General features: G+C 39.4%; 1 pseudogene; it reads left to right on the top strand.

Moving 5' to 3' along the window:
- The first annotated feature begins 36,604 nt into the window (after nt 1-36,604).
- Nucleotides 36,605-59,101, top strand: LOC137954904 (putative mannan endo-1,4-beta-mannosidase 9; annotated as a pseudogene).
- The last annotated feature ends 12,988 nt before the right edge of the window (nt 59,102-72,089 follow it).

The following is a 72,089-nucleotide window of genomic DNA, read 5'->3' as shown; positions in this document are numbered from 1 at the left end:
TAAAAGGTTCGAGCCTTTTAGCGCAATGGTTTCAACAAGGTATCAGAGCAGGTTGGTCCCGTGTTCGAGTCTCGCTCCCACCGAATTTGTCCCAGGTATTTCTGGTGAATTTGTCCCGGGTTTTTCCGGTGAATTTGTCCCGGGTTTTTCTGGTGAGTTTGTCCACGGGTTTTCTCCATGCGGGGGAGTATTGGAATATTTGTTTGTATCGACCGGGCCAGTCCTTGTACAAGATCCATGTGGATACTTTCCTAAAAGGTTCGAGCCTTTTAGCGCAATGGTTTCAACACACAATAACAGAGGCACTAACATTAGTCCGATGTTCCATTTCAGCCTTAGTTACTATATGTTGCTTCTCACAAAGAAGTTCACTGAAACAAGCATCTAGAGATGGTACAGGATGACGATTCATCATATTAGAATGTGCAATTTCAAAATCATAACGGAGCTTCATCAAGAATTGATCTCTCTTGCTCTTTTCATGCATTGCTTAAACAATAGAGAGAGCTACAATGGGAACATTAGCATAAACAATGTCGGCATAGTCAGCCCAAAGATTTTGAAAACCAAAAAAATATTCCTCAATGGAGAGACTTCCCTATGTGAAATTGGCCATTTCATACTCCAATTGAAAACGATGAGCCGTGTTGTCTTGATGGTAAACTTTGTTAAGGTAATTCCACATGTCAATGGCATTTTTATAAGGCCTCAGATTGAGAACAAAGTGAGGCTCAACAGAGCCAAGGATCCAAGACATGACCCTAGCATCCTTGACTTTCCACTTGGACAAAGCCTCGACTTCTCGATGTGGGTCACTTCCATCTAAATGTCCCCATAACACTTTTCCCATAACAAATAAACAAAATTGAAATTCCCAGGTAGTATAATTTTTACCCGTGAAATGAATAGGGAATGAATCTAACCTTTCAGATGACATGATAAAATCCAAATGTTAAAATCCAAATGGCAACTACAAAATCCAATAGAAATGCAACGAAGCCCCTACCTCTCTGCCAACGGTATGGAAAATTATGCCAATATCCAGCACCTTGAACCGAAAACAGCACCTTGAACCGAGAGCCAACGAAGCCCCAACCACTCTGCCAATGGAAATCCAAAAAAGCTCCAACCTCTCTGCCAACAGAACCCCAACGGAATGAAAAACCACCCATGGAAACCTCTCTTGACAAAAATCCAAATACCGAAATCCGTCGAACCCCAACCTCTCTGCCAGAGGAAATCCAACGAAGCCCGAACCTGTTATGGTCCTGGGGTTAAGTACTTGGCTTTTTGCTACCTACCATGGCCTGGTGCTTAACATTTGGTATCAGAGCAGGTGCTACATCACTAGTTCGACTCCCGGCGTGGGCGATCGTGTCGCCCCAGACGACGTAGGCGACCATGTAATAGTGGACCTTGTCGCTATGTGTTAAGCTGCCATGGTGGGCCCACGACTTGATAACTAGGCCGTCGTGGACGTCGACTCATGAAGGTGGGTGTATTGTTATGGTCCTAGGGTTAAGTACTTGGCTTTCCACTACCTACTAGGCCGGTCTTTTGGGTAGTATTGGCTAGGTACTTAGCACAACCTCTCTGGCAACGGAACCCCAACAAAATGAAAAGCCATGGAAATCTCTCTAGACTGAAATCCAAATGCCAAAAATACAACGAAGCCCCAACGAACTCAGAAAGAGCCAAGAACGTGCACTAAAAGCACCGAAAATGTCGAAGACTATGAACCCTGTACTGATACCATGTCAAAATATTGGAAAAACCATCTTACACATTGGGAAAGCTCGGGGAGAGACAGAGGCTCAATTGTTCACGCGATGCCTTTTTTTCGTCCCGAACAGCTTGGGAAATAAATCCCCGTAAATGATAAACAATCAAAAATTACAAAAATACCCTTTCCCACTTAAACAGCTATGAATATATATGATAACATTAGTATGCTTCAGATGATAAGGCATAGACAGGATATTACTTAAATCTTCTCCTTCTTTTTTCTCCTCCAATGCATATAAATGACAGGAATTATACCTGACTGGTGTTGGCATCATTAGATACTGCAGTCGCAGAATGGTTTACTATATTAGAAGATTCGTCAAGACTCATAGACACAATCTCTACATTTCTAAATTCATTTGGAAGTTCCACTGATATTTCAAACTTCTCAAGTAGCTTGTCCTTTAAACCATCAACCTGCCACACATCGAAAACTTTAGTGCCATTTTCAACAGTAGCATACCTGAAAGAAAGAAAAAGAATAAACAAAAATAGAAAGGGCACAGAAGTTCAAGCATCTTATCTCGCACCACCAATAAACACAAGAACTACAATGGAAACAAATTGGATGGGTGTGGGAAGGGGGGAAGCAAATCAATTGATAGTAAAGCAATATGTGCAAATACATGGAAGAGCAAAAGTAAAACCAGTTTGAGAGTAATTTGATCTTCAAAAAAAACCCAGATATACCCCATGAAACAAAAGAGGTGCTGAACAATCCAAATTTGCACAAATTAACAAGATTGAAATGTTTTTACCAAACACTAACAATGCAAAAGCTACCAAAACTCAGTCAACAATCTATGAAGCCTATAACATAATAATTGGAATATTCCCAGTTACTAGTATATGTATGATGTAAACTATAAGCAGGAGTTTGTGCAATACCAGATCATTTTAATACCATCTCTTATTAAAAGACACTCTTGTTACAAATTCTGATATATGAACAAAGTAAACTAAAGAGGCAAAAACAAGCTGCCAACAGTCATGTTGATTAACTAATTTTTACATTTTATGTAGCAAATTTTCTATTTTTGAAACCTAAAGTAATTGGGTAAAAGACAAACAGGAAAATCCAACTGTTTAAGAAGTGCCACAACCTCTGCACTTGCTGCTATAGGCTTAGAATCAGAGTAAACTTTTTTCCTAAAAAAGAAAAGAAATGTTAAAAAAGGAAAATAGATAGATATAGCAAACTTATGAATATGTCTGCATTTAAAAAAAAAAAACTGGGACATAGGTAATTTAATTGTAATCTAATTCTATTTGTTTCCTTTATTACAAATAGAGGCTTATTGTACTCAATTATTAATAAAGTCAATAAAATATTTTCTTCTCTTGAAATTCAACAGATGAAATAAAAAATAGGAAAAGATGACGACTCAGAAAGAACTGAACCGAGATTTTTAAAATGACACAACAAATAAGCTAATTAATGGAAATAGTCATTAATTACTTGCCAAAATTGTGGTAAACATGCATGTTAAACATTGAGACCCAAAATTTCCAAGAGTGGAAGTTACTGAGGAAAGAGGATGTAGTCAATTTCACTTAGATCTATGTTTAACATTTTCGCTATTGAGATACATCCATACTCATACACAATGTACATAAGTTACAGCACAACAACATGTGAAATCTTTCTCAGGGACATGGCAGAAGCATTATCTCTTTACCATGATAATGATTCATCAAAGGAAAGTAAGTTAGCATTAGAAAAAATTAGCAATAAGAAATTGATGATAACCTTGGCTGAGCTACTTTAGTAATTTTGTGAAAGACAAAAACTAGTAAATGATGTTGTTGCCATAACATCTTCAGACTGGCGCTTACAGTCCTGGAAAGATCAATCACAATATGCCTAGTAGAAGAAACATGAGTAACCCCCAGAACAGAAATATAGCTGTCTTTAAACATAGTAGAGATACTAAAGCTGTACTCAATGCCAGCGACCATAAGACCAGAAAGAAGTTTCAAAGTAAAAAATCTCACTGCATCTACATATGTTTCAGATGTGATACACTTTTGAAGCCGAGAAGGAAGATCATATATGAACTGCATTTTTTCATGAAGCAGAAACCTTCGGTAGAATTACACAAGGTAATAAGTGCAAAAACCACTTGCAGGAAAAGAGTTGTGCTTTAAACTCGTTCAGTAGGTATCAAAGTACATCAAGACAGAGTTTCAGAATGTCACTGTCAGTAGTGAAGTAGTAGTGAGGCTTATATTCCTAAATGATATTTTAGTAGAGCAAAAATAAAAAAGTATAAGGTACAGCGTCACACCCTACAGAATCATAACACGTTATTGCTGAATAACTTTATTGTAATAGGTAGCAATAGCAACAATATTAGTGTTTCTCTCCAGAAAGCATCTCCTATACAGACAAATGACCTGGGTTACCCTTGTTCAGCCCCTGCTCTGACTAGTTGGCTTCAGCTTAATTTCTGTAGAAACTTCAGAGATCCAAAGACAGAAGGGCAGGTGATCTCTCCAGATTTTAAACGAAAAACTCTTCTAGTTTACTCTGATCCTTCTGGTCCCTGATTACATGAAGGTATAGACGCACGTCCTTCTTCATGTGTTTCACATCAACATTTATCAAAGTGCCAACCATCCTGCTGATACTTCGGCTAGGAGTGCAGACTCCCGTTAACAACTGTATTGGAGAACTTTCTTCCAATGGATTAATTCCATTATTGTTTTTAGGTAATGAATTTTTATTCAGAAGTACCACTTTCAATGGATCAAAATACCACTTGGTCAGCTAGAAAGATGTTTGTTTTCCCAAGTGGGCCGCTCCCTCCTTAAATGGTTCTGGAACCTCAATACTTGCACAAAGTCTATTTGGCAGCCCATGATGGCGGCTAATCTGCAGATGATTGAGGTGAGGTTGATCTCTACAGCCAGACAAGAATTCTTTTTGCCCATTTGGAGATCTATGTCCCACCTCTTCTCGATGTTTGAATCCACTATCCATTTTTGTCTTGGCGACCGTTGCAATTTGAATTTTAGTGACTGATTGTTGGCGTGGGAGCAACCCTTTAACCATCTCCTTTCAAACCATCTTGCTGCTCATGACTATTCGGGACTTGAATGTGGTAGAGGCTTGGAAAAATGGGTCATGGGACCTCCATCTCAGAAGGGGCCTCTCGGATGTCAAAGCCCTTATTCCATGTGTCTTGGTTGTTAGCCTTGACACTCTCAAAATTTACTCTCATGTTCGGGATAAGTTGATCTGGCTTCCTGACACCAGCGGGCACTTCTCTGTGGCATCCGCATATAGGCTTATCCAGGGCTGCACTTGGGCTTCTGATCCTCACTCAGTTACGGTGGCTTGGCTTCTCACGGCCCCCCATAAAATCAAATTCTTCCTCTAGAATGTTCCTCAATAAAATCCCTACTGCTGACAACCTCTAGAGACAGGGCAACTCCGTTGCTTGTCCACTTTGACCTTTATGTAATTTGGAAGAAGAAATCGTGAATCACCTTCTTCTCCACTGTACATTCACCTGGAAGATTTGGACCTCCATCTTCAGCATGGTGGGCCTCTACCTTTGTCTCCTCCAATACCTGGACGTAATGTGTAACCTTACCTTTGGGGTCCGCCTCCCCAAATTGTGTAAACTTCTCTCGGCTTGGCAGCACACCAGGAAAGAATTTGATTGCCTAAAGAATGTCCCCTTGCGCACTAATTGGTACACGGTCACCACATGTCCACTCCTAAACCCCCCCCCCCCCCCCCCCCCCCCCCCCCTAAGTGGTCACACATAGGCATCCCCTTGGGGATATCAAACTAATTTCTGTGGCAGCATTCTTGGCAGCCCGGGTCCAACGGGTTTTCACGGCGTATTTTGGGACTCTGATGGTATTCCTCTCAACTCTTACTCCGGGCTTCTAGGTATTACTGACTCTACCATGGCTGAGCTCTCCGCCCTCTCCAAGGTCTTCGCATTTATCATGACCACTACATCAGCCCCCTCATCATCGAGGGGAGATTCCAAGGTGGTGATAGATTGATGCTCTTCCCTTCCTCCTCTCCCTGGCATCATTGAGACACCTTCTTGGACATCTTAGACCTCTCATCCCTGATTACTTATATATGGATTCATGTACCCTACTTAGCCAATTCTAGTGTTTACTCTTGTGTTAAACTTGGAACCTCCTTTCAATCTCTCATTGTAAGGGAAGGACTCCTCTGATGTTATTTTTTATTTTTTTATTTTGCTATAAAATCATCACTTTTTCAAAAAAAAATTATTCAAAAGAAAATTTTTCACTAGAATAAATGTCAAAGCTCAATGCATACCTGCACTTTATGCAGAAGGTTCCACGTATGGTGTAATTTCTCTATATGCTCGCTCTTTTCAAAAAGAGAGGTATTTACTCCATCACTTCTAGATTGAACAGATACAATCTGCAAATTAAGTTGCTGAAATGTGAAAACTTTTAGAACTTTTGAAGTACTAAAAAGACCAGCTGCTAAAAGAAATATTAATTTACCACTAAAATTTTAATCAGAAGAAATCTGAAACTTCAAGTTAGAACACTGTTTAGAATAAAGATAACACCAATCAAAAAACTAAAAATAACCACCCTGCGAACACCTTCTCAAGGAGATGCTCCATATTTGCCTCCATGTTGTTTTTCATCCTGTGGACATAAAACATCACATTAAAAGAACTTTTCAATGTCATCCAGCTGCATCTCACGAAAAACCCTGTGCAAAAGTTTACATAAACTGGGCGAGGAGACATAGCTCAATCAAGAGAAGTACTATTTGTTACCTCAAATAAATGCAGCAATCTAAAGTTCAAGTTGTCCAGATTTTGTATTCTATTTTCTTGGCCACTTATGAGTAGTCCTAACCTAATGATTAATATTTAGTTTGCTGACAAAAGGCTAGATAGATAAATACTAGATTCATTAGTCATAATTATGTGTCACGTTTGGCATACAGAGAAACCTTTGGCATTTTATTTTTTTCACTCGTTTGCATGAGAGCACAATATACTATTCATGCCTAGACTAAGACCTTCATGCTGAAGTATTTCCTTATAATCATAGCTTCTAAGGTCAAATAACTAGAGCTCGAACACAGTATCCTTGTTTGAAAAGAAAATCTTATTTGCTACTTTAATCAAAGTGTAGCCCTAGTCGCTTTGTGCAGAACATATGGCGCTAAATCTGTAAACTGATAAGGATAGGGATTTCTGACTCCTGCAATATGAAACAGGGATGCAAACGGATACAACATGTAGAAGGATCCAAAATATTACCATATGAAAATCAAAATAGAACTTGGATTACTGATACAGGTGCATCCGATAACATGACGAGAAATTGATGATAACCTACGGAAAATGTTGCCCATCCAGGTATTATTGGTAAAACATCAGTATTCTCTGTGTATTCTAAGAATAGAACTTGGATTACTGATACAGGTGCATCCGATAACATGACGAGAGATTCCAGTCAATTAAAATATGTCCTACCTTCTCCTCGATCCATTATTTCCACCGCCAATGGTAGTACCTCTCATATTATTGGAGATGGATCAGTTATTTTTTTGAATAATCTTACATTAGATATTGTCCTCGTTATTCCATCTCTTGAATACAATCTTTTGTCTCGGGGGTTAGTCCACAATGAACTTGAAATGAAGTGAATATTTCAATTCATCTTAAATGAATTGATTCAACTACAACTCATCCTTGGGTGTTAGTGTAGACGAGATCAAGTGCACTGGAAAACAAATTCTAGTCTTAGTGCCCCCAAATGTTTGGGGCTCTACAAAGGTTCCCTCTATTTATAGAGCTCGTTACTTTGTGACATTTATTGATGAATGCACCAGAAAGACTTGGGTATCCTTGCTTAGACAAAAGAGTTATGTGTGTCTAGTTTTTTAGAAATTTCACCAAATGGTACACATTCAGTACTAGAAGCAGATTCGTGTTTTGCAATCTAACAATGGTACTGAGTTTGTCGATGCTTCTCACAGTAATTTTCTGAACATTCATGGAATTTGTCATCAGACCTCAAGCACCTATACTCCCCAACAAAATGGATTGGCAGAGAGGAAGAATAGACAAATTTTGGAAGTAGTGCATGCCTCCCTCTTTGGCATGAATATGCCTCGGTTTTATTGGGGCGAACTTGTCAAATCTGTTGCCTACCTTATCAATCAAACACCTTCTCGAGTTATAAACTTTCAAACTCCTAAACAAAATGGACTCCCTAATTTCCATTCCCCATCTTCCGAATCTTGAACGCCAGGTTTTTGGATGTACCATATATGTACATATCCCAAAAGTCTTGCGAAATAAACTTAATCCATATGCCAAACGATGTGTTTTTGTTGGCTATTCTGATTTTTAAAAAGGATATCAGTTCTATGATCCACACACCTGAAAGTTCCATTTGACTCTAGATGCCTCTTTCCATGAATTAACGCCTTATTACTCAGGGGGAGTCTCTCAGAATTCTCTTCAGGGGGAGAGCTCAAGTGAAGAGAATAGCGGAGGTGCTGAGTTTATTGAGTTAGAAGCGGTGAATGAGGTTTTTAATTAACAAGAGACTAACAGAGGTGCTAAGTTTGTTAGAAGCAGTGAATGAATTTTTTAAGCAACCAGGTCATCATGGTGTAGAACAAATCTGTGATCACCACCATGAAGCCGAGAGTGAATGATTAATTTCTTCTGAAGAACCCTCAGAGTTGCCTCCGTCTGCACCATCAACTGAAGAATCAACCCAGAATGTTCCTCCTCAAGTAAATATGAATCATGTGTTTGATGAGTCTAATGAAACATGTGTTCCTATAGAAAATATAACTCCTAGATATCCACAAAGATTGAATAGGGGAGTTCCAAAGAAATAGTATGAAACTGATCTTGAAGCCAAGACCAAATACTCAATCAACAACTATGTGTCCTTCCATAGTTTGACTAAATCGTATGCATTTGGTGTTGATTAACTATTCAGGGTTTCTATTCCTAGTAATGTGTAGGATGCATTAGCTGATCCAAAATGGAAGAAGGCGATGAACGAAGAGATGGAGACTCTACAAAAGAATGCCACTTGGGAACTTGTTCCACAACCTAAAGGAGTGAAGACAATTGGATGTTGATGGGTGTTCAAGGTGGAACTCAAACCAGACGGAAGTATTGGAAGATATAAAGCTCGGCTAGTTGCAAAGGGATATACGCAAAGGTATGGGATAGACTATCAGAATACTTTTGCATCAGTAGCTAAGATCAATACAATTCAGATTCTTATATCTATAGCTACAAATAGAGACTGGCATCCGCAACAATTTGATGTTAAAAATACCTTTCTCAATGGAGACTTAGAACATGGAGCTACCACCAGGAGTTAAAAGTAGTTCTTTGTGTTAAGGCGAAGTCTGTAAATTGAAGAAGTTATTGTACGGGCTGAAACAGTCACCTAGAGCATGGTTTGGGAGATTCTCGGCTACAATGAAAGAGTTTGTTTATAAGCAAAGTAACTCATATCATACTTTGTTTATAAAACACAAAGAAGGAAAAGTAACAAGTTTAATTGTGTATGTTGATGATATGGTCTTGATAGGAAATGACCCATGTGAAATGCAAACTTTATAGGAGTCTTTAGACACTAAATTTGAAATGAAGGATCTCGAACAACTCAAATATTTTTTGGGAATTGAGGTTGCGAGATCGAAATATGGAGTCTTCCTTTCACAGCAAAAATATGTGTTGGATCTACTAACTGAAACCGGAATGCTTAATTATAAACGAGTAGAGACACCCATGGAAATGAATCATAAGCTCGGATTTCTCCCAAATCAAACCCCAGCAGACAAAGGGCATTATCAGCAATTAGTTGGAAGATTAATCTACCTATCACACACAAGGCCAGATGTCGCATATGCAGTGAGTGTTGTGAGTCAGTTCATGCATACACCAAGTGAAGAACATATGGAAGCGGTCTATCGGATCTTGAGATACTTAAAGAGTCCTCCAGGAAAAGGTTTGTTATTCTAAAAAAAAATATATCTCTAACATTGAAGGATATACAAATTCTGATTGGGTAGGTGATCAGACAACCAAAAGATCTACGTCTAGTTACTTTACTTTTGTGGAAGGAAATCTTGTCACTTGGACAAGCAAAAAATAGAAGGTAGTATAAAGATCAAGTATAAGCTGGATTTTGAGGCAAGGCTCATGGTGTATGCAAGTTGTTATGGATAAGGAATATACTGAGGGAATACGCTAAACCTATGAATCTCCACAGTGATAATAAGGTAGCCATCGCAATTGCACAAAATCTTGTTCAACATGAACGCACTAAACATGTTAAAGTTGATCGTTATTTCATCAAGGAGAACCTCGATGCAAAGATTATACAATTTCCTTTTATTCAATCCTAGAGTCAGCTGGAGGATATGCTCACAAAGGTCATATCAGGGAAGACATTTTATGGTAAAATTGACAAGTTGAGCATGATCGACATCTATGCACCAATTCGAAGGGGAGTGTGTGCAAACCTGTAATGTAAAATTATGAGTTGTATAATTAGTGTAATTGTAAGAAACAATTGTTTCCCTGATTTATTTACTTGATTTTAGGTTGTAAGTGTATGTTAAATAGCCTTCGTTTGAGAGGAGAATATATCGGAAAATCATTCTTTGGTGTTACTCTGTTTGACACTTTCTTAAGAAACGGGGCCATCAAATGACTACAACATGCAGAAGGATCCAAAACCTTGATTACCATCTGAAAATAAAAATACTAAAAAATCTTTCTTTAGAAAGGGTCCTATAAGCTTTGAAAATTTTGATATTTGGGTGAAAAAGAAGATAAAAAAGAGAAGAGTTCGGAGAGGAGCAGCAGGTGCTGCCTTGGAGTACAAGCCTCAAGAAGAAAGAAGAAAACCAGGGTACGAAGTCATGCTAACAATCTAAAGAGATCACAGCTTAAGCTTTCGATCCTGATGACTAACTGCCAACATGATAATATATAAGAACTTACTGCTTTGCAAATATAAGCCTACATGCAGAAACGTTATACATATTATAATAACAACATTTTCCTCGCTAACATAAGTATCCTTCAGTAAAAGCACAAAAACAGATCGTCATAATGATCTACATATGATGTGAAAAGCTTTCAGATAGTATTGAACATTTGCTTTAAATTTTTTGTCAATGTCATAGATTTCCAATGCCTGCTTCTGCCCGATACCACTCCCTAACGCGTATGTTTTAAAGGCTTGTCTAATATGTGAAAGGGTCAAGATTTGTAGTTCACAGTCCCTGGTAAGATTTCTTTAACATTCCTATCATGAAACCTTTGGCTCGCCGTCAGATTATCTGGTCCCTTAAAATCTGATATTACAAAGCACTGTAGCAGACTCTACCAGCTTATACAGCAGCGCGTGCCATCATGATCTAAGGAATTTGATGAATCTAAAGATCAAGAAATGGAAGAATGGGCTCTTTGTCTTGCCCTTACACTCTTATGGGGGCTTACGTACTTCACTCGCTAGGGGATGGGATTCATTTACTTGCATTCCTGCTAGCACTACAAAATACTCCGGTCTTAACGTGACCCAGAATACTTTTCTGGTTACTTCAAATCAGATGCCTGTTGTTGAGAAATATTATGGCTAAATTTGGCAAACTCTGAATGGAACAGTGAATTTCATGAAGACCAGGGTATTCCATTTTGGGAACTGGAAAGAATGCCTCAAACAGAAAAAAAAATGGTCTCAATAAGTTAGCTTGTGGTACATGAACAAGTCCAAGAATTCCAAGTTGTTCCCAAGATAAGAAAAAATATTACACCTGTCAAAGTAAAATTCTCACGTGGAATTTCACTTGTAAGATCAATTGTGACATTGGTGAAACTTCTTGTTCAGTTTAGAATCTTTAACCATTAGAAGGTTTAGAATGCGAGTGATCTAACGAATAGTTGAAATGAACTAGGGAATAAAGTGAATATCACTCTAATCTTTTTGTCGCTTCTAGTAGTCCATTTTCAGGGTACTCTAATGCTAAAGAGATTTCATGACAAATGTTTTTTTTTTCAGGTTATGTTGCCATTGGTATTAGATACATTTCATATGCACAAATGAGTATGAGTTTTTAAGTACCTCAAGTCCTTTTTTTTGGCTGATTTAAACCTGCTTATATAAAAATTTACTGTAACTCATGTTGGACACGGTTGCAGCATATTGCTTATTTATTTTTTACTTCTTATACATGAGTAAACATTCTCATATAATTCTGACCCTAGAAACTTGTCCCTTCTTATCCCTAGGTACAAATTGGTGGCTGCTACAGGCTTATTGATGTTCCAATGAGTAACAGTGTACTGAACAAAATTTTCATTCTGACCCAGTTCAACTCTCAATCTCTTAATCGTGATCTTGCTTGAACTTCCAATTTTGGGAATGGTGTTAACTTTCGTAATGGATTTGTTGAGGTAGGTGAACCAGATAACATTTCATGGTAATTAGGATGAAGAAAACTTGCCTAAATAGTGTTATCGTATATTTGTATTTATGAAAGGGCATTATTTTAATTTTATGTATCTTATAACTTAAACTTTTATATCTATGTATCGGGAAGAAATCAGAGGGTATCGAAATAAAAATCGATCTCTTGATTTACCTTGGTTCGAAGAAATTGATTGACATGGTATCAAAGCTGCCGGAGATCATCGGCACCAGTGGTATTCTTCGACGTTTTCGATGCTCTCAGAGGTGAGTTATCTTCTCCCGATTTCTCAGTTCGTCGGATCTAGGTTCTCAGTTCTCGATTTGGTTTCGGTGGACTCACACGAAGTCATTTGTGTCGCGAGTTGATCGCCGAAGAGGGGTTCTATGGTGTTCGATGGGAACATCCAGAGAGGACTTCTGCACAGGCGACGTGCGTAGAGCGAAGGAGAGGAAAGAGGGAGTTTCTCTTCTTGCTCTTATTCGAACTTCCATTTAGTCGTGTTTTTGTTACTGGAACAACGAGAACATCCAAAAAGGGCTTCTACACAGGCGATGTGCGTAGAGCGAAGGAGAGGAAAGAGGGAGTTTCTCTTCTTGCTCTTATACGGACTTCCGTTTAGTCGCATTTTTGTTACTAGAACCACGAGAACATCCAGCAGTGACAGGGGGTTCCGCGTGGTGTTCATTTGCTATTGCTCATGATTTTTTGGCTCTGTGTCTATAGATACAGAACACTAGCCAAGTGCGTGTACATAAAGAGGGCAAAGAAAGGAAATACAATAGGGTGTTTCTTTTCTGCAATTTGTGGATTTCTATCTAGAGAGGTGTCATCTAGATTTTATCATGTCATCTGATAGGTTAGACTCATTCCTTATCCGTTTCACTGGTAAAAATTACACTGCCTGGGAATTGCAATTTCATTTATTCGTTATGGGAAAAGAGTTATGGGGTCATATAGATGGGAGTGATCCCACACCTCGAGAGGCCGAGGCTTTATCCAAGTGAACAGTCAAGGATGTTAGGGTCATGACCTGGATCCTTGGCTCCATTGAGCCTCACTTTGTTCTCAATCTAAGGCCTTATAGAAATGCGGCTGACATGTGAAGTTACCTCGTCAAGGTTTATCATCAAGACAACATGGCTCGGCATTTTCAATTGGAGTATGAGATGGCTAATTTCACACAAGGAAGTCTCTCCATTGAGGAATATTTTTCTGGTTTCAAAACCTTTGGGCCAACTATGCAGACATTGTTTATTTTAATGTTCCCATTGCAGCTTTCTTTGTTATTCAAGTAGTGCATGAAACCAGCTAGAGAGATCAATTCTTGATGAAGCTCCATTCCGATTTTGAAATTGCACGGTCTAATCTGATGAATTGTGATCCTATACCATCTCTAGATACTTGTTTCAGTGAACTTCTTCGTGAGGATCAGTGTATAGTAACTTAGGCTAGCATGGAACAAGGGGCTAATGTTATTGCCCCTGTTATTGTGGCTGATGCGGTATAGGGGAGGAATAAGGGAAAAGACATGTGTGTTGTTCAGTGCTTTAGTCGTAAAGCTTTTGGTCATATTACTCAAGAATTGCCCAAGGAAGTTCTGTAACTACTGCAAGAAATAGGGTCATATCATCTCTGCCTGCCCCATTCGACTTGAAAGGAAGCAGGATACTGCTTATCATGCCTCTGTTGGTGTCTCTAGTTCTACTGCATTGCCTGTTACCTCACCGATTATTCCTATTCCTGCTGCACCTACAACCTCAGCAAACCCGAACATACTCACTCCTGAGATTGTACAACAGATGATCATTTATGCTTTCTCTACTTTCGGGCTCTCAAGTAATCATAGAGTTTCTTCTAAGGCATGTTATTTTGACTCTGGAGCTTCTATATGACCAATAAAGTTGTTTCTCTTTCCAATGTCAGAAATTATGATGGAAATCAAAAAATTAACATCGTTGATTGCAGTTCTTTGGATGTTTTTGTGTCTCCTAACCTCTCCACAAATTTTATTTCTGTTGGTCAATTGGTCGATAATAATTTTAATGTCCATTTCTCTCCATCTGGTTGTGTTGTATAGGATCAAGTGTCAGGGACAATGATCACGAAAGGGCCTAAAGTGGAACGACTCTTTCCTCTTTATGTTTTTCCTTCCACCATTAGTCCGAGTTTTCCTTTCCTTTCCTTTGCATGTCATGTTGTTGGTTCTGGACCTAAAATGTGGCATAAACATCTAGGCCACCCAAACTCTGATGTACTTCGAAAATATTTAATTCTGGTATATTGGGACAAAAAGCATGTTCTTCTCTTGATATTTCTTTTGAATGTCCATTATACAAACTTGGCAAAAGTAAAGTTATACTTTTTCCTCATCATGCACCTCATGCCTTACAATGTTTCAATATTATTCATATTGATGTTTGGGGGATTACACCTATTGTTTCTCATGCACATTACAAGTACTTTGTCACCTTTATTGATGATTGTAGTCGGTTTACTTGGGTTTACTTTCTACGGTCTAAGGCCAAAGTTTTTTTTAGTATTTAAGCATTTTCTTGCGCTTCTAGAGACTCAATTCTCTGCCAGCATCAAAGTCATGCCCTCTGATTCTGGTAGAGAATAAATGTCTAATGAGTTTCATGACTTTCTTCACAAAGGGATTAGCTCTTAGTGCACTTGTCTTTCGACACCACAACAAAATGGTGTTGCTGAGTGAAAAAATTGTCACCTTCTTGATGTGGTCAGAACCCTTTTACTTGAATTATCTGTTCCTTCTCATTTTTGGTGTGAAGTATTTTCTACTTCGGTTTATTTGATGAATCGCTTACCTTCTCTTACTTACATCATGTTTCTCCCTTTTTTAATTTGTTTGGCCATTCTCCTTCATATTATGATCTTCGGACATTTGGTTGTGTTTGTTTTGTGCATCTCCCTGTTCATGAACGACATAAACTTACAACCCAATCAATTAAATATGCTTTTCTTGGTTATGCTATACCTCAAAAGGGTTATGTTTGCTATGATCCACATGCTCATCGTAGATGTGTTACTCGGAATGTGGTTTTCTTTGAAAATCAATATTTCTTTCTATCTCATGTTGAACTGCCATCTGCATCTTTATCTCTTCTGCCTAGCTTTGATGATTCTCCGACAATTGTGGAAAGATTCAAAATTAGTTTTGTGTATGGAAGACGTAGTAGACATGAGTTTGGTTCCACTTCCTTTGTGCCCCCTCACGATCTTGTCCTGGCACCTGATCTTACTCCTACTCCAGGTTCCATTGCTCTTCGTCGGTCTACTCGCCCTTCTCGGCCTCCTCATTGGTATGATTTGTCCTCCATTGTCTCTCATGTGGCTACTTTATCCTCTATCTCCATTCCCACTTGTTACAAACAGGCCATGACACATGAGTGTTGGTAGAATGCAATGCAAACAGAACTTCGAGCACTTGTGGAGAATCACACTTGGAATATTGTTCCTTGCCCTCCTACAATTAAGCCTCTTGGGAGTAAATGGGTTTTCTCTGTAAAATTTCGCTCTGATGGCTATTTGGATCGTTACAAAACTCGGCTAGTAGCTCTAGGCAACAAATAGGAATATGGGATTGATTATGTGGATACATTTGCTCTGTTGCCAAAATAACCACAGTCTGTACTATCTTAGCTATTGTTGCTTCCCAGTCATGGCATTTCGCTCTGATGGCTATTTGGATCGTTACAAAACTCGGCTAGTAGCTCTAGGCAACAAATAGGCATATGGGATTGATTATGTCGATACATTTGCTCATGTTGCCAAAATAACCACAGTCCCTACTATCTTAGCTATTATTGCTTCCCAGTCATGGAAACTGCATCAGATGGATGTGAAGAACGCCTTTCTTCACGGTGATCTTCACGAAGAGATCTACATGAAGCTTCCTTGTGCTATGACTACTTCTTCTCCTCCTGATGTCTGTAAGCTACGACGTTCTCTATATGGCTTGGTTTGAGAAGTTTCGCAATACGCTTATTACCTTCCGGTTTACACAAAGTCCGTATGATTCTTCTCTCTTCTTCCACAAGTCGGCATCGGGTATAGTCCTTATCTTGGTTTATGTGGATGATATTATCATTCCTGGAACTGATTGTGGTTTGATTACTAAGGTTCAACATCTGTTGCATGCGACTTTCTATATGAAAGATCATAGCCAGCTCACATACTTCTTAGGACTGGAAGTCCATCGTCGGGCCAATGGTATTTTCTTAAACCAGCATAAGTATATTCAAGATATTATTACCTTGGCTGGTTTGGAGGACACTTCTTCTTTTGATACTCCTATGGAGGTCAATGTAAAATGCAGGAAAGATGAAGGGGACCTTCTAGATGACCCTACTCTCTATCGGCGCCTGGTTGGAAGTCTCTGTTATGGTCCCTAGCCATGGATATAGTAACTCGACGAGTTGAATAAGGATCCAACACTGTTTGAGGGTTTCTTAACACGTTTTTGTGAAAAGGACTCTCTTCTACTTCTCCTTTTACGTTAGGATTAAAAATGAGTTTCCTTTTCTCAATTATAGATGCAACCAACAAGTTAAAGGAATGTTTAACCACTCAGATATGAAACCCCTATTTTATAACTCACGTCAACAGGTACAAATCCCTAAAACCATGTATCTAGTTTCTTATACGTAAAAGAGACCAGAGAAGACCTTTCCAAACATGGAAAAGGTAATCAGAAATACCTCTTGAAGATCTCCTCCAACCAGCAAGTCAAAAGCCTCCTCCTTTGATGATAAGGCTCACGCAAACCTCCTCCTCTTGTTGCTGGTTCGTGGCAGAGGTAGATTGCTCTTGCAGATTTGAAGATAAGGGTGATTCATCTTCCTCTTCCTCCCACAATGTCCTCAAGGACTCTTCAATGGATTTGAGGAGTAGAGTTATGATATATTTGTATTTATGAAATGGCATTATTATAATTTTATGTATCATAGAACTTAAACTTCTATATCTATGTATCGGGAAGAAATTAGAGGGTAGCGAAAAAAAAATCAATCTCTTGATTTACCTCGGTTCGGAGAAATCGATTGACAAATAGAATAAGTTGCATTGTGGCACATTTTCTTGTAGGGAAAAAGTGCATCCTCTGGAGGTGTTAGCAGCTACACAAATATCAAGAGAATCAGGCAAGAGAAGGTTTCAAGGCACTGCAGATATTGTCAGACAGTTTATATGGCTCTTTGAGGTGTGCCAATTGCATACTTTTCCTCGAGTATTTGAGAGATGAGATTGCTGAGGTGGCTGAGTGTTAAAACTGGGAAACAAATAAAACTAACATATAAATGAACAGTTAAAGAGAAGCACTAGCAGTGCACCTGTTAGATGGATTCTGCTAATTTTGGTTGAGGAACTGCAAAATAAAGAAGCGCATATTAATTTGTATGTTAGTGGTGGATGATTTTTTTAAAGCCAATTAAAGAATGCAAATAGCAAATGAAACTGAACATTTTTCATTCAAAAAAATTAAAAGACCTAGCGAATGATTAGAGTGAAGTGGATAAGGATTCATGTAGGCAATCACAGCATGATCTATAAGGAATAGACGCTTAAGAAATCAGTGTTCCTTGCCCGTGCTGAATGTAATCATTATAGTAGATAATTTTTACCATCAAGTGCACAGAAACAAGAAATGCTCTCATGATTTCATTAGTAAGTTATGCACATTATTTTTATTCAATATTCAGCTCACTAATAACTTGGAACTTGGGAAAGGATGCCAAGAACAGACAATTCGAGAACATTTTGATAGTATCTGGTGATCATATTTATCGAATGGATTACATGGATTTTGTGCAGGTTTGGTTGAAGCTTCTTATTATACATATAACTGGCATTTTGTGATTTTGGCATGACTCTCACATTAAGAATGTGATACCTTAAACAGAAGCACGGTAAGTCTGGTGCGGATGTATCTGTTTCTTGTGTTCCCTATGGATGAGAGGTAACTATTAATTAGCCTATTGTAATTAGAGGCATGGAGTATGTATCTGTTTCTTGTGTTCCCTATGGATGAGAAGGTAACTATTAATTAGCCTATTGTAATTAGAGGCATGGAGTATGCACCCAAGTCCCACCAAAGGGGGGTTAGTCCACAATGAAGTGGAATGAATTCCCCCGCATTACTTAGGCATGGAGTATGCACCCAAGTCCCACCAAAGGGGGGTTAGTCCACAATGAAGTGGAATGAATTCCCCCGCATTACTTAGTTCATTAAATAATGTCATTAGTGCAAAATGAATTGAATTGAAGTTAAATTACATCACTTCATTCTCTCAGGCAAAAATCGGGGAATTTGGTTTCCCACCTATTTTGTGAATCAACCAATTGAATCATGCGTTGAGTGTTGCACTGCCCCCCCTCCCGTGATCCTTCTGCCAAATTTTTTTTCTTTTCTCCCTCCCTTCCCTCAGCCTCCCGGCTTCTCTTCTCACTCTCAGCGTACCGTCAGAGCGCCGCCTCCGTTGTCGTGGTCCCCTGGCCTGCCGCTGAGGAAGACGACACGCGCCGTGAGGCAGACAATGGTTTAATTTTTCCTAAGTTAAGGAAAAATTAAACCATTGTAATAAGAATAATAATTTATATTTTTTATTTATAAAATAATTATTTTTATTTATTTAATATATTTATTTTATAATTACTATATTAAATTAGTTATTTAATAGTCATAATTAAAATATTTTTAAAATAAATATTTTATAAATTTTTTTGCTTTAATTATCCCATTTCTATAATTAATTAAACCAATGGTTTTAAATTTTGTGACAATATATTATTAATTATTAATAAATAAAAAATATATTATGTTATTGATAAATATATTTATTTATTTATTATATATTTTTTATTACTATATTAAATTAGTGAGTTTTAATGTTAAAATATTTCTTATGTTATTTTAAAATAATTTATTTATTTATTATATGCGCTTCTGTTATTTTTTACTTTTTTATTAATTTTTAATAATTTATTCTAGTCACACGTAATTATTGTATTAATTTATAATAAACTATAATCATTAAGTAATATAATATAGTTTTTCGTTAATTAGGATATTAACATATTTTAATACTACACGTTAAATCACTTATAAGTGCAGTAACCATGTTTATTTTGATTAATTATCTGTTTAGGTATCTGTTCTATTTAAGTATATTATAAAAGTTACTCATTCTCTTGTTTATATCATACTTTTCATTTGGGGGCACTAACACTGGAATCTGTTTTCCAGTGCACTTGAACTCGTCTACACTAACACCCAAGGATGAGTTGAAGTTAAGTCAACATGATTCAGGACATGATCTTCATACGCATTACTCAGTTCATGTCCTGATGTCGTTAGGGAGCGCCAAACTTCATGTCATGTACATGATCTTTCATGACTCAGGAGTTCATGTCCCAAGAGTAAATGGCGGAAAACTGATTTTGAGAATCATGTACATGACTCACGCATGGGGCTCTCTCTGGCGCACACCGTCTCGCTCCCGCACCCCTCTCTTGTTCCCGCAGCCCCTCTGTCATCTCCCTAAACCCCGAGCTCTCTACTCCCTCTCTCGTCTCCACCGTCCCTCTCCGGTCTCCCTCTCTACGGCCTCTCCCAATCGACCTCCATTGTAGAGTACGGGAAATCGAGAGGCTCTACGACAGAGGTCAAGACGGAAAGGAGAGGGAGGGAGGCCTTCCTCCCTTGGCGACGACTTCTCTTCTCTCTTGGCGTTCCTCTCTTCTCCTCCCCCGCCCCCCCGTTGGCCATTCTCCCTCTCCTCTCCCTCTCGGCGTACCGTTGGAGCGCCGCCTCTATCGGCATTGCCCGTCGCCATTGCCCACTGACCTGTCGCCGTTGTCGTTGCCCGCTGGCTCGCCGCTGAGGAAAAAGAAATTTTTTCTAACTTAGGAAAAATTAAACTATCGTCATAAAAATCATTAATTTATAAATTTTATATATAAAAATAATTATTTTTATTTATAAAATTATTAAATATATTTATTTTATAATTAATATATTAAAATAGTGATTTAATAGTCATAATTAAAATATTATTAAAATAAATATTTGATAAATTATTTTGGCATAATTATCTGATTGCTATAGTTAATTAAACCAATGGTTTTAAATTTTGTGATAATATATTATTAATTAATAATACATAAAATATATTATGTATAAATATATAGTGTGTTAAAGTTATAATTAGATCAATTTTTTCTCTTAAATATTTATTTTTAGGTTAAAGTATATCATATGTTATTAATAAATTAATAACTCAACGTATTACTTTCGTTTTTGTTATTTATAACGTTATGTGCATATTTCATTGGCTCATGTAATTATCATATTAATGCATAATAAAATATCTAATTCAATTAATGCATATATTAATATATTTAATTATACATTAAATAACATATTCATGTAGTAATAATGGTTGTTTTACCTAATTTGGGGTTTAAGGATTATGTTGTAATTAAGTGTATTGTAAGGATTTAGAGATTCTCTTATTTTTTATGTTTTTCTCATGTTGGGGCACTAACACTGGAAACTATTTTCCAGTGCACATGATGTCGTCAACACTAACACCAAGTGCGAAGATGATCTTCATGTATATGACTGACATGATCTTCATATTGGACATGAACTTGAACTTCAAAAATCCATTTGGAGGACTAAGGGGGGGTTAGTCCACAATGAAGTGGAAAATTGAATTGAAGTGAGATGAATTGCTTCCACTTCAACTCATGTTTGGGTGTTAGTCCAGGCCAGTTGAAGTGGCTGGAAAACAGATTCCAGTGTTAGTGCTTGGAAAACAGATTTCAGTGTCCTTTTATAAATAAAGAAGAGAATGAGTAACCTTTTATGATTATAGTTTATTATAAATTAAAACAATAATTACGTGTGACTAGAATATATTATATAAAATTAATAAAAAATAAAAAATAGCATAAGGGAATATAATAAATAAACATAATGGTTTAATTAATTTTAGCAATTGAATAATTAACCAATTAATGATTAAAATTCATTATAAATTAACATACTAATTACGTGTGACTAGAATAAATTATATAAAATTAATAAAATTAAAAAATAACATAAGGGAATATAATAAATAAACCTAATTTTTTAATTAATTATATCAATTGGATAATTAACCAATTAACGATTGCAATTCATTATAAATTAATATACTAATTACGTGACAGGAATATATTATATAAAATTAATAAAAATTAAAAAATAGCATAAGGGAATATAATAAATAAACATAATGGTTTAATTAATTTTATAAATTGGATAATTAACCAATTAATTATTACAATTCATTATAAATTAACATACTAATCACGTGTGACTAGAATAAATTATATAAAATTAATAAAAATTAAAAAATAACATAAGGGAATATAATAAATAAACCTAATTGTTTAATTAATTACAGAAATTGCATAATTAAACCAATTATTGATTACAGTTTATTATAAATTATTATACTAATTACATGAGAGTAGAATAAATTATTTAAAATTAATAAAAATAAAAAAATAACATAAGGGAATATAATAAATAAACCTAATTGTTTAATTAATTATAGCAATTGCATAATTAAACCAATTAATTATTACAGTTTATTATAAATTATTATACTAATTACGTGTGAGTAAAATAAATTATTTAAAATTAATAAAAATTAAAAAATAACATAAGGGAATATAATAAATAAACCTAATTGTTTAATTAGTTATAGAAATTGCATAATTAAACCAATTAATGATTACAGTTTATTATAAATTATTAAACTAATTACGTGTGAGTAGAATAAAACAGTTAAAAATAACATAAATGAATATAATTAATAAATAAATTATTTTTTAATAACATAATATATAGTATAAAAATACTTAATAAATAAAATTAAAACAAAAAGGTATAAAATGACAACAACGTATATAATTAGAGTAAATTATTTCTATCAACGAGTTTGTGCGTTTAACATCATCGACTTACTAGTTTAGTACATACGAATGACAACATACATGTTCAAATGTAATAAAGTACAACCACTAATAATCACTCCACATGCTAGTTGCTATGGCATCTCGAAATTGTGCAACTCTAGTGGATTCTAATGCATGACACCTCTGCATTGTTGTTGATAGGTTGCCTTCATCCCCAAGATCATCGCTATCTCCATCCAAATTTTCACCTGCTAATCGGACCTCATCACCTCCTCCACCTACCTCATCATCGGAATCATCATCTTCCAATTCAAACATATCATTGTAATCCTCTTTACGTATATAATTGTGTAATATGCAACAAGCTATTACAATTTTCATCTGGATATTATAAGAAAACGGAGGAGCGACTTTCAACATTTGGAATCGAGCTTTTAAAGCACCAAAAGTTCGTTCAATAGTATTGCTCAAAGATGAGTGCTTTCGGTTGAATAGCTCTTTATCATTTCTAGGAAGGTTGTCTCCAAATTCTTGTAGATGATAACGAGTTCCTCGATATGGAGCCAAAAATCCTGACATATTTGCATAACCAGCATCGACTAGATAATATTTACCTACAATGCAAAATATTTTTCACATAAGATAATTGAAGATAAAATAACAAAAATGACTACATAACAATATATTATTTACCTTCAGGTACACAGATTCTATTTTGGCGAGTCAATGCGTCCTTCAATACACGGGAATCAGTTGTTGATCCCTTCCATCTAACAAGTACATAAGTGAATTGCATATCAAATGTACATGCTGCCATCACATTTTGTGAGAGATAGCCTTTTCTGTTCCAGAACCTTTGGTGTTCTTCAAGTGGGATGTTTGCTTTGATATGAGTTCCATCAATAGCCCCAATACAATCCTAATTATATCATTTCAATTAATACAAGTAACTCTAAATATTAATCTAAAATTGTTCATTATATGTCAAGTGATGTTACCTTAAAATACGGATTAAACATTGGATTGTTTAAAATCTTGGAGTGAGTCTGTTCTGAAGGCTGTTTGATGTAATCAGGCCGAAGTTTGATAATAGCATTCAACACATTATTGAAATACCTACTTATAGTCCAGTTTGATCTATCAAACATCTCTGCTGTGACACTATATGCTTGTCCTTGACCAACAGTTAGGAGAAAATATCCAAGTTGTTCTTCCACTAAGATGGTCTTTGTATGTGATAAAAATCTTTTACTATAAAGTATCTCTGTCATTTTTTTAAACACAATTTGATTCATCCTGTAAACTTTTCAAAATTTAACAGGTGATTTTGCTAATGCCTTTTGCAAATAAACCGGACCACCAATCCCACGAGGATGTAATGTACGTCTATACCTATGGTTCATATAGTATCTTCCCATCATGTATATAAGACATGTCAATAAAATGATTTTTGTATTCCTATTTTCGTCTTCCATGGAAACCTGCAAATACAATCACCACAACCATAATAACGACTACAACAATAATTTCTGTTTCTTCCTAATATCATAAACACAAAAACATACCATGTTCTTTAATCATAACCTATTTTTAATCACAACTATATAAAACCATCTCCAATCACACACCCACAACATTCATCCACACAATAAGAACACGACAATCATGAAAACCCAAATCTTAACCATAATAAAATTCATAATCTATCAATGATATGTCTTATAGAGTCATAATTAAAAAAACATAATTAAACTTCAAAACAATCGTCCCAAAATACATAGTGTACTTCAAACTATTGACTACATTTCACCAGCACAATATTTAAGCCAATTAATTCGCTCTTCCACTGGCAGCTTCGTAAACATATCCTTCTTCATTGGTGTATCTAACAATAGAGGAGCGCGAAACTGCATCTCTATCGACAGGTCCGGGATTTTTGTGAGGGCTTCATACCAATTCTCTTCGGTGGTTTTATCATTTTTAGATTGTAGAGATTGCAGTGTGGTGGCAATTCTTGTCATTGTATCAGCGAACATAATACTATCATTGGTGGTCATTTGTGGTCTCTTTCTACGACGACTTGAAGTTGACGGGTTAGTACTTGAAGACTGATCAGGTGCCGACTCATTTTCTGTAAAGAATGGCGAAGGAGTATCTCTACCTAAATCGACATCCTCGAGCATGTCCACACGCTCATTTTCTTCCTGATGTTGGACATCATTGCACATGTCTTCGTCAGTTTGACTTGTTCTCCCCATGGCTATTAAGTTTCCCACTACCAAAGCCAATTTGTCATAAAGAGGGCAGCCTTGTTGTCTATACTTTTCAGCTTCTTTATGCTCCTACAAGGATAAAACATCATTTAGACGACTTGGCATAGAGTTCTAGTAATGCGGAAAACATAGAAAATGTTTTACAGTCAATCATAATTTATTGACCTTGATATAGTCTTGCCATACAGAATGACATGCAGTAACTCAATGTGTGGTTGTATCCCAACCGAACCCACTAGTGTTGAGACAACTTGTTACTACTTGGTAAGTTTTCTTCCATGATCTTGTTTGATTCTTGAGCTGCTCAACAATTTTTTTATTAGTTGTGTTTTTATTGAACCTATTGACACAGTCCAAATATACTTCATGCTTCCAAACCCCATTAGGCATCCTGTTCCCCATATTGACTTGCTCAACCAACAGATCGAGCATTTTGTTGTCATTATCGAAGGTCCAAATGTCATATGATCGAGGTATTTGTTGTCTTCTTCCAGTCATTTATAATCTAAATCCGAGATGGTCGTCATGGAAATGTTTTTTATCAGACAACCATTACTCGTCGTAGTAACTAGGGACACACAGAAATACAACCAACAAATAACAAAATACCATGTGGTGGATATTTATAACTCCAAAATCTCCTCACCACATGGCATAAACATTTCATAGCACTTCAAACATATTCAACAACATTCTAAAACATTTCAAAATTAATGTAACTAATTTCATTGCAGATGACTAGAACAATGCAAAAACAAACTCATGAAGTCCAAATTCACCGAACACCCCTGGTAGAGCCCCATATGACTTCACAGTCACTACGAACCGTACATCGTCATTGATGGGGGTCGGGTTTCATTGGCTAATGGACGCCCGTGTAGGCCACTCAGCCTTGTTTGAATTGGACCATGTGGTGGATATTTATAACTTCAAAATCTCCTCACCACATGACATAAACATTCCATAGCACTTCAAACATATTCAACAACATTCTAAAACATTTCAAAATTAATCTAACTAATTTCATTGCAGATGACTAGAACAAATTTGTTAAAGGCAGTGACTTTACAGCTGATATGTTTGTTAATACGGCTCTTATTGACATGTATGCAAAGTGTGGAAGCTTGGAGCATGCTCATTCTGTGTTTGACCGTTTACAAAACAAGGATGTTGTGTCATGGAGTGCCCTCATCATGGGTTATGGATTACATGGTTGTGGTGGTGAAGCCATTAAACTATTTCATGACATGAAGAATACAAGAGTGGCTCCCAATGATGTTACCTTCACTGGCGTCTTTTTAGCATGCAACCACTAAGATCTTGTGGAAGAAGGATGGAAATATTTTCATTTCATGAAGAGAGACCATGGCATAGAACATCGTCAACAACATTATGATTGTGTGGTAGTTCTTCTAGGCCGAGCTGGGTACTTGACAGATGCTTATCAGTTTGTTGAAAGTATGCTAATAAAACCAGAAGTAACAATGTGGTGGGCACTGTTAAGTGCCTGCAAATTTCTCTGCAGGGCATTTTACTTTCCAGATCTTTAATTCCCCTTTTTCAATACTCTCAGATTTTAACGGTTCATACCAAGGGTAGTAACTGAACCTGCTACATATATATCATCATCAGATTTACTCTCCTGAGTATGTACCTATCGACATACTCTTTCTTACATCCCCATGTTATCTCCAATATATATGCCCATTCGTATATAAATCTCAAATTTTAGAGTCCGGCCAATTTTCTTTTTACCAACTCTGGTTTTAAGATAGAGGTTGCAGCAACCATCTTTGAGCATTTTTTAAATTTTTTAAAAGCAAACGGGGAGACGTTACAGTTCTTCCAAATTATTTATTGGGGCACAATCAAATCTATAACAAACCAACTAATAAAAGGGGAGTTATGTTTAGAGTCGGAACAAGTCACTTTTGTGACGATCGTAGAGTTATTCCTGATAAACAGTATAAGAAATAAATGCGATCACAAGTTTATGAAAGATAAAAACAACTTCAATGAATGTGATATTATTGGAATTAATTTGGCCACAATCAAGATAAATTACGCACAAAAATTAAAATTAATTCAAACACAAAACTAAATTAGTTGAAAAAAAAATTAGGGTTTCGGATTACCTTATGAAATTTGGGGGAAATCACCGCCGAATGGGGAAATGTAAGCCCAATGGAAGAAATCGACGCCTACTATCGAAAATTGAAGAAGATTGAAGGAAATCGAAGGATATCGAAATCGCAATAGGTTAAATCAAAGGAAATCGGGGGAGGAGGAAAGAGAAGAGCGAGAACAAGAAGGAAGAGGGAGGCCGAGAGTGAAAAGAGATGGAGGCCTAGAGGGAAAAGAGAGAGGGAGACGAGAGAGGGAGAGGAAGAGAAAGGTCGAGAGAGGGAGATGGGGCGAAAATGAGAGATAAAGGCGAGAGAGTAGAGGGAGCAGAGACAGCAGAGGAGCAGAGAACGAAGACGAGAGCCGAGCGAGAGGAGCAGAAGGAGCAGAGAGCGAAAACGAGAGAAGAAGGTCAGGCGAAAAAATTCGTCGGGAGACGAAGACCGAGCAGAAGAGAGGAGAAAGAGGAAATGAGAAAGGATTTTTAGTTTCGGGGGGGGGGGGGGGGGGGGGGGGGGGAAGAAGCGACGCCGTCGCTCGTGGTAAGTCGATGATTTGAAAAAACGGGCGGAATCAGGTTTCCATCGTTTTTGCCTGAGGAGATAAAACGGTGTTATCTAGCTTCAATTCAATTAATGTTGCACTAACACCTTATTTATGATGACCTAGGTAATGCGGGGGGAATTCATTCCACTTCATTGTGGACTAACCCCCCTAACTCCCCCTTAATTCTTCACTTCAATTCAAGTGCATTGTGGACTAACCCCCAAAGGGGATGCAGACAATCTTTTGCTTTGTTGAGCCTTTGTATTGAATTCTTTTTCTCATCGTTTGAGAAGGAAAGTAGAAAATGGATTCGTCTGATTTACATGGACTTCGCGTACAAATTCCTTTTTGTCAAAAAAAAAATTCTTTACATTTATCTTTGATTTTCCTTATTTCAGCAACTTTGACGTTTTGTGATTTAATCTCGGGCATCTGACTTTGGCCTGATAAAGATCGATAGACGTGGTCAGATTCGTCAATTTCTTGAAAAGCCGTAGGGTGAAGATCTGAAGACCATGGTATACACATGTGGGCATTTTCTGGTCTTTTTTATTTTTTGGTGAAAACCCTTTTATGGTCTTATTTCATAGACATCATACTAGACTCGAACAATTATTGTCATCAGAGCATTGCCTTAATCATGTTGGAATCAACAGAAAAAATCCTTTACCATTGCTATCAATGACTTTCATGCTCCATTATTAGGTTAGCCCCCTCAATTCTTTCTAGACAACCCTTGTCTATATCGTTTTCTATGTTCCTTTTGCATCTTGTCCATTCATCAACTAAAAATTAATTTATCCGTTCTCACCTTGCAAAGTTAGGCCTCTATCTGAGATGTCTAATCCATCTTAAAAAACTCTCTTATCTTTAACTTTAATTGTTCCACTACTTTGTGTTCTGTGATGTATCAGTTTTATTTTTACTCTTTGTAGTTTTGCTAAAGGTCTCTTAACTTTCTCACCCCTCCCTCCGCATCTTCTACATATTTGCTTCATTGCCCAGAACTCAGCCTGCTTGTGCCTATCATATTATACCAGTTCTTGGGCACTGGATCTCCAGTTCCACTTAGCCATGCAATGCCCGCAATATTTCCCACAATATGCATTGCCACAGCAGAACGAAAATTGCATAGACATCATATGGTAATTATAGAAGCAAAAACTTGATGCAGCTGGCAAGAACTTATCTTCATATACTTTATCTAATGAAGTGAGTGTTACTGCAGCATGTGGACACCACGATTTTAGGATTGTCAGGCCAAGAAGCAAAACAGTTCCCTTATATTGCATCGATGGGTGTTTATCTCTTCAAAACAGAGGTCCTACTGAAGCTTGTAAGGTAATTGTCTTGCCATGCTTCCTGCTATCAGCATGTCTAGATTTATTTTCTCTTGCATGCCGCTATGGAGTGCGTGTTAATAAGTTACATGAGTACCTCGTAACTGAAGCATTTAAATATCATTCTATCCATGAACCCAAGCAGCAATGAAAATCTAACATAACTAGCGTAAGTGTACTGATTTGCTTAGTCAGTTGATCCCAAACACTTCACAGCTTAATTTGGATCGTGCCTGTAAATTCTTACTTTTGATTGTTAAACATTTATTTTGAATTCAAAGATCAAAAAGTTCTAGCATGAAAATCATAAATGCGACCACTTTATTAAGACGATCAGCTTTATGTTGATGTATTCTGAGCATCACATAAAAAAATATTGCATTTAAATAGTCACATAGCCATAATGGCAATTTACATCCTTCACTATGCATGCTCATGGCTTTAAAATTTTGGAATACAATGACATGATGATTATCCTATTTGTCACCTGCCATATTTTGAAATACAAAGATTTTCATAATCAAAGGTCCACAATTGGGATCCATGCAATTGGTGTAATGTTCGATATCATTTTGGTCATATACACAGCAGTTCTTGTCATAAGGGGTGGTTTCAAACCAAGCCGGCTCGCTAATAGCTCGAGCTCAGCTCGATTCCGGCTCGGTTCGATTTGGTATACTCGAATATCGAGCCTAATTTGAGATCTTGGATCGGCTCATTTAAATTAACGGGCCGAGCTCGACATAATCAAGGTTCGGCTCAAAAGCTCGCAAGCTGGCTCGTTAATTTAACGAGCGGCGTGGATTCGACGAAGTCGGGCGGGGAGCGGTACCGAAGTGCCGAGCGGAGCGGGAGCGAGAGCGAGGGGGGGAAAATTCTTCCTCCCCTCATCACCACCGAGCCCCTTCGGCCACTGCTTTGGCCGCCTCCTCGCTGACCGTTTTCTGCCTTTACGTCGCCGTCGATTTTGTGGCCGTCGCTCGATTTCTTCCCCCTCATCTGCTTTCACCTTTGTTTCTGTTGCCGACAAAATTTTCCCTCGGCTTCATTCCTTGTCTCGCCAGAAAACTAGAACCAGCAGAAGACCTAAGTTAGGGGGGGGGGGGCACGAAGATGATTTCGCACATGCGAGATCATAAAGTAAATTTTTTTTTCTTAAACTCTCCTTCCTCATGGCTCTTGAAGAAATTAAAAATATAATTATGTAGAAATGAATTTCTAGGGACTATTAGTGTCTCATGTTTTTTTTTAAATATTTTTTTAATTAAAAATTGTTATTAAAAAAATCATATAATTTTCTAAGTAAGATTTTCCAACCAAGATGGGCTAAAAAACTGTATAAAAAATTTTTGAATAAGTATTTGAGAGTTGATGCTATAATACTTTTAGCATGAGACAATTTTCATAGCAATTTTGTGTTTGACATTTTTTTATTAAAAATTTATCGATAAGTATAGTAATATATTAGATTGATTATTAATTTTTATTTATTTCCCTAGAAGAGGCAATAAGAGGTCCATTTAACTTTCCTAAGAAAATTTTAAGACATTTCTTGTAATTTTCTAATAAGCCACTAATAGTAATAGGATTTTATTTAAAGGTTTTTATGGAAATATGTATCATAGGAAAAACATTTCTAGTTTTTCCTAAAATATAAATTTTCAACTAGGGGCACTAAGGAGGCCATAGTAAATTTATGGCCCGATTCAAAAATTACAAAATAAGCTAGACAACATTTGGAGTAAAAAAATTAATATTAGTGCGTTCTAATCCATTATTGAAATTCAATCCTGAACCTCCCCTATCATTCTTTTTTTTTTTAAATGTATACATAATTTTATATATAATTTATTAGACATATATTTTATATAGAGTATTAAATGTAGGTTAAGCTCAAACTCAGCAAGAGCTTGAGCTCGAACTCGGTTAAAATTATTAGGCTCGAGTTCGATTACAATTTTAGGTTCAAGGCTAGGGTCGGCCGAGCTCAAGTTCAAAATATTTAAATCAAGCTCGGCTTGAGCAAGGTTCGGACTCAGCTGGATTCGATGCCACCCTTATGTCCAATTTTAAGTAGAGGTCATTCCCAATTTTATGTAAAATGTATGCATAATTTTATATACAATTTATTTGATATGTATTTTTTGAAAAGTTTTAAATATATGTTGGAGCACAAACTCGGACTTGTATTTTTTTTAAAATTTTAAATGAATGTTAAAGCTCGAGCTCAGCTTGAACTCGGTTAAAATTATTAGGTTCGAGTTCGATAACAATTTTAGCTCGAGCTTAGGCTCGGCTCGAACTCGAATTCAAAATATTTAAATCAAACTCGGTTCGAATATAGGCAGGTTCAGGCTCGGCTCGGCTCAGCTCAGCTCGATGCCACCACTACTTGTCATGAATGAAAAAGGGCGCAACATAAATTGAGGGCTTATATGCAAAATGTGGTAGAGGCAGAGAGACCGTCAGAGGGCCTATATTCGTTCTGGAATCACTGTGGTGCTAAAGAACAGTACAGTTCCTGATGGAACCGTCATCTAGAACTTTGATCATCTAATTTATTGGTGCTGAAAATGGTACATAAATACCCTGTTAGGTATTTTAGTTACGTTTATGGGTGAAAACCCTGTTCTTTGCATATCTAAACTTCAGTGGGGAACAATCAGTAAATTGGTAGCATCGTTTCCCTTCTCACCAGACCACTCATAAAATTCTTTCTTTATGTAACGACACTCAGTTGAGACCCTGACGTGCGCTCACGCAGCCGTTTCGCCGCTTGCCATTTCACACGATCTCCTTCTCTCCCCCAAATCTATATTTTTCCTTCTCTACACAAAAGCTTCAAACTGTCGATATTCAATTCTCTGCAATCGCCTCCCCCAATGATATTTTTTTACAGCGCACGGATACAAATTATAGCTAATTTTTGTGACTTCACCAGCGGAGTACTCACCCAATTATGAACGAAACGACATGATCTGCTTCCTAGTCATCCCAACTGATAAGAAAGCCTTCTGATTTCCCATCGTCGGGACTGGAAATCACAATGCCCGGCTGATTAAAGAAGAGGAATGTCTATTAAATATTAAAACATCAGGATTTGTTGAGAAAATCTCGGTTGAAATCAACAATAAGTTTAACCGTTTGTAAAAGGATTGTATAAAATCACGATTATAAATTGTAAGACTCTTGTATAAATTACCTCTTCATTCAATAGAAATTCTTATTTTACATGTATCAAAGCATGCGCTCTGCCATGTCTGTGCCGCTATCGTTCCCTCGTGTCAGGAGGTTGAGCAATTTTAGCTTTTTTATTCTCTTGGAAATTTTGCCGAGTTATTTGTCACCGTTCGCAGAGCTTTTTCGTGCCGCTCGCTGAGCTTCGCAATTGTTCGCTGCTCACTCTTTGCCGCCACTGTTCGTCACCCCGCTGTTCGCCGTCGCCGAACTTCTTCAACCCTTTTTTTTTCTCTCGCTCTACTCTGAAGCTAGAGGTGAGAAGAAAAAGATTTACAACACCAACCTAGGTGATGCTGCGCTGAATTAAATTAGTTGAGACTATTCGATTCGAGTCAAGACTGATCTAAGTCGAACCGAGACGAACTGAGTCAAGCCGATACCAACTGAGCCGAGCCACACCAGTTTTTTTGTCGAGTCAACTCGGACCCTAGTTTTCTACTGTCAAGCGCCGCTCGGGGTAAATTATTCTTTGGCCTCTCTTTGTCACCGTTTCCCATCATCATGGTGAATGATCAAGCATCAGATGGATGCAAGCTTGATGCTATCAATCCATATTTTATTCATCAATCAGATCATTCAGGAATGGTGCTTGTTTTCTAACCTCTCAACAAGGATAATTATTCGACATGGTGTAGAGCCATGAGGATTTATTTGAATGCAAAATCAAGTTAGGGTTCATAGATGGAACCACCATAATGCCGTCTGTAACAAACAAACCAGTCGAGTAAGCTTCTTGGAGAAAATGCAAAGATATGATCCTCTCTTGGATTCTTAATTCACTCACACTAGATATTGCAGACAATGGTATGTTTATGACCACCGCCCAAGAGGTATGGGAGGACCTTCGGCATTTTTTTTCTCAAATCAATGACCCTCGTATTTTTCAGATTGAAAGGGACATTGCTTGTCTTGCTCAAGATTAGATGATTGTTGCAGCTTATTACACAAAGCTTAAAAGATTATGGGATGAACAAGGATTCAATAATAACACCGTTTGCTCGTGGACAAACCATAAGAAACGCAGATTGAGTCCTACAATGCAATTCGAAGGCAAATTCTATTGATGAGTCCACTTCCTAATGTTATCAAAGCTTACCCTTCCTTTGTACAAAAAGAGAAGCAACGAAGCCTTGAGACTGTATGTGAGACGACGGAGAACTCAACCTTGATCGTTCAATGGACTGAACCGGTAGCTTTGGCTATTTGATGTGGACAAGGTTCATCTTCTATTCCTAATCAAAAACCTTTACACTCCTCTTATTGTGACCGTGACCATCATGTCCAAGAAACGTGTTGGAAGCTAAATGGGTACCCACCAGACTACGCTAAACATGTTTCAAAAAGGCCTATTCAAGGAAGTACTCCTTTCAAATGCAACAATAGTCATCAGTCTTTCATAAACAATGTCAAGGAGGGTCCAATATTGCAAGAAGTGCCATAAATGACCAATGGTCTCTTTGATTTTTAAATTCAACAAATCTTATCTATTATGCAAGGAAAAGGGACAACACAATCTACCAATCCTAAAGCTAATGTTGTTGCCGCTTCCTCAGGTTTGTTACAATCATTATTGTGACTCCATTGATTGGTTATCGACAGTGGTGCAACATTCCTTATTTCTTCATCTTCAACTTTGCTCGTCAATAGCAACGAGAACACTAGTTTTTAAGACAGCTAGCCAATGCGACCCAAAAAGGTTAACCGATTAAGTGGGAGCAAGGACCCACACTTACATCCACCCCGCCAAATACAAAGTCCCCACGCCAAACCAAATGCAAATGAACACACGGGGATTCGAACACTGGATGGCGTGCCAAATGCAAAGTACCAAACCATCCGCACCCAACAAGTTAACGGATTAAGTGGGACCAAGGACCCACACTTACACCCGCCCCGCCAAAAGCAAAGTCTCCGCGCTAAACCAAATGCAAATGAACTCACGGGGATTCAAATGTGGGATGGCATGCCAAATGCAGAGTACCAAACCATCCGCACCCAACAGGTTAACCGTTTTAAGGTGCAGAAGACTAGGTCATAAAACAGATCACCAACATATTCCAACACTCCCCCGCAAACCAAACCCTCGGGTTAAACCTAGGACAAATTCCAAATACAAATGCAAATACAAAGTCCCCGCGCCAAACATGCGAACGCGCGAGGATTCAAAGGCGGGACGAACGAAACCTGCTCTGATACCATGTAAGACAACTAGCCAATGCGACCCAAAAAGGTTAACCGATTAAGTGTGACCAAGGACTCACACTTACATATTTTGCCACCAGTTGTTATGCCAAGTGAAGAACAGGCTTCGATTACTTCCATTGGTAATTTACGTTTGATTTCCGTTGTTACTTTAAAAAATGTGCTTGGTATGCCATCCTTTAAGGTGGATATAATGTCGATGAGTCGAGTTACTAGAGATCTCAATTGTTAAGTAACCCTTTTTTCCCTCATTGGTGTATTTTGCAGGATTTGATGACGAGAACGACGATTGGTTTGGGTGAACAACGAGATGGACTTTATCATTTGATTACGTTAACATCAGTGAAGCCAAAATCTCCACCTCCATCTACAATAACTACTTTCTGTTGTTTACCTGGTCATCAAGTCACCTACTCCACCGCCTTGTGGCATCGCCGATTGGGGCATTTATTTTCCTCTAGATTAGATTTTATGGCAAAATATTTTATTAAATTTCTCTTTCCAGTCTAATAAAGCTTGTGATGTTTGTGCTTTTGCAAAACAAAGTAGACTTCTTTTTTCTGTTAGTTTAATTTCGTCTATTAGACCTTTTAAATTAATTCATTGTGACATTTGGGCCCCCTATAAAACTGTCTCTCTTTCTGGTGTGAAATATTTTTTTGACTATTATGGATGATTATTCTAGATTCACATGGGTAGTTTTTATGCATCACAAAAGTAAAACATAACATTTACTTGTCAATTCTTTGTCTTTTGTCCAAACACAATTTCAAGTTTCTATAGCCAACATTAGGGTTGATAATTGTGGAGAAGTCTTTTCCATGCAAGAATATTTTAGATAAAAACAAAAAGGGACCACCTATCAGCATTCTTGTGTCTATACTCCCCAAAAAAATGGGGTTGTAGAGCACAAACACCGCCATATTCTTGAGTTAGCTTAAGGTTTTTCGTTTTCAAGCCCACATCCATTTACATTTTTGGGTAGAATGAGTTTCTACTATTGTTCATATAATTAATCGTTTGCCCACACCACTCCTTTCTTGCCAAACTCCTTTTGAATGGTTTCATGGCAAACCCCCTTATTATTCCCATCTTCGAATTTTTGGGTGTCTTGCATATGCTACAAATGTGCACATCCCCCGTAAATCCGATCCTCGAGTCAAATGCAATTCTCAAGAAATTTCTGCATAGTTATTTTTGGATTAATGATTTGGGTGATTTGAAGTATTTTTTGGGCATCGAAGTTTCTTGATCAAAGAAAGGTATTTTGATCTCGCAATGAAAATATACTTTGGAAATTTTAAAAGATGGTGGATTTTTGGGTGCTAAACCTGTGAACTTTCAAATGGAGCAAAACATAAAGCTTTTAGATTCAGGAGAATTGCTTAACGTTCCATCTCCGTATAGGCGACTTGTTGGACACCTAATTTATTTGACTATCACTCGGTCGGATATTACCTATTTGGTCCATGTATTAAGCAGATTCATGCATGCACCACGCAAACCACACATGGAAGTTGTCTTGCATGTGTGTTGTGTTATTTAAAAAGCAGTCCAGGTCAAGATTTGTTTTTCCTTTCTCAAAACAATTTATCCTTGCGAGCATTCTTTTTATTCGAATTGGGCTAGTTGTCCAATATCTCGCAGATCCACTACGGTTTATTGTATTTTTTGGGATCTTTTCTTATTTCCTAGTGGACAAAGAGGTAGAAAACCATATCTCTCTCCTCAACAGAAGTCGCATATAGAGCCATGATAGGTATATGTTGTGAATTATCCTAGCTATGGTAATTGTTGACAGAGTTAATAATATTACATCCGAAGCCAACATTGTTATATTGTTATAACATAGGTGCTTTATACATAGTAGCCAATCCCATTTTTCATTAAAGAACTAGACATATAGAGATAAATTATCATTTTATTCATAACAAATACAAGATGGTTCAGTTGTAACCAAATATGTTGCTTCAACAAATCAACTTGCGGATGTGTTCACCAAGCCATTGGAAAAGAAAACCTTCTTAACTATGATGTGCAAGTTGGGAGTTATTGACATTCATTCTCCAACTTGAGGGGGAGTGTTGAGAAAATCACGGTTGATATCAATGATAAGCTCAACCATTGTATATGGATTGTATAAAATCGCAAAAATTGTAATTATAAATTACCTCTTCGTTAATAGAAATTAACACATGGAAAAATGCACTTCCCTGTTTTACAGGATTGCCTATGAAATTGGGGTGATGATATTCTCCCAACGGTCTAACAAAATTTTCAGGATGATACACATAGTCTCTATCAATCTTCCCAACTTTTCATCTCTCGTGCGATTCCGAAAGCTAAAACTGTTGCATCTCTTCCTAATCATGTAACGTCTTCTCTGAGCTTTTTAGATGTCTTCTCCATCATTCTTCTTTGGCTTTCATAACAACTTGATGCATTTCATTAAAAATCGCAGAAAAGTAGACTATCCACTTGCTTCCTCCATGATCCTTCAATCTCTATATAAATAGTAGAGGGATCTACTCTAGTCCATTCAAGCACTTCTCCCCTCTTGAATCAACATTTCCAACAAGTCACAACTGCTTGTGCATTTCATTCAAGTACTAGTTTTGAATCCAAACATGTTGGGAAGGAGGATCTGCATATTAGTCTTTTTCCTGGTAACTTTCCTCTTCGCCGTAGATGCAAGAGGAGCTTCAAGAGCTTACCACCAAGGCGGTTTCGTCAAAACCAGTGGCACTCGTTTTGAGCTGAGTGGCAGGCCATTTTACTTGAATGGCTTCAACGCTTACTGGCTCATGTATATGGCCTCAGACCCATCAAAGAGAGGGAAGGTGATTTATGTCTTCCAGCAAGCTTCGACCCTATTGAAACCAGTTGAGATGGAGGACGAAGTCATGGTGTGGCCAGACACCAAGGAGGAAGACTGTGCAAGCCCAAAGGACAGTAACAACAGCAACAGCCAAGGCCAAGTGCAAAGGCACGGTCCAGAGGGGAGCACACATATGGCCAGCCTAGCCACAACTGCAGAGGAAGAAGACGCACTTGAGTTGTCTAGACGGATGGCCAAGCACCAAGACGCGCAACGACCCCAACAGCTAGCCAAGATAGAAACCATATTCGCAACAAATGCGGGCACGGCCCAGGCAGAAGGCGCATCCGCGTTTGAGGTTGCCGAGGGAGAAATGCGTGCGCTGCACAGAGGCAGCGCACACACAAGCAGCGGGGAGATGAAATGCACATGGGGTTGCCGAAGGTAAGAGGCGCGTGCGGCACAGAAGCAGCACGCGCGCATGCGCACATGTCCAGGCAGCAGTGCGGCCGTCCGAGTTATGCAGAACTATGATTATAGTTTCGTGGCAAAATCTGGGAACTTACCCTTTACGAGTGGGACCCTTCGTGGGCCACTCAGATCTGACCCCTAAGGCATCTAGGACTCTTTTATGGCATGACCTAAGGGCTGAGTTGGTGTGGCCTAAGGGCTGAGTTAGCGGAGATTTGATAAGGGAGGACCATTGCTCTCATTGGACGGAAGCATGAGAGAAGGATCAAATCAAGGAGATTTGATAAGGGTGGAGCAAATAAAGGAGATTTGATAAGGGTGAAGCAAATCAAGGAGATTTGATAAGGGAGGATCTTTGCTTTCATTGGACGGAATCATGAGAGAAAGGAGGGGGTCGAAGCCTATAAATACCAAGGCATTCAACCCTTGTATATTCATTCAACATCTCGGATAGCTTGTAAAGCATAGACGTGAGGGAGAGTTTTTTTAGAGTGCTGGCCTTTCACCTTGGATGACCACTCCTTGTAATCTTTTCTAGTATTAATACAAGGTTACTTTCTCTCCCTATTCCATTGTCTTTCTACCTTTTCATTGCTTGTACTTCACTTGAGAGGAAGGAGTTTGCTATGTTGATCTAAGGGGCGAGAGGTTGTACTACCTTTCACGGATTCAAGGTAGACCTTCATGGGAGTTGGAGTTCCGCTAGCCTAAGTGAGTTAGGCTCATCTGACCTCGTGACAAACTGATATCAGAGCGTTCGTTGCAATCTATGGCTTCATCAAGTGGGGAAGACGCTTCAAGAGCAAGACAACCGGTAAGTGATTTCGAAAATTGATTTTTTTCCAATGAAGATTGTCTTTTTGGTCTTAGGTGCCTCCATGCGACTTTGGAGGGCCTTCTGTCCAAACAAGTCGAGGAGGGCATTAGGCGAGCACTGGAAGAAAGATATCCAAGACCAGAATGGCACTAGCTATGATGGATGTTGATCTCAAGGAAGTTGTGCAAGAGATGAGTGTAAGGATGGATGATTTGTGCGCACGGTTTTGTCTCCATGAACGTGATCTTGCAAGTGGAGGCAACACCCAAGGGAACGCCAAGATAAAGGTACCTGAACCTGAACCTAAGTCTTTTACCGGCAAAAGAGATCCAAAGGTCATAAATAATTTTCTATGGCAAGTGGAGCAGTATTTTCATGCAAGCAAGCTGTCTGAGGAGCAAGCTAAGGTTAGTACTGCTACCATGTTCTTATCTGATGATGTTATAATCTGGTGGAGAAGACGGATGGGAGATGAACAAGAGGGAGAGGACCCCGTCCACACCTGGGACGATTTCAAGAGGGAGCTGCGGAGGCAGTTCTTTCCGGAAGATGTCGAGTACCAAGCAAAGAAGGAACTTCGTGCATTGATGTAGAAAGGCACCATTAGATAGTAAGTATAATCCTTCACTTCCCTTATGCTTTGTATCTCCAATATGTCAGATGAAGATTGTATCTTTTCCTTTCTTGCTGGCTTGCGTCCATGGGCTGAGCAAGAATTGAGAAGACGGGAAGTAAAGACATTAACTTCAGCTTCATCTACTACTGAAAAGTTAACCGAATATGAGAGAAAGAATGATTCGGCTAACAAAGTGTCTAAGGAAAATAACAATGGTAAAACGAATTTTAAGAAGAAGGAGAAAGGGGAGAAGAAGCCATGCAAAGGATACCAAGGCTAGGCCAGAAGAGAAGAAAAGAGGGGACAAACAGAAAAACAAGGTCCATTGCTTCATATGCGAGGGAGAGCACTATGCGACGGATTGTCCTAAAAAGAGGTTCCTCAATGCTACTCAAACTGAGATGAACAATGGAGGAATTGAGCCTAGGATGGGTTCCCTAACACTTCTCAATGCTGTTGTCCATTCAAAGGAGGAGAAGGCTGCTCCACTTCCGGTAAGACCCTTAAGAGAACTTCTTTTTATCTCTCTAACACTTGCTAGACGTACTGTTAGAGCAATGGTGGACACTGGCGCCACCCACAACTTCCTTTCAGAGGAGGAGGCTAGGCGCCTAAAGATACGAGGAGAGAAAGATGGGAGCAAAATGAAGGTTGCAAATTCTGCTGCTCATGAAGTCCAAGGCATTACCCAGAACGTCCCGGTGGAGCAAGTGGGTTGAGTTTATGAATTTTACTATTGTTGCCATGGATGATTTCAATGTGATTTTGGGAATGGAATTTTTCATGGTTTATAAGGCATTTTTAATGCCGCAAGTTGGGGTAATGGAGATTATGGATGAGCAAAGTCCTCGTACTGTTTCTGAACTTGACAACAGAGATGTAAAAAAAAGGATTTAATGCTATCAGCCCTCCAGCTAAAGAAAGGTCTTGAGCAAGGCTGCTCTACATACATTGCTTCTATTTGTGCTATAGAGCAAGTTGAAGTCATGCCTACCCCTAAGGAGATACAAACTGTACTGCATTAATATAGAGGTGTCATGCCTGAACAACCAACGAGGTTACCACCTAGGAGAGGGGTGGGCCATCACATAGAGCTTGAGCCCGAAGCAAGAAAGCTAGCACAAGCACCATACCGTATGGCACCCAAAGAGTTGGATGAACTGCGAAGACAACTCAACGAGCTATTGGATGCTGGGTTCATAAGGCCAAGCAAAGCACCTTATGGGGCCCCTATACTATTTCAGACAAAGAAGGATGGAAGTATGAGATTGGGCATCGATTATAGGGCGCTCAACATGGTAACTATAAAGAATAGGTACCCTATTCCTCTTATTGCATATCTCTTTGATCAATTGAAAAAGGTGCAAGTTTTCTCCAAACTGGACTTGCGAAGTGGTTATTGCCAAGTCTGGATTGCTGAAGGAGACGAGGGGAAGACTACTTGTGTAACCAAATATGGGGCTTACGCATTCATGGTTATGCCCTTTGGCCTAACCAACACACCTGCAACATTCTGCACTCTCATGAACGAGGTATTTTCCGAATACTTGGAAAATTTTGTCGTTGTTTATTTAGATGACGTTGTAGAGTACAACAAGAGTATGGACGAGCACAAGGAACACCTTCGAATGGTATTCAAAACATTGAGACACAATCAACTGTACGTCAAGGAGGAAAAGTGCACCTTTGGGTTGCAAGAGGTGTCCTTTCTTGGACATTGGATAGTGGGAGGACGGATATGGATGGACAACAAGAAGGTAGAGGTTGTGCGTGACTGGTCGATCCCTTCCAAGGTGAGTGAACTTAGGAGTTTCCTTGGTCTTGCAAATTATTATAGGAGGTTTATCAAGGGCTTTTCAGCTATAGCGGCCCCCTTGACTGACCTCCTCAAGAAGGACCAAGAGTAGCAATGGACGAACACATGCCAAAGAGCATTCCAACGGCTGAAGGACACCATGGTGGCTGAACCAGTGTTGCACCTTGATGGTTTCAACAAGCCGTTTGAGGTACATACAGACGCCTTAAACTATGCCATTGGAGGTATACTAGAATAGAACGGACACCCAGTCGCTTATGAGAGTAGGAAGCTCAATGAAACTGAGCAACGTTATACTGTACAAGAGAGAGAGATGATGGTTGTTTACGTCTTTGGAGGCACTATCTTTTAGGCTCCAAATTTACTATAAAAACTCACAACGTCGCATCTAGCTACTTTCTTATGCAAAAAAAACTCAGTCCAAAGCAGGCTCGGTGGCAAGATTTCTTGGTCGAGTTTGACTTCCAGATGATGTATAAGGCGGGGAAGGCCAATGGTGCTACAAACGCATTGAGCAGGAAGGTGGACACACCTAACTCTTACGAGGAAGAAACCAGCCACAGCTTGGCGCAGCTAGCACCAGCAAGTGCGGTCTTGGCGCACGTTGCAACCCTTCCAACTTGCACGACAACCAGCAGCCAGGCACAAATGAAAAGGGCACAGCAAACTGGAGCAACATGTGTGAGTGCGGCTAAGGAGGAAACGCACCCGACACCTTGCATTCGAGTGGTAGCAACCCCGCATACCTCAGTAGCCGACACTTGCTTCACGCACGGTGCGGTAGCAGCAGAACATGAAGAGGCGTGCATATAAGTGCATGAGTCATGTGCTTTGCGCGCGCATGAAAGACCATCTTGGCGCAGAAAAAAAATGCGGCTTTGCGAGTACGAGCCTTAGCAGCAATTACACAGGTTAGTGCTTCATTGCTAGACATGATTTGCACGGGACTTCGCCAAGACACCCAGGCTTACAACATTGTGCAAGTTGTAGCCTTGGGCAAGACGAGAAGATTCTGGCTTGATGACGAATTTCTCAAGACCAAAGGTAATCGACTTTATGTGCCTAAGTACGATAACCTACGGCGTGACCTCTTAAGGGAATGCCATGATACCTTGTGGGCAGGGCATCTAGGTCAAAGAAGGACGTTGGCCTTGCTGCTGGCCAATATTATTGGCCGGACATGGGAGAATGAAGTGGAGGAGTTTGTGTGCACTTGTCTTATCTGTCAACAGGATAAGATCAAACAACGCAAGCCTGAGGGTTTGCTACAACCCTTACCTATTCCAAAGCTGCCGTGGGAGTCTGTTTCAATGGACTTCATCTCTGGATTACTTAAGAAAGATGGGTTGGCATCTATCATGGTAGTGGTGGACAGATTTAAGAAGTATGGTGCATTCGTAACAGTGCCAAGTGATTGTACATCAGACGGAGCAGCTAGGGCATTCATGGCACATGTAGTGAAGCACTGGGGCGTGCCCACAACGATCATCAGTGAACGTGACCCTAGATTCACAGGGAAGTTTTGGACCGAGCTCTTTGAACTATTGGGAATATCTTTAAATTTTTCCACTAGTTTTCCTCTTCAAAGTGACGGCCAAACAAAGCATGTAAATTCTTTGTTAGAACAGTACTTACGCCATTTTGTTGCAGCAGATCAGAAAAATTGGCCAGACTTGTTAGACGTGGCCCAGTTTTCATACAATTTTCAGAAATCAGAATCAACTGGGCACAGTTCTTTAGAGTTGGCGATAGGACGACAACCTTTGGCTCCCATGGGTCTCATTCCAGACACTTCACAGAAAAGTCCAGCAGCTCATCAGCTGGCAAAGAGGTGGAAAGATAAAACGGAGCTGGCACGGGTCTTATTGCATAAGGCATCGAAGAAGATGAAGAAATATGCTGATCTAAAGAGGAGGGCGTCTTCTTTCAATGTAGGTGACCAGGTCCTTCTCAAACTCATACCTAAGCAATTTCGTCACCTAAGGAGCAAAAACAAGAGTCTTTTGAAAAAGTATGAAGGCCCCTTTCCTATTATTGAACGAGTGGACAACTGGCCTACAAACTATAGTTGCTAAAAAGGTTTAAGTTTCATAATGTCTTTTATTTATCCAACCTTAAACCGTACTTGGAAGACCTGGACCCGGATAGGATAGTTGATCCTCGAGCCCCCATGGATATATCTACTACCTTTGACAATAGGGTAGACTATATCATTGCAGACCGAGAGGAGCGCCAAAGGGGTAAACCTCGGCGGATGCAATATTTGGTAAAGTGGCAAGGTCAACCGGAATTCGAAGCAACTTGGCAAGATGCTACCGAGTTATGGCTATTCGAGAAGGAGGTGGCCACATACCGTCAGGGGCTGTAGATGAGGGTGTCTACCTTATGGCGATGGGAGTATGAGTCGGAGGACGAAGCCATGCTGTGGCCAGACACCAAGGAGGAAGACCGTGCGAGTCCCAAGCACAGCAATAGGAGCGGCGACCAAGGCCAAGTGCAAAGGCACGACCCAGAGGTGCGCATGCGTATGGCCAGACCGGCCGCAGATGTAGAGGAAGAAGATCCACTTGAGTTGGCTAGACGGATGGCCAAGCACCAAGATGTGCAATAGCCCCAGCAGCCAGCCAAGACAGAAACCATATTCTCAACAGATGCGCACACTGCCCAGGCAGAAGGTACATCCGCGTTTGACTTTGCCGAGAGAGAAATGCGCGCATGGCACAGAGGCAGCTCGCACATGCGAACACAAGCAGCGGACAGATGAAACGCACAGGAGTTACCAAAGGTAAGATGCACGCACGGTGCAGAAGCTACATGCGCACACACGCACACGTCCAGGCAGCAGTGCGGCTGTTCGAGTTATGCAGAACTATGATTATGGTTTTGTGGCAAAATCTGGGAACTTACCCTTTTCGAGTGGGACCCTTCATGGGCCACTCAGATCTGACCCCTGTTGGAAGATAGGCTCAAGCCCACAAGCTCAAGACAAGAAGCCCACACGTCAAAGGAGTGGCATATGTGTAAAATATGGTACTTTCCACAAAGATGGCATAGAAGTGTAAATATGTGTTCCTTTTATGTCTTTTGTTTTATCAAGTTGTAGCCCTAAGGTTATTGTAAAACTATAAATAAAGGCATTGGCTAAGAGGTAGGGCATTGAAGCACTCTCCTCTCTTTCCAAAAATTCGTCCAGTCCTCATATTTCTTTTTGACGCAACCCTCTTCTCCCTTAATCCAAACTCTCTTCTTCCACGTTCTTCTTCTTCTCTTCTCCTTCTCTCTTCTTCTTCTTCTTCTTCTTTCTTGTTGATCTAAAGTTCCTTTCATGAGATCCTAAATTCTACATGGTATCAGAGCAAGGAGTTTAGGATCTCTTCATGGAGTTATTATGAAATTTGTTCAAGAAGTTGTAAAAGGAGTTCAGTCATAAAGAGATAAGTTCATCATCTTCTTACTTACGTTTTTTTTGTTTCCTTTTCTTATTTACATACTCCTTTTACTGTTTTTCTTTACTTCTTGAATTTTGAGTCACATCAAGTCAAGATAAATCTTTATATGTTGTAAAGATTTATTTCTATGACTAAATTGATGTTATAATCTTGACTCCTTGTAAATCAATTACAAGAGTGATCAAGATAATTTGCTATTTGCTTCTTATTAAGATTGATGAGTGAAATTCAATTACCTTTATGTAATTTGGATCCATCTTATTTGAGGTAGAATTCTAGCACATGTTGCTGTATCTTCTCCTACTTAAGGTTGCCCATGGGTTTGTGTTATGTTGTTGGATGCCCATTATATGTTTGATGAAATGCCAATAGCCATTTACCCTTTGTAGTTCAGTTTTTTTTTTTAACTTCAACAATTGAATTTTTTCTTACGTTGAAGTCTACCATGAGCTGAAGATAAATCTCTTCCAAGTGTCTTGGTTTGTAGTTAAATCTTTTCTAAATTTTTGTCTATTGCTCGTTTGTGTTGGAGTTTGGATTAAGGCCTAATCGGTTGCATTTATTTTCTTCTCTTTGTTCTTATGAATACAAGAGAAGTTGAGTGATGGTTGGATGTTATTATCACTTTCTAAAGGCACAAATTTGTTGATAATTTGGTGCTTTCCCGTGTGAAAGAAATTGGTTCTTGTTCTCTTTTGTTGGTGATTGATTTGGTCTACGGGTTCTTCAAATTACATAGAGTAATTGTTCTTTGAAGAAGGCCTTTTTCCCTTGACCTCCATATTTTACTTGCCTCATTATGGAGATTGGATACAATAGTAATAAGAGTGATATACTCCGTATTACTACAATTCCACTTAGAGGTATCTCCAATTACATGAGCTGGTCACAATCGGTTCGGAGGGTTCTTATTACTCGTGACCTCTTGAGCCACGTTGTTAACTTTTCTCTGATTGATGAAGAAGATGTGTCCTACCACAAGTGGGTTAAGGATGATAACATGGTGATAAGTTGGCTCATTAATAGCAAGGAAGAGCAGGTGGCCAACAATGTGGTCCACTTGGAAACCGCCAAGAATATATGGGACACGTGTGCCAAGCTTTACTCAAGCACTGCTTCATTACAAAAAATATATGATGTCTTACAAAACATGCTGCATACGAAACATGGAGATAATATTCATGAATTTTTGGCCCGGTTTCGTGGTCTTCTTCAAGAATGGAAACTAGCTCAGCCATATTCCATTGATATTGCCGTTCAAGAACGACAAAGAGAAGCTTTGGCAGCAACCATTTGCTTATCGAATATTAAACCATACCTTGAGGTGGCCAAAACTCAACTTCTAAGTTCTTATGCTCTTCCATAATTTGATGATATTAGTGCTACATTACTTAGGATACCAGATCCGTCCCCTCCTTCTCCTATTGATTCTCCATCGGTGATGTTCTCTGGCAATCGGGGAACATCTTCCTCATTCCGAGGACGGGGCAGAAATATGAGAGGGGGTCGAACTATGAGAGGGGCTGAAAATAGAGGTGGTAGAACGGGTCAGAATTCTTTCCGTACTGAGCCTCAACTTTGCACTTATTGTGGCCGTCAGAACCACTTTGTGGCATCATGCTGGAAACTTCATGGCAAGCCTGATTGGGCCACAGCTAACCCAGTCTCAGTTAACGTTGAGAAAAATGAAGATAAGGCTGAATCATCTTCCGGAAATGTGACTCTTACGGTTGAGGACTATGCTGTATTTCAGAAAATGAAGTCCTTCATGGAATCATCTATTCCCTCATCATCTACTGCTGCCACTACTATTGCCTCAGGTATGCTTTCTTCCTCATCTTCCTCTTCCTCTTGGATCATCGACTTCGGGGCCTCCGAACATCTATCAGGTAACAAACACTTGTTGCAGTCCTTATCTCCTTGTTATCCTCATAAATTCGTTACTATTGTTGATGGTACCTAAACCAAGGTCCTTGGCAAAGGTTCCTCCTCTCTTACTTCATCTATTCCCCTTCAAGATGTTTTGTTTGTTCCTCAGTTTCCTTTAAATTTGCTCTCGGTTAACCAATTGACCAAACAATTAAATTGCTCTATCACCTTCTCACCGTCTTCTTGTGTCTTTCAGGATCTCACTACGAAGTGGGTGATTGGTGGCCACCATGAAAAGGGGGGTTTGTACTACTTCACTCTTCCACCATTAGCTGCATTATCTTCCACTACATCCGAGGCCCAACTTTGGCAAAACCGACTTGGTCATCCGTCTACGCCTTCACTTCGTTCTTTGGTTCCATCTTTAAAAGGACTTTCTAATATCAGTTGTGAGGTTTGTCAATTAAGTAAACATGTCAGGAGTACATATTCTCCTCGTCTTACAACTACAAGTACTGCTCCATTTGAGCTAATACATTCTGATATATGGGGCACTTTATGTGTCTCAAATATTTCCCAAGTTAAATATTTTGTCATTTTTGTTGATGATTTTACTCGACTGACTTGGTTATATCTATTTAAAGAGCGTTCCGAAATTCTTCCTTTGTTTAAAAATTTTCATGCTATGGTCTTGACACAATTTGGGAAGAAAATTCAAACCCTTAGATCTGATAATGCTAAGGAATACATGTCTCATGACTTCAAATCATTTTGTGAGAGTAATGGGCTTATTCATCAAACATCATGTGCCTATACTCCTCAACAAAATGGTGTTGCTGAAAGGAAGAATCGTCATCTTCTTGAAGTTGCTCGGGGCCTCCTCTACTCCATGAAGGTACCCTATTTCTATTGCCCTCATGCTATACTTATAGCATGCTTTCTCATTAATAGGTTACCTTCATCAGTCCTTCATCATAAAACTCCTTACTCTGTGTTATTTAGTGGTGAATATTCTTTTTCTCTTCCTTTGAAAGTGTTTGGATGTACATGTTTTGTTGATGTTACATCTCCACATAAAAATAAACTTGATCCTCGGTCTATGAAGTGCATTTTTTTGGGATACTCTCGCACCCAGAAAGGTTATGTTTGTTACAATCCTACCCTTCGGAGGATGTTTATCTCTAGGGATGTGACTTTCTTTGAGGACACTCCCTTCTACTCCTCCCATGATGCTCCTCCAAGATGGACTTGTCCTTCTTCTACTCCTTGTCCGCCTGTGCCGTTCAATCTTGAAGTGGATCCATCCCCTGATACACCGGCCGTACCTTCACCTGTGGAGTTGTCGGATCCACCCGAGGTAAGTCCTTCTCCTCCTTTGTATGGGCCTGAATTTGATACTCGGCCTATTGCTTTAATAAAAGAACGTCGCTCCTATACTACTTCGCATCCTATCTCAAATTTTAAGTCTCACCATCGCTTGTCTTCTGAGTGTTTTTCAGTTTCTTGCGTCCCTTTCTTCTACTTCCGTTCCGCAGTCGTATCAGGAGGCCTTGAGACATCCAGGATGGAAGGCGGCTATGGATGAAGAAATGCACACCTTATACGAAAACCAAACCTGGTACTTAACATCACTCCCGAAAGGTAAAAGACCTGTTGGTTGTCGATGGGTTTTTTCAGTGAAACATAATCCGGATAGATCGGTTGCTTGTCTTAAAGCTCGACTGGTTGCTAAGGGCTATACGCAGTGCTATGGGATAGATTATGAGGAGACCTTCTCTCCTGTTACAAAATTGAATTCGGTACGCATCATCTTATCTATTGCTGCTAACTCCTCATGGCCCGTCTATCAGTTGGATGTTAAAAATGCTTTTTTAAATGGTGATATCAGTGAGGAAATTTATATGGTTCAACCACCTGGTTATGTGGTTGAGGGGGAGTCAGTATGCCGGTTAAAAAAGTCTTTATATGGGCTTAAGTAGTCCCCTCGGGCATGGTTTGATAAATTTAGTCAAACACTCCTACGGTTTAGATTTCATCGGTGCTCAGTTGATCATTCCGTATATTATAAAGATACGGTCAAAGGGAAAATATTATTGGCCGTATATGTGGATGATATTATCTTAACCGGTGATGATGCTTTGAGCATACAAGAGGTGAAACAGATGATATGTCAGGAATTCAAGACTAAAGACCTTGGTATGCTTAAATATTTTTTGGGTATAGAAGTTCTTCAATCCAAACATGGGATAATATTGTCTCAAAGGAAATATGTCTTGGATCTCCTTGAAGAAACAGGAATGAAGGGTTGTAGACCAGTTGACACACCTATGGATACAAATGTAAAATTATGTGCCACAAATGAAGAAGATATCGATATTGCCAAATACCAAAGACTCGTGGGAAAACTGATTTATCTCACTGTAACTAGGCCAGACATATCATATGCTGTAAGTGTGGTGAGTCAATTCATGCACAAACCACAAATTACCCACTGGCAAGCTTTAGAGAGAATACTACATTATCTAAAAGGAGCTCTAGGAAGAGGATTACTGTATAAAAAACATGGGCACTTCAACATAGAAGGCTTCTCAGATGCAGATTGGGCTGGATCTCCTGATGATAGAAAATCTACATCAGGATATTGTACTTTGGTTGGGGGAAACTTGGTTACATGGAAAAGTAAGAAGCAAAATGTGGTTGCAAGATCTAGCGCAGAAGCAGAATACAGAGCTATGGCCCATACCGTTAGTGAACTTTTATGGATTAGGACCCTTCTTACCGAACTAGGTTTTTATAAAAAGGGGTCCATGAATCTTCATTGTGATAATCAAGCCGCCATTCATATCACTTCAAATCCAGTTTTTCATGAAAGAACTAAACACATTGAGGTGGATTGTCATTTTATACGGGAGAAGTTTCAAATAGGAATAATCTCTCTCAAACATGTGTCATCTCAAGAGCAAGTGGCTGATATTCTCACTAAACCCGTTACATCTAAAATCCTATCGTTTATATGTGGCAAGCTGGGTATTTATGATGTCTTTTCTCCTCTAGCTTGAGGGGGAGTGTTGGAAGATAGGCTCAAGCCCACAAGCTCAAGACAAGAAGCCCACACGTCAAAGGAGTGGCATATGTGTAAAATATGGTACTTTCCATAAAGATGGCATAGAAGTGTAAATATGTGTTCCTTTTATGTCTTTTGTTTTATCAAGTTGTAGCCCTAAGGGTATTGTAAAACTATAAATAAAGGCATTGGCTAAGAGGTAGGGCATTGAAGCACTCTCCTCTCTTTCCACAAATTCGTCCAGCCCTCATATTTCTTTTTGACGCAACCCTCTTCTCCCTTAATCCAAACTCTCTTCTTCCACGTTCTTCTTCTTCTCTTCTCCTTCTCTCTTCTTCTTCTTCTTCTTTCTTGTTGATCTAAAGTTCCTTTCATGAGATCCTAAATTCTACAACCCTTAAGGCATCTAGGACTCTTTTATGGCATGGCCCACGGGCTGAGTTGGCAGCCAAGTGTATGAAGACATATAAAAGTCCAAAGACGTAACTGAGTCGGCAGCCAAGTGTATGAAGACATATAAAAGTCCAAAGACATAACTGAGTCAAAGAAGGAGATTTGATAAGGGAGGATCATTGCTCTCATTGGACGGAAGCATGAGAGAAGGATCAAATCAAGGAGATTTGATAAGTGTGGAGCAAATCAAGGAGATTTTTTAAGGGAGGATCTTTTCTCTCATTGGAAGGAATCATGAGAGAAAGGAGGGGGTCGAAGCCTATAAATACCAAGGCATTCGACCCCTTGTATATTCATTCAACATCTCAGATAGCTTGTAAAGCATAGATGTGAGGGAGAGTTTTTTTAGAGTGCTGGCCTTCCACCTTGGATGACCACTCCTTGTAATATTTTCTAGTATTAATACAAGGTTACTTTCTGTCTCTATTCCATTGTCTTTCTACCTTTTCATTGCTCGTACTTCACTTGAGGGGAAGGAGTTTGCAAAGTTGATCTAAGGGGCGAGAGGTTGTACTACCTTTCACGGATTGAAGATAGGCCTTCACGAGAGTTGGAGTTTCGCTAGCCTAAGTGAGTTAGGCTCATCTGACCTGGTGACACCAGTGCACTAAAACCTCGAGGCTTTAGTGGAGGCGTAACAAGTATATTAATACAAGGACAGGCCCGATATAATAAATATCCCAACACTCCCCCGCACGGGAAACCCCGTGAACCAACAAAGGGAACAAATTCAGTGGGAGGCGGATTCGAACTCGGGACCGACCTGCTCTGATACCATGTTGAAACCAGTTGCACTAAAACCTCTAGCCTTTTAGCGCACTGGTTTCAACACGGTATTAGAGCAGGTTGGTCCCATGTTCGAGTCTCGTTGCCCCCAATATTTGTATTGATGAATTTGGTCCCCCGATTTGTGGGGGTTGCCCCGTGTTGTGGGGGTCGCAAGTGTGGGGGAGTGTTGGAATTGGCTACCTGTCTTTAATATTCACGTTGTGCCTTCTTTAACAGATTGATCTTTTAGTACAAATGGTTTCAATATGGTATCAGAGTAGGTCGTTCGTGTGTTCGAATCCCGCTGCCCCCAATTTCTGTGTTGACGAATTTGGTCTCCCGGTTTGTGGGGGTTGCCCCGTGTTGTGGGTGTCACACGTGCTGGGGAGTGTTGGAATTGGCTGTCTATCATTAATATTCACGCTGCGCCTTCTCTAATAGGTCGATCTTTTAGTGCAAATGGTTTCAATAGACCCATGGATTGACCGTGGCAAGGACATGGGCGTTCAGTGATGGAGGTTCTAGACCCCTGCAAATAAAGCCCGCTTCTTACAATGAGGACATGTTCAGGGTACGTATGATCAACCGAGAAAAATACTCATCTTATTCTTCATTTAATTACGTTGTGAAGAGAAAAAGCTTCATTTTGAATCTCACAGCTCTTGTTATTCTTCATCCAGGGATTAGATTTTGTTATCGCTGAAGCTAGAAAGTATGGGATTTATCTGATTCTGAGCTTGGGAAATAACTGGTCGGACTTTGGAGGCAAAATCAATATATTTAGTGGGCAATAGAACAGGGCCAATACTTGGGCTCTGAGGATGACTTCTTCAGGAATCCTGTCATCAAAGGCTACTTCAAGAACCATATCAAGGTACATTCTAAGTCTTCATAGAATCCGAATTCCTTAAGGGTGTTGCAGTTGTTTAATTGTCGACAAGGTTGAAATTAAGAAAACAAATCTAGTAATGGATAATGGTGTTTCATCTTTCGGTACTGTGTGCAGGAAATTCTTACAAGAGTCAACTCCATTACAGGAGTTGCTTACAAGGACGATCCAACCATCTTTGCATGACAGCTGATGAACGAGCCACGCTGCCAGAGCGATCTCTTCGACAGAACTTTACAGGTAAGACTTAAAGAAAAACGATAAGAAAGCTACAAATTAAGCAGCTTTTTATCTTCCCGTAATGCTCAATTGATTTAGCTTCGTTACTTTCGGGGTGCAGGACTGGATCACAGAGATGGCGGATCACGTCAAATCCATCGACAGCAACCATCTTCTAGAAATAGGCCTGGAAGAATGAATAGAAGCAGTTCATGTTAGATCCATAATAGTAAATTCTAATCCAAAATTTACAACATGCTAGAATATTAGGATTAAAAACATACCTGGATCCATTCCATTAATTTCGTCTTCTGATGGGGAATTAACTGTGACGAACGATAAGAATGGATGTGGTCTTCCTCAACTAAATCGCCTTATTCCTCAATGTGACCTTCGTCTCTCTTCCGGATGGGAAGAAGGGAAACTGTGTATGATTTAGTATATTGGCGACCATAACCATGTTGTGTCTCTTTATATAAGGTCCCCATAATTCCCTATGGTATCTACTCAATTGGCCCATATTCATGGCCCATATCCATGGCCCATTCCTTAATGGGCTTAACAAAATTAGATCACTTAATTTCAACCCATTCCATTAATAATAGAAAATATAATTGCATAATAAATATGTTACCCAAATTAGAATAGGAAATGTGAATTTCCTAAAAATCTCCCACTTGGGTTACATATCATTCCTGAAACAATTATCTCACAATTCTTTAGGCGTGCATCTGTATACTGTTTATAATGGAACCATTGTATATATTAATAATGGAACCACTGTGACTTTCGTCACATTACATTCGTGACTAAACCACGATGATCACCATACTAATACACTCAATGAAATACGGATGAGTAGCATGAAAATTACATGCAATGTGATCTCAAACATGCCTATTTCCAACTGGTCCTTCTTTAGTCTTTAGTGAGATCTTTCCATAGTGCTTAATGCAATGTCAACATTGCACATAGAAAAACACAAGCAAGTTCATAAATAAAATAATAAGCAATCAATTTTATTAAAAAAGCAAATAACGCAATGTCTAAAGCAAACATGTAGTACAAAAATGACTCCCACTAAACCAAGGTATCCTCAGAAATAACGCTCATATGAGTAGTGTGATCATGAAAGACCTTAGGCGGTAAACCCTTGGTTAATGGGTCTGCTAGCATAGAGTCCGTCCCTATATGTTCTATTGAAATCTGCTTATTCTGAACTCTCTCCTTAACAAGTGGAAACTTGATGTCAATAAACTTTGACTTCATTGAGCTCCTGTTGTTGTTGGAATAAAGTACCGCCGAGTTATTGTCACAGTAAATCTTTAATAGCCTGTTAATGCTATCTACCACTCATAGCCCAGTGACAATGTTTCGCAACCATATTCCGTTGTTGGATGCCTCAAAACAAGTAATGAACTCCACAACCATGGTTGAAGAAGCTATGAGAGTCTGCTTAGTAGACTTCCATGAGATAGCTCCTTCACCCAACATAAAGATGTAGCCTGATGTGGAGCGTCTGCTATCTTGGCATCCGACAAAGTCGGAGTCAGAGAACCCAATGATCTCTAAACTGTTTGATCTCCGATAAGTAAGCATGTAGTCTTTTGCTCTCCTCAAATAACGCATCACGCGTTTGGCTGCCTTCCAATGTTGCATACCTGGATTACTCAAATACCTGCCCAGAATTCCTACTATAAATGCTATGTCGGGACGAGTACAAACTTGAGTGTACATTAAACTCCCTACTACTAATGCATATGGAATTTTCTATATCTCTGTTCTTTCAAGATCATTTTTAGGGCACTTTTTGAGACGAAACTTGTCTCCTTTAGCGATGGGTGTGTCTCCTGGTTTACTATCTTTCATGCGGAATTTACTCAACACCTTATCAATATTGCTCTTTTGTGACAACCTAAGGATACCTTGAGAACAATCTCTAAGTATCTGTATACCTAATACAAAAGAGGCATCACCAAGATCTTTCATCTTGAATTTCTTCGCCAGAAATTTCTTGGTTTCGTGCAGTAAGCCTATATCGCTACTAGCGAGTAGAATATCATCGACATATAATATCAGGAAGATGTATTTACTCCCACTGAACTTATGATATACGCAATCATCAACAACATTCGCCTCAAAACCGTACGAGGTTATGACTTGATGGAACTTGTGATACCATTGACGGGAAGCCTGTTTGAGACCATAGATGGATTTCTTCAATTTACATACCATAGACTTTGGATCACCATATACAAAGTTTTCTGGTTATACCATATAAATCGTCTCATCAATGTCTCCATTAAGAAACGCAGTTTTGACATCCATCTGATGTAGCTCTAGATCTAAATGAGCCACTAGTGCCATTATTGTTCTAAAAGAGTCTTTTGAAGATACCGGAGAGAAAGTCTCTTTATAGTCTATGCCTACCCTTTGATTAAAGCCTTTAGCGACTAGACGGGCCTTATATCTCTCAACATTGTCCTTTGAATCCCTCTTGGTTTTAAATATGCATTTACAACCAATGGGTTTCTTACCTTTAGGCAACTCGATGAGATCCCAAACGTCATTGTCATTCATAGAATTTATCTCATCCTTCATGGCATCAATCCACTTTTGAGAGTTAGAACTGCGCAAGGCTTGACATAAATTAATCGGGTCATCTTCTGTCAATCCGACTCCATCCACATGTTCTTGGAGAAAAATGTTATAATCATCTGGAATCGCATTTCTCCTTTCCCTAGTGGATCTCCTTAATGGCACTTCTTGAGGTGGTTGAGTTTGTACTAAAGGTGGTGCAAGAGGAAGAATCTCATTGTTGTCTTGATCTGGAACAATGTCAAGAATAGGAGCCTGAACATTGTCATCTAATGCCTGAATTGTGTCTTGAACAACAATAGGTATGAAGACCTGATCACTATCAATAACAGATTCTTCTTCAAATACAACATTCCTTATGTTTTCTTCCCTTCCAAACTCAATATCCTCAAGGAATCTCACATTTCCCATTTCAAAGAAGGATCGTGATGTGGGATCGTAAAACTTATAACCCTGAGAGTGTTCAGCGTAACCAACGAAATAACAGCTAACCGTCCTTGAGTCCAGTTTTCTTTCATGTGGCCTATAAGGCCGCGCCTCATGTGGCCTAGGCTTCTTTCCTATCCAAAGTTCATAGGGGGTTTTGGCAATTGCTTTACTCGATACCCTGTTAAGGATGTACACTGCGGTCTTGAGAGCTTATCCCCAAAGTGACTCTGGCAAAGAGGAATGACTAATCATACTCCTTACCATATCCTTAAGAGTTCGATTTCGTCGCTCTACAACACCGTTCATGCTGGGTTTGCCCGACATGGTGATTTACAGAACAATTCCACACTCTTTGAGGAAAATCGTGAAGGGTCCTGGACGTTGTTCTCCTGATCCATCATACCGTCCGTAGTATTCACCACCACAGTCGGATTTGACAACCTTGATTTTCTTTCCAAGTTGAAGTTCAACTTCAGCTTTGAAAGACTTAAAGATGTCCAAGGATTGTGACTTCTTATGTGTTAAATATAGGTAACCGAATCTAGAGTAATCGTCTATGAACGTAATGAAGTACTGTTGGCCATTCCATGAAGTTGTAGAGAATGGACCACAATATCTGTATGTATAAGTTTTAAGACATCTTTAGCTCTTTCGGCACCTAATTTTCTAACATTTGTTTGTTTCCTCTTGATGCACTCAACACAAACTTGGAAGTTTGTAGTATCTAGGGGTTCAAGAATTCCATCCGACACAAGCCTTTGAATTCTTTGTTTAGAGATATGTCCTAAACGTTTGTGCCATAATGTGGCGGAATTCTCACTTAATTTTTGCTTCGTACCACATGAGCTAATTTGCAATATTTCTCTATAGGAACTAACAACATGAAGCATATATAGATTATCAATTAAAGGACCAGAACCCACAAAATTTGAATTTTGGTAGAGACTAACTTTATTATTTCCAAAAGAACAAGAAAAACCTGATTTGTCCAAAATGGAAATAGAAATTAAATTCCACCGAAAAGACGGTGCAACAAATGTCTCAAATAAATCCAAATAAAATCCAGTGCTTAATTTTAATATGAAACTTCCTAAGGCCTCTACTGTAACTTTATTGCCGTCGCCCACTAAGATGATTTTTTTTGCATCACTTGGCGGTCGGCTCCATATGCAACCCTGCAAAGACATACTAATGTGAGTGGTAGCACCAGAATCCACCCACCAAGTTTCTTTAGGTACAAAAGCTAAATTAACTTCAGAACAAACTAAAGTTAGAGGTATAGCCTTCTTTACACGCCAGGCGACGAACTTGGGACAATCCTTCTTCATATGTCCCGACTTCTTGCAGAAGAAGCAGGTAAACTCCTCAGCCTGCTTCTTCTGTTTCTTAGTCTGAGAAGAACCTACCGTAGTATCCTTACCTCTCTTCTTCTTCTTGTATTGAGAGGTTGAGGCCAAGTGAGCACTTTCAGTCTTATCCCGTTGTTGCCTCTCTTCCTCTTGTATATAGTGAGATATAAGTTCATTTAGGGACCATTTGTCCTTCTGAGTGTTGTAACTCACTTTGAATTTGCCAAAGTGTGCAGGAAGAGAGATCAAAACCAAGTGCACAAGCAAGTCCTCAGACAACTCTAACTTAATTGACTTGAGTTTTTATGCGAGATGAGACATTTCCATGATGTACTCTCGTATGTTCCCTTTGCCTTTATACTTCATCGAAATGAGTTTAGCCAAAAGGTTGCTCGTCTCTGATTTTTCATTATTGGCAAAATATTGTTCAATTTATTCTAGGAACTTCTTGGCGCTTTTGCTCTCTGTCATAGAGCCCCGAAACGCCTCCGGAATGGAGCGTTTCATGATCATCAAACACATTCGGTTAGAGAGCTCCCACTTCTCAATTTTAACCTCATTGAGGTTATCAGGAGTAGAAATGGGTGGCTCTGCCCGAAGTGCAAGATCCAAATCCATACAACCAAGGACAATTTCCACGGTATCTTTCCAGGCCTTAAAATTTGTCCCGCTTAACATTGGAATGTTGCTTATTTGAGCAGTAACATCTGAAGCAGTAGCAACAGAAACTGCATAAAGAACAAAATAAACAAGCATACTTATTTTAACTAGCGTGTCATATAAAAAAAATAGACAAGTACAAAAAAAATCCAAATTTGGGACCATCTCAAGATACCTAGTACAACATTAATTCCTAGTATTTGGACAGATAAATTAATTGTAAGTGGTACTCTCAGTGCAATGAACAAATACTGACAATCAGTTATGTCAAACAATAGCCTTTCTTTGGACCGACTATTGCTCACATGAAAAGTCTTTATAATTGTCACGCATTTATCATCACAGGTACGTTGTTTACTTGGCCAAATTGTGTCTTACTTTGGGTCGAGCACAATTTGCATAAATAACTCCGTATAAACATCTATATATTTCTAGTCAAATTAATCTACACTACTGAGGTTACTTTGGCAACATATAGCTTCAAACAATTTGATTGAAAATACTAGACCAATTGAACAAAATAATTTATTTTTTATTTAGTTGCCCAACACTGTGGCATCGCCCCATTGGCGCCGCGACGTTGGCCTTTATTTCCTTGGAGCTACAATAAATGTTTTGTAATGTAATATATATAAACAAAATATTTAGTCAAATGTAACAAACAAATATGAGCAGCCTTATTAGGCATATACGCCAAACGTAAAACTCAGCTTGGTCGAGCTAGCTTAGCCCGAGTCGACCCGATCTGTAGCAACCGGTTCGAGTTGACTCACCCGAGTCAATCTCGTTAGGTAAATTTTACAAACCCCGATAATAATTTTTTTTATTTTTTTATGGCGACGCTGCAGTTTGTTCAATGGACATAGCAGTGCACCCGTTGCTTTGAACGGGCACAACAGTTGCCCAACGGACATGGCAATGCGCCCGGTGGAGTCAACGGGCACTGCTGTTGCCCAACGGCGACGACAGCCCTCCCGATAGGCGGTTCTACCACCCAAGGGCCACGGCAGCACTCCTGACAGGCACTGCTGTCACCCAACGGCACCAAAGCGCACCCGACGGACACTGACAGCTCTCAACGGCAAGGCAGCGCTCCCGACAGGCACTACTGTCGCCCAAGGGCCACGACAGCGCTCTCGACAGGCACTGTTGTTGCCCATTCTTTTTGACAAGTGCTGCAGCGCCGAACTCTCGGTTGTCGGCACTGCCGTTCGCCCGAACCATAGATCCCTATTTGGATTCCATCCGATGACAGGTTTCCTCCGTCGCCTCCCCCTTTTCCCGTCAGACATCGCTTCATCGACGTGCTCTGCGGCTTCTTTCATCGTCCTCTCTGCTCACGCGCAGGGGGGGGGGGTGTTCCGTCGCCCTCTCTGCCACGCGCAGAGAGAAGGGTTTCTATTGCCTTCTCTATGACCTGCTAAGAGATGGTGGGGGTGGTCTCCACCGGTGGCCAGCAATCAGAGTCGCTGCAGCGTATCCCAGCAGATGCTGCAATGCCATCCTCCACCCGACGCCGACGCCAACGCCGACGAACTCACAATCCAAAATACGAATTCCATGGATAATTTTTTTTTTTTTTGGCACTCCACAAATTAATCTAGAAATCCTAATAATCTAACAGAACTACTCTGATACCATTTGTTACATCCGTAATAGTAAATTCTAATCCAGAATTTACAACATGCTAGAATATTAGGATACAAACATACCTGGATCCATTCCGTTAATTTCATCTTTTGATGCGGAATTTACTGTGATGAATGACAAGAATGGATGTGGTCTTTCTCAACTAAATCGCCTTATTCCTCAATGGGACCTTCGTCTCTTTCTCACTTAATTTTTGCCGTCTCTTTCTCTCTTAATTTTTGCCAAAATATTTTAGTCTCTACCAAAATATTTATTATGCAATTATATTTTCTATTATTAATGGAATGGGCTGAAATTAAGTGATCTAATTTTGTTAAGCCCATTAAGGAATGGGCCATGGATATGGGCCAATTGAATAGATATCATAGGGAATTATGGGAACCCTATATAAAGAGACACAACAGGGTTATGGCCCCGAATATACTTAATCATACACAGTTTCCCTTCTCCCCATCCGGAAGAGAGACAGAGGTGTCATTGAGGAATAAGGCGATTTAGTTGAAGAAGACCACATCCGTTCTTATCGTTCGTCACAGTAAATTCCGCATCAGAAGACGAAATTAACGGAATGGATCCAGGTATATTTTTAATTCTAATATTCTAGTATGTTGTAAATTCTGGATTAGAATTTGCTATTACGGATCTAACAGTTCAATCCTGGTTACGAAGTCGGCACAGATTTCATCTCCAATAACCAGATCAAAGGAATCTATTTCGCCACTATCCATGCATACCCAGATCAATGGTAATCTCATTAACCTCAGTTTGAGAGTATACAATAGAGAGAACGATCAATAATCTGCGAAGCTGAAGCTGCTTTCTTTGCTTACACAGGGTATCCAGGTCGAACGAGGAAGCTCAATCGGCTTTCGTAGAGAAATGGCTTCAATCCCATATCCAAGACTCGGGTGCAATTCTGAAGAAGCCACTGATCTTCTCGGAATTCGGCAAATCGTCGAGATCTTCTGGATACAGCGTGAGCCTGAGGGACAACTACTACGCGAGCATATACAACACCATCTATGCCTCCGCAAGGAGTGGAGGTTCCTGTGCTGGTGCCCTTTTCTGGCAGCTTTTTACGGAAGGCATGGACAATATGAAAGATGGTTACGAAGTCATCTTCTCCGAGACGCCTTCCACCACTAACCTTGTGTCTCAGCAGTCCCATAAATTCTCAGACCTCAATTGATAGGTTAGAGATTTTCATTTTTGATTGAATAAGTAGATCCAGTCCAGCATCTACATAAGTTGATGTAACCGAAGCCAGATCTGGAAGAGTTTATTAATAAGACAATGTAATTGTTACAGTTGTTTTAATAATGGTTCCGTTACAAAACAATCGTCATCGTCATCATCGTCGTCGTCGTTGTCCTCGGTTAGAATTCATAATAAAATGGTGACGAAGATACTGGGAACTCCAAATATGGATTCGGTGTTTGGCGTTTTATATTTGCAGTTTAATTCGGCTTTTTGTTGATTTGCGTTTACGCAGTAATGAAACAGACAACTGAATTTAGTTTATAAAGCAAAAGAAAAGGGGAAATTTCGCCATGGTTGAAGAATATGAACGGGTACAGATGGGTGGTTACGGTTTTGGTGACTCTGGCGCTCTGCGAAATTGCCTTTTCAGGCAATCTGGTGCATGTGAGTGTTTTGAATCGTCTGGGAGAGGGGAAAGGTCTCAGCCTTCACTGTCGATCGAAGGATAATGATCTGGGAGAGCAGACGGTGGCTGAAGGAAGCGAATTTGGATGGGATTTTTCGGTGAATGCGTGGGGAACGACGCTGTTCTATTGTGACATGCAATGGGAGAGCGTGAGTGGGTACCAATTCGACGCTTTTTCATTCGGCAGGGACTGGCGCAGATGCCAGTCTCGCTGCTTATGGCTCGTCTCCAGTGAAGGTGTTTATGGCCTCAACGACGGGACAGGATGCTGGGAATTCATGTATTTTTGGCCAACTTGATCGGAATTCGGTAGGGAATTTATAAGAAAAAAGGAAAAAAATAAAGAGGTTAGAAAGATGATCGATTCATGTACTGGGAACTGCGGCATGCGCTCCAGTTCCTTCATTACTTGACAGAGATGATCGTTTTTTTTTTTGTCTGGAGAAAGAATTACCGTCTTGTGTTCGCTCTCTTTTCTGAAATTTAGAACAATAATCTCTAGTTCTTTATTCTTAGATGAACCCTTTTTTTTTTGTTTGATTGCATAGAGGTGGGCCCATTCAACACAGGAACCGAAACAGGAAAAATAAATTATTTTAGCAATGAAGGTTTCATGGAAAAAAATCAAACTAATTTCTAACAATCTAACAATTCATTATCTTTCTAAAATGAATAGAACCCCGCATTTTTTAGCTTATAGAGCTGATAACTTCTTGGACTGCTGAAAGATAATATTAGCAGTGGAGGGGTTCTCCGCCAGGACAACTTCATAGCCATCTCTAAGGTTATCCATTCCTTGATCCAGAAGAGTGCGCCACTTAAGGGGCCTCCCCTTGTAACAGTCGCATCAACGATGTCGTAGAATACCGTGAACACTGCATCTCTTTTACTCGTGCTGTACCCTTTATCCTTCCAGGATTTGCAGAATTCACCCAAGACGAGTGGCTTCTTCAGAACCTTCTGCGAAAATTGAATGTGAGTATTCGCCCAGTTCCTGGAGAAATTCAGTTGTTCTTCGTCCAACAAGTTCTGCAACCTGTGACGATGACCCAATTCATATTCATCAGAAAAGGAATTGATCAGTTCTTCATATCTAAGTAGCTTTTATCTTTTCCATTGATTTGCTATATGCATGAATTATTGTGAAATCGATCTCTGATATTTGGTTGTTCGAGACGAAATCTGTCTCGAAGATAGAGCCGTCCGGATTATGCTGCTTGTCGGATTGGCCGTAAAATCCTTGAAGCCCAATCTCTAGCATATGGTTTTTGTGTTAACCGTTTTTATGAGAAACGGTTTTCTTTTTAACGTAGTCTCAAACTTCTGGCAGTTGCAACTTCCTTGGTAACACGAAACCATGAATAACCTTGATGGGAGATTGGCTTCAGTCAATGGTTTTTCGGTCCCCTGTCTCGTAACTCAAACCCCTTCAGTTGAGCCATCGCCGTGAGTGCTCAGAGATCGGAAGCGCCGAACAAAGAACGGAATTTGAAGCGTATGGAAGGAGGTATGATTTAGCTTCCGTTTAATTTATATGATGAATTTCATGTTGTTATTAGAAATTCATGTTTTAAGGCTTACAGTTGGTATCAGAGCAAACCTCTGATCCAGCGTTTCGATTTCGAGAGACTCTATTTTGTTTTTGGCTCTGTTTTTGTTTTTTAAACCAATTTTGTGCAGTCTCTGGATGCTCCCCGTTTGCGGGTGTCGGGGCTCTGGCATCGGTGACAACCAGCGTTGAGCATGATGCCGGCGCGGACGACCATTCCACATGGTTTGCCGACATCGATATTGTATAAAAACATCTGGTGCGGACAGTCTCTGTCAGCTCTCGGTGCGGGATTGTCGGCAGCTTTCTCGTGATGCCTTAGAGCGTCGGAGCCGCAGCGCCGACGCCGACGAACATTCCGACAGGTTTGCTGGCGTAGACGACTTGAAAGAACGCCGACGAACTTTTCTTCTGCGCGTGGCTAGAGGTTGCAGACGACCTCCAACGCGCAGAATCATGTAAATTAAATCATAAGGTATTTTTGTAAATACCGGACGAGTTGGCTCGAGATGAGTCTTCTGCGACTCGCCGTTCCAACTCGGCAATCACGACTCAGGTCGGGTTGACTCGGTGCAAAAAAAAAACATTGAGTCGACTCGGACAAGTTGAGTTGGCTCGTCGTTCGTGGACCGAGCCGACTCGGTACTTGTTATTGATTTTGTGCCAGCGGGATTCAAACCCACGCGGTTCCATATTCATTTGCGCCAGTGACCATTAGGCCACTGGCCGTCAGTTGCTATGTATATAGGAAATTTTAGATTTATTTCCTGTTACAGTTTTTATGCATTTTTTGGCATATATGTAAATGCATGAAATTAAAGTTATGTATAATATCATAGTTTTTTTAATTATGCATATCTTATGAGAATATTTTGTGCATAATGATAACATGTTAGTGTAAGTTACAATTATGCAATTCATGCTATTCTCATACATTTATGAGATTTAATGTCTAGTGATCCATATAATTTTTATTAATTAGAGAGTAGCCACAACATATTTAACTTAATAAAAATTATATATTATTATTAGGATCACATAAAGAATATTAGACATTAATTGTAACTAATTTTACTTGATATAATAAATTTTATCCCACATGAATTTTTATTATATTTGAGTTTATTAGTTAGGATAAAATATGAAGTTATTCATAATTTACCCACGGGGATTATGAATTCATAAATAATTTGATAGTTTTATCATAAAGAAAAATTAAAAATTAATTTTAATTAATTATTATATGTTTTTTGTCGGCCCTCATGTGTACTGTCATGGAAAGAGGCTAGAATGTTGTGAATAAGTGGTGACGTGTGGTGCAGAAAAATCTAGTTTTTGAGTAGGATAAGATGATCCTGGATCATCCAATGTTTCTCCGATGTCCCCTGCTGAATCTCATGATATAATGCAATAAGTTTCGGATACTGTTGTGCCTCCTCCATAATAGAATCCAACAAGAGAGCTCTGGGCTGACTGATAGCAAGTAAGTATGGCTCTGGAATGTCTTGGTGAGGTAAAGTATCAGCCCCCACATTCAAACTCCCAGGTTTATACTCCACGGTAAAGTCAAACCCCATCAGTTTACTTACCCAATGTTGCTGACGGGAGGTGGTGAGGCACTGCTCAAGAAGATACTTGAGGCTGCAATGATCGGTGCAAATAAGAAATGGGCACCCCCACAGATAAGGCTGCCAATGCTGTATTGCCTTAGCTAAACCGATCAATTCCCTCTCATAAGCTGCTAACTTGTGATGGTGTTGGCCAAGCTGGCGGTTGAAATAAGCGATCGGGTGTCCTTGTTGATGTAACACTACACCGATACCGCCGCCCGAAGCATCACATTCCACCAAAAATAACTCATCAAAATCCAGTAGCTACAAAACTGGCACTGATGATAAGGCTTCTTTCAACTGCTGAAAGGAATGAGCCACTATCTCGGACCAGGTGAATGCATTTTTCTTGAGTAGGTTGTTGAGCGGTGCTGCAATCTGGCCATAGCTACGGATAAATTTCCTGTAATACCCAATGAGGCCTAAAAATCCCCTTAAGGCTGTAATGGAAGTGGGAGGAGGTGTTGTGGACTCAATAGCACACTGAGTCACTCAGAGGAGGAGACAATGACTCACCAAGTCACCTAATTTTACTTTTATTACTTATGTTGCTTTTAATTTCGAATTTGATTGATTATGTAATAAGACTTGAAGGTAGGGGTATAGTTGGGATTTATAAACCTAACCCTAACCTATCTTGGCGTGAATGACCCTATTTAAAGGGTAAGGAATGAGAAATAAGGTAAGTTCAGATTTAGAGTAAAATAGAGTAATTAGGTTTTTGCTAGGTTCCCTATCCTAGGGTTCTTGGCTTGAACTATCCTTGGTGGTTTACTGCATCCATTGGGGAGTCTTTGAGGAGATCTTGGAGGGAAAAGGAGGAGGAATCAGCCTTCTCTTCCATACTGCAATAGTCATCCATATCTTCCACGAACCAGTAGTGAGGGAAAGAGGATTTGCGTGAGCCTTAGCATCAAGAAAGGGATTTTCGAGTTGCTGATTGAAGGAGGTCTTCAAGAGGTATTTTTATCTATCTTTTCCGAGTTTAGAAGAGCTAGAGATTGCTCTCTTTACATTCAGCATTGGTAGTTTCATGAATTCAAAAACCCTTCTCTACTCATTGACGTGAGGTATAAAGTGGGGTTTCATAATTGGATCCTTAAAACAGTCTCTTGATTGAATTGGTGCATCTATAATTGAGAAAAGGAAACTCCTTTTCAATTATAACGTGTGAGGGAAGTAAAAGAGAGTTTCTTTTCACAACAACGTGTTAAGAAACCCTCTAACAGTACTGGATCCTTATTTGACTCGCCGAGTTACTAGATCCATTGCTAGGGACCATAACAGGAGGCCAATCGGTGACGGCTTGAATCTTACTCCAGTCAACCTTCACCCCAACTGCTGAAATAACGTGGCCCAAGTATGCCACTTCGAAGGTGCCCATAGAACATTTGGACTTATTTAAAACAAAACGATGGGAGCGGAAAAGAGTAAATACCTGGTAAAGTGCTGAAGATGCTCGTCCCAATTTTTACTATACACCAATATATCATAAAAAAATTCCAAAACATATTTCCGCAAGAGAGAGGAAAATACCTCATTCATGAGACCCTGGAATGTGGAAGGCGCATTCGAGACACAAATGTTAAGCCAAATGTTAAGCACCTTGCCAATACATCCCAAAAGATCGGCCTATTAGGAGTGGAAGAAATAGGTACTTAACACAAGACCATAACATCACACCCTACCTTCGTGAGCCGACGACCACGGTGGTGCATGACACTAGCCCAATAGCGATAATACCTAGACACGACCTACCAATAATTTTAATCCAGCCTCTGCGACCTACCAGTAATTTTAATCCAGCCTTTGCGTGCCCCAGGACTCGCAATAACAATGTAGGAACCCGCTCTGATACCAAGATGTTGGGATCTTCCAGAGCCATGGATCGAGTCACCCTTCTTTCCTCTCTTCCCTCCATATTGAATATTGACGCTGGAAGAGGATTCTTGTTTCTAGAACGTGGAATGGTGGAATTTGGAATGGAATGATTGAGCTTTGAAGGAAGCTCGACCTGGACCTCAAAGGGAGAATCCGACCTGTTTAATTCTAATTTTCTCAATGCTTGCTTTCATTCTTGACGTCCCCATAAATAGGGTTGAAGACGGAGATACAAGTTAGACCCATGGGTCAACTGGTTCATGCTACATTACATCTAAACCAAACCAAACCAAATTGAATTACATGAAAAGGAAAATAACATAATTTAATTCCTACGCTTGTTGATAACTTGTGATGCTATGGAGTCCATAACAACCCTCCACAAAGTCCATCGAAATATCGGCCCATACCTGAGAAGGGAGGGCTAGAGACTGTAGAAGACCCTCTGGACTCAAATGCTCGATTTTGTTTCGTTGACATACCTGACATGCGGATACATATGTGGCAATGGAGGTCTTCATCGCCTGCCAATAGAAATCTGCACGAATACGCATCAACGTTTTCTATAACCCCTCATGGGTCGAATCATGATAAGCCGAGAGAATGGCTGGAGTTAACTCGGACGTGGGAGGAATGTCCATCCTCTGTTTATAACAAATAAGTGAATCTTATATTGACCACTTAGAATTCATCTTGCCCTTTGTAATTTGTCTGTGTAGTTTCTTTAGTTCTGGAAGGATGCCATGTGCATCCCGCACCATGTCCAGAATGAGGAAACGAGGTTGGCTGACCGCATATATGAGCTGCTGGTGTTTAAAACGCCTAGACAAGGCATCCGTTGCCCTGTTTAATCTCCCCTCACGATACTCAACTGAGAAATCGAAGCCCATCAACTTACTGATCCAATGTTGCTGTGGCGAAGTAGTGATGCGCTGCTCAAGTAAGAACTTGAGACTATAATGATCCGTACGGAAGAGAAAAGTACGACCCCATAAGTAAGGCCTCCAGTGTTGGACCGCCTTGGCCAACGCAATTAACTCACGTTCATAAGCAGCTAATTTTTGATAACGAGCTACCAACTATCGACTGAAATAAGCAATGGGGTGTGAGTGTTGCTACAACACAGCCCCAATGCCCCCACCTGAAGCATCACATTCCACCACAAATAAGTCATCAAAATTTGGGATCTGTAAGACAGGTGTAGAGGCTAGAGCCCCTTTAAGCGCCTCAAAAGCCTGTGTGGCCTCCTCGTTCCATTTAAAGGAATTCTTTTTTAGGAGGTTTGTTAAAGGTGCTGCCAAAGGATCGTAATTTCGAATAAATTTTTGGTAATATCCTGCAAGACCCAAGAAACCATGTAATGTTGAACAAGACTGAGGTTGAGGCTACTCACGAATGACCTAAATCTTATCGGGATCCACTGTTACCCCCTCATATGAGTTAATGTGGCCAAGGTATTCAACATGAGATTCCCAAAAGGAGCATTTAGATTTCTTCAAATACAACTGATGTGCTCATAATAAATCAAACACAATCCTCAAATGGTCTACATGGTCCTCTCGAGACTTGCTATATATAAGTATATCATAAAAAAAGTACAAATTTTTTAAGGTAAGAGCTAAATACCTCGTTCATCAGCACCTGGAAAGTGGAGGGAGCATTGGACAACCCGAATGGCATGACCACAAATTCAAAGTGGTCGTGATGTGTGCAGAATGCTGTTTTCTGAATGTCGGAGGGATGCATGTGAACCTGGTGATATCCAGACCATAAGTCCAATTTGGTAAAGACCCACAAGCCATGTAACTCATCGAGGAGCTCCTCCATGACCGGAATGGGAAACTTATCTTTCACTGTCTGCACGTTCAATTCCCGATAATCAACACAAAAGTGCCATGTCCCATCATGTTTCTTCACGACCAAGACGGGTGAAGAGAATGGGGATCTACTGCTATGAATAAGTCCCTGGTGTAACATCGCCTGGCATTGTCTCTCGATCTCATCTTTTTGTAGGTTAAGATACTGATACGGTCGAACAACAACTACATAAGACCCTGGTTTCAAACATATCCGGTGATCACAGTGTCTCAAGGGAGGGAGCCCTGTAGGCTCACAAAAAAGGTAAGAAAACTCATCAATAAGAGTATCCATAGTGCGGTATGGTGTATCCTGGGCAGTCAGAGAATGAATGTGTCGTTGATTGTCCACATGACTTCCATGTAAGAGTACTTGGCTACCGCTCCAGTCAAAACTCATTGTTAACGCCGAAAAGTCCCACAGAATGGGTCCCAATGTTTGTAACCATTTACTCCCCAACAACATATCAAACCCAGCCAGAGGAATAACAACAAAATCAGCATGAAATAAAGTGGTGCCATTAGAAAAATTTACCGCTTTACTAATACCGTAGCTAGGAACGTTCTCCCCATTGGCCACTGAGACTGTGGTTGTCAGATGTGGAAGAATTTGTAACTATAGGTGCTATGCCCCATTTAAGCTATGAAAATTGTGGGTACTCCCTGAATCCACTAGTCCCACGAGTTCCCGATCAAAGACTTGAGCTCTGACTTGCATGGTTTTGGGCAATTTCGACCCAATAATGGCATGCAAAGATATTTCCGGTGGCTCGTCCTCTATCCTCTCGTGTGTATCATCTGGATCATCGAGTTCATCCACTTCAAGCCAAAACAACCTTTTGCACTGATGACCAGCCCAAAACTGTTCATCACAGTTGTAACACAGATTTTTAGACCTCCTTTCCGCCATCTTAACACTTGTCAATTTTTTTATGTACTGAGGTGGATGACTGCGTGCTCGCGTATCCCCGGACAAAGAATTACTCGGAGTGTGGTGTGGAGGAGGTACTGTTGGTTGAACCCCCTGAGGATAAGTGTGCCGGCCCTGCCAGGTGGAGGAAGTGGTCCTCTCCCCTGACCATGGGGGTTGTCTGTACTGGACCTTCTGTCGAATTTCTAAAGCACGGGCTATATTCATAGCGTTGGATAAGTCAATAGGTGCATAGAGCTCCACCTCCAGCCGTAATGATTCAATAAGGCCTGCTGTAAATAGCGCCACTTGCTGGTCCCCACGTACCATACTGTGTGCTCTAGCTAATTTTTCCTAGAACTGTTATTGATATTGCCCCATTGAACCAAATCCCCCAAAGGGTTACTGTAAGCAGGAGGACTAAAATGGAGAGACCATAGATTATTAAACACATCCCGATCAATTACCTCTCTATCAGTGTTATGCACGCAATAACATTATTATTTTAGTTGTTTTATTTAATTTACTTTATTTTATTTCAGTTTTAGGCCATAGGGGTATTTTTGGAATTATTTATTAATAGGGATTTTTTTGGAATATTTTATTCATAGGGATATTTCTGTAATATTTTATTAAACCCTAACAGGGTGAACCCTATTTAAGGGGTAAGAGTAATGAGAAAAGGAAGCATTGAAGTATTAAGAATTAGGTTAATTGTGTAGAGAGGCTTAGAGTTCTCCTCAACGAGCTCTAGGGTTATCAAGCTTCCCTTAGGCTTGATCTTTTGTTTTCATCTTCCCCATGTCTTCCTACTACCCCTACGGTAATGCCTGGAAGACCCGTAACCCGTGGCAGACCCAGATCCTCCCAAAGAATCCACGTGTCAGATCCGGGACCGTACCAATCAGCCTCAAATAGCTGAAACCAGAGTTGTGCTTCCCCAGTACGTGGAAGACAACCAACTGGACTTTATCATAAGCTGCAATTCTTTGATGGGTAAAAAAATTTCACACCGATACAACCAGATCAAAGGATCTTCTGACCCATTATAAGTAGGGAATTCAAGTTTAGTACACATGGGAACAGTGCCTCCCCCCTGGTTAAAGTGTCCCCCTGAGTTGAACTATCCTTGTTGGCCAGAGAAACTCATGCACCTATTAAACTCATCTCCCCCTCTATTATACGAATGGTCCCCTCCTCTTTGCTCTAGAATTGTTTTCCTTCCAATAGTTATACCAGTCTCCATGCTATCCATCCTTCCATTCAAGGTCTCCATACCGAGATCAATTTTAGAGAACCTCTCCTCCAATCCAGCAAATTTTATATCATTCTCTACCTGGCCTTCGAGGATTGTGTTTATGGTCTTGGAGTTCAGTACCTATGTTTTCCGCTCCTAACAAGCCGGTCTTTTGGGTGGTATTGGCTAGGTGCTTAACTTTTGGTATCAGAGCGGGCGTTACGTCTCGACTTCGAATCCCCGCATGTGCAGGTGGACCGCACGCCCCTGGCGGAGCGCCATAAGGGAGTATGGGCTCCTGACTTAGTCCCTATTGCTGTGTTAAGGCCGTCGTGGTCGTCGGCTCGGGAGGGCAGGGTGTACTGTTATGGTCTTGGGGTTAAGTACCATTGTCTTCCCCTCCTAACAGGCCGGTCTTTTGGGTAGTATTGGCTAGGTGCTTAATAGATTGCTTCCAGCAATTCATTGGTGCTGATCTCTGCCGTGTTACCCTGCTCTGATACCATGTTGTTAAGGTCCCTAGCCATGGATCTAGTAACTCAGCGAGGTATAGATGAATCCAGCCCGCTAAAAGGGTTTGATTCACTATAATGACCCAAGAACAACCTGTTCTCTTTGCTGAATTCGTTTACCTTGAAAAGGAGTTTCCTTTTCTTAATTAGGGATGAAACAAGAGAATCATTGGAGCTCCTTGAGGCCCCAACGTGGAACCCCCTTTCTTATGACTCATGTTAAGGTAGGGTTTCCTCTACCATGCAATACTGGTACCTTACGTAAAAAGAAATAGAATTCTAATCTTCAATACTTGGAACAAGATTAAGAATTACATCTTGACGTCAACACCAATCCAGCAACCAGAATTCGTCCTCCTACCCGGTTAGACTCACGCCAACCCTTCTCCCTTTCTGGAATTTCCGTGAAAGAGATAGTCTTCTTTTTCAGCTCGGAAGGGAAAGGTAATTCCTCTTCTTCCTCCTCTCACGATCACCTTAGATAACCCCCAATGTATTCACCAAACAACCAGAGAGAGTTCACGCCAAGAACCCAAGAATAGGGAGCTCGAGCAAGAACCTAATTACACTAATTTACTCTAAATCCGAACTTTATTTATGCTTCCTTACCACTTAAATAGGGTAATTCACGTCAAGATAGGTTAGGGTTATAAAACCCAACTATACCCCTACATCCAAGTCTTATTACATAATCAATAAAATTGAAACTAATGCAATAGAAATAATGAAAATAAAAGTAGGTGACTCATTGAGTCATTGTCTCCAACTCTGAGTGACTTGGTGTGCTATTGAGTCCATAAGATTCTACTTCCTCTTCTCCCCCTCAAGTTGGGAGGTAATGGTGGTCATCCCAGCTCAAACCAAATATCATAGATGTAACAATAAGCCCAAATAATAGAGATGTACAAATAAGCCCTCAAACCAGGAGAAGTGAGATATTTTCCTGATATAGCAGCTCAAAAAGTGATGCAAAATAATGGGCTTAAATTCGGATTTTCTAATGCTACAGAATACTAGCATAACTTTTGATTCTTCCAATGCGAATATATCTGTAAATATAAATCAGAATGACATGAAATTTTATCCTTATGAAACTAGACTTAAATACCTTTAATCCAAGTATAACTTCACTTCATAAAATATAATTATAAGAAGATAAATAATCTTATAGATTTCGGTCTCTATAATCTGGCTGAACTAAGTACTATTTCTCCTTTTGCCAGCATGACCATTGACTCTTCCAAGATCAATATCTCCTTATAAAAAACACAGATAGAGAATTGGTTGAGTAGGTAAGAAAATATTTTTATAGATATTTCTTTTTATATATAATTATCCATATAAAGTCTCGTTCTTGATAGCATAAAATACCTCAGAAGTTGAAGCTTTCTGTTGCTACTCGAACCTCTTTTGTAATCTGATCTTCTCTGCTTCAAATATAAATTTCTCTTTGTAGATAACTCTGATTGGAAAAAAGTCATTTTTTATTGGAAAGTAGACTCGAATATCTTTCCATAAATATATAATTTTCAATATGGAAAGCTCAGTATAGAGGTAAAAATACAAAGACAACTAAAGAGCATAGGGGCTAAAATGTGGGAAAAATACAAACCTATTTAGGGTTTAGGGTTTACAGAAAAGGATCTCATTATCTCTATGGGTTGATAGAGTCAACTCACATAACTTGCTCTGATAGCATGTTGAATTTATGGAAAAGAGAAATACTTTATTGACTTATTGTAATCAGAGTACATGAACCTCCGTTTATAATAGAAGAAGGTAGTAGAGTCCAATTACAATAAAACTACATTTGTCCTAATTACACCCAAACTCTAACACTTAAAGATAAGTCCTAGCATAATTAGCCCAAAATAAATAGAAAATTAACATGAGTAAAACACCTTTAAACTAAAACTCTTCTCTAAGACCTACTTCCATAATAATTGTGGCTCTGTTAAACTTCTTATTGTGTAACACTTTTTATGCTACCTCACGTGATCATGGTGGGTCCCATATCTTATGGGCATGGGCCCATCTTCCAACATTCTTAGGTATGTGGGCCTTCCTTGGTCGTGTGGGCTTGAGCGCATCATTTGTGGATCCATATCTTATGGGCTTGGGCCCATTTTCCAACACTCTTAGATATGTGGGCCTTCCTTGGTCGTGTAGGCTTGGGCTCATCTTCCAACAATTATGTATAGCACAATATGTAGGCAATATAAAAAATCTAACTAGAATATTGCTGAAATGATAACCGCATGGTTTTCTAGAGGCTTGAAAGATTGGTGGGATAATGTAATCACCATTGAACGACAATACGAGATATATAATTCTCAAAAAATACTCACAACTGAATCATGAGTAACCCAATTAGGGTATGAAGATGTTGTTTATACTTTGATTTCAACCTTCCTACATCATTTTGTAGGACATCTCACCTCCCAGACAGATAAAGGGAGAGAAATGTTACAAATTTTTAGGTGTCGAACACTCAGCCACTTTAGGTATAAAGATGTGTTCATTACTAAAGATATGCAATGAACAGATGCCAATAATGAATAATGGAAACCCAAATTCATAGATGGTTTACCCATTCTCTTCGCTGACAAGTCAAAAAGAAATTGAGAAATGAGGTAGGAATCATAAACTACCATAATTATACATACAGAAAGTTGATTAGTGCCATTTTTAAAGAAGGTCTTGCTCTATGCGATGACTTGAAATTTCAAGCCTAGTTAAAGAAACAAAAATTAACCGGAAAAAAGAATTAGGAGCTTTCCAGAAACCCAGGAAAGAAAGAAAAAATTCCCATATAAAAAGATTATCTGTTATAAATGTGGTAAAGTTGATCACTATTCAAACAAATGTAAAACAAAAGAAATTCGCTTGACATAGATGAAGGATTAAAACTCCAGCTAGCTAAAATATTATTAAATTCTGATTCAAAAGTTAATAC

Source organism: Aristolochia californica, unplaced genomic scaffold (assembly GCF_029961685.1).
Source record: "Aristolochia californica isolate CCGP_79_NKW_82.1479 unplaced genomic scaffold, dmAriCali1.0.hap1 SCAF_2, whole genome shotgun sequence".
NCBI lineage: Eukaryota > Viridiplantae > Streptophyta > Magnoliopsida > Piperales > Aristolochiaceae > Aristolochia > Aristolochia californica.
Note: the sequence above shows the minus strand (reverse complement) of the source record. Positions and strands in the feature narration are given on the sequence as shown.